The following is a 72,089-nucleotide window of genomic DNA, read 5'->3' as shown; positions in this document are numbered from 1 at the left end:
TCAAGACGATCAGGTCTGACACCGCAAACAAGAAGTTCTGTGATGCGCTCCGCTGCATTTGTAATGTGATATGAATCAGAGCAGCGTCGTTGTAACCAACGAGACAGGTGTGTCTCCATGTGGCCAAATGTCATGATATAAATCTGAGACACGATTGGAAAGGTGAGGACAGACAACGGATCAGATGGAGGACAAACACAAAAGTCTATTCAGCATTCAAGGTTCTCCCAGTAAAATCATCCTGGCATATATACACACTGTCTGCAGTGGAGCACTGTGTATGCTCTCGTGCGTTTAACAGTTGTTTATATACAGTACTTTGTAACCTAGTCTTAGTTACTATGGTTACGCCTTGCTCAGCAGATAATGTCTCCCTCAGAGAGAGAGAGAGGTGTTTGCCGAGCATGTGTCTGCCAAAACTCATTTGAATCCGATGCTACAGCAGTGATACAGCACTAACAGTTACACTCATATTATCGTCTCGCTGGTTTGAATGGCAGAGTTACACTTTCTACAGTTTCTACAGTTCAAGCACTCGACGACTGAGTGAACAGAATCAGACGGTCTGTACTTGTGACTGTAAAGGAGAGGCCACGGAGTATTTGACTGTTGAACCACAAGCATTTGCCACACATGATTTGCATTTGCCGCACGTGATTTGCACGTCCCTTTTGTCCTTTACTTTTCAATCTACACAAACAACATAACTTGTGCTACCGGGGTGGCGTACGGAAAATGGCCCTGCATTAAAACACAAGGCGACTTTCGTAGGCTGGAGTTTAAACTTCTGCTAAGATGGAGATGTAAAGTAAGACTCTCCATGTCACTGCAGTTTGATTTATCACTGTTGCTTTAAAACTCTGTAGTCATAAATAATCCCCCCACACAATTTGTTATTGTGTGATTTATACTCACCTATGAAAAATTAACTTTAAAGCTCCCATAGAGTGGTCCTATCGCACATATATGTGAGTTATGGAGGTCTACTTAGATACATTAACTTGTTTTTATGGCCGATATAAATCTCTCCTCACTGAAGCTCTCGTCAGTCACGCTGTTTCAGACTGAAATCTCACCCCCAGAAGACAGACTGTGTGGTGATTGGCCAGCCAGCAAGAGCTTTCCCAACCGTCTTGTGATTGGCCAGTACCCGGAAGTGACATATTAGGAACACCCGCTCTCAGAAGCGCAGCTCCCCCCTCTGGAACGGTGGATGCACTGCTACTCATTATCAAAACACTGTTTTAACAATGTTTAAAAATAGCTTCGTCACGACACCCCGCCGCAGTCCCTTTTACGACTTTGACCCGGAGTCAGATCCAGAGTCAGAATATACTGTCGCTCGTGAAACACCTCCACAACGGACGCTCTTCTTCTTCTGCGGTTCAATGCACGCAACCGGATGTGCCCTCTTTTCCAAATGAGCATTTGTACAAGAGATCATTTGCAGGCTCTAGCAGGCACATTGCTGCCATATATAACATGTATCCACTGGACAGATAAATCCTCTGAGGCTGGAGGTTTGTGTAGAACTCTGTGCTGCACTGTGAAGCCAAGAATAGAACGTTTCGCGGACTTCCAGTTTTCGGATGCTGTTGCCCTCGCCCAGCACTCTCGCATGTTTTACGGACAAAGCGGAGCTCCGCGAGACAACAATTCCAGGAATTTAGGACTTCCCAATTAGTGTGAAAGTCAACATCGTGTGTTCTATTTCATCCTTACTGACCGCCAGAGGCGGTGCTTTAGCACTGGAATATCTCCATCTCGCGCATGCGCAGGTCGAGTGTTTATACCAACAAAGTCACCCATGACCCCTGATGACGCCGGCTAGCCTATATCTTCCGGTGACATCAGAGGATCTGTTCCTTTTTTCTTCTCGCTTTCGCAGGTAGACGCATGTCAGCGAAATTCTAGCTGAACTAAAAGCGTCCATTGCCGCTCCGTCGCTGGTAGCCTTGTGACAATCTGTCGGAGCTGCGAGCTGCTCGCCCTCCAAGGGCTGCGACGAGCGAAGACGGGAGGTTCGTCACGGTTCGCCGTGAACACCCCGAAATAGAAGTCGGATCAGCCGACGCTACAACTGGCTGAGTATACCAGGCGTCTTTCGCCTCCTTTGAGAATGTGTCTTCTCTGTAAAATTAAGTCGGTGAAGGCGTTGTGCTCGCTCTCTCCCGACATTTATGTGTGTTAATTACGGGCGCTAGCGGTTAGCATTGCCTGCTCGACCTAGCGTCTGTATAATCGGTACACAGCTGATCGTAAGCCCGCTTCGTTGCGGTCATATGTTGGTGAAGAAAGTGTACTCGCTTCCTCTCCCCACGTCTGTACTTCTCCTATATCTGTGAGTAATTGTACAACTTGTACCGCTTTTTATCTGTACTTTACCATGTTATGAAGACAGCGTGTGCGCTCTCTCGACATTTGCGTTTCTTGTTAAGGGCGCCTGCTTGACCAAGCGTCTGTGTAATCGCTACACCCGCCGGTTGTACCCACCTACAGTTGTAATCCTATGTCGGTGATGAAAGTGTACTTGCTTCCTCTCCCGACATCTGTACCTATGCTATATATGTGAGTAATTGTACAACTTGTACCGTTTTTTATCCGTACTTTTCGCATGTTATGAAGACAGCGACATTGGCGTCTCTAGCTAGCGGTCAGCATTGCTTTAATCGCTACACCGCCGGTTGTACCCACCTTCGGTTGTACTTTATGTCGGTGAAGCCAGCGTACTCGCTCCCTCTCCCGAAATCTGTACTTATACTATATATGTGAATAATTGTACAGCTTGTACCGTTTTTTATCTGTACTTTTCCATGTTATGAAGACAGCGTGTGCGCTCTCTCCCGACATTGGCGTCTCTAGCTAGCAGTCACCACTGCTTTAATCGCTACACCGCCGGTTGTACCCACCTTCGGTTGTACTCTATATGTCGGTGAAGCCAGCGTACTCGCTCCCTCTCCCGACATCTGTACCTGCTATACCTGCAGAGGCTTGACACAAAGTTTGTGTAATCGCCACACAATGGGTTGTACCCGCCTTTCGTTGTAGTTGTATGTTGGTGAAGCCTGTGTACTCGCTCCCTCTCCCGACATCCGTACTTATGCTGTATCTATGAGTAACAGTACAACGTGTACTGCCTCTCTCCTTTTTACTGTCATGTGTCGGCGCAGACAGCGTGTGCGCTCTCTCTTCGACATTTGTGTTTTTTAATTACAGGCACTAGTGTCAGCACTGCTGCTTGACTTAGCGTCTGCGTAATCTGTACATTATACATGTCAGTGAAGCCAGTGTACTCGCTCCCTCTCCTGACATCTGTACTACTGTTATCTGTGAGTAACTGTACAGTGAGTACCGTTTTGCGCTTTGTTTTTTCTTTCATGTGTTGGTAAAGACAGCTTGTGCGCTCTCTCTCCCGACATTTTGGTTGTTGCGCTGGCGGTCAACATTGCTTGCTTGACCTAGCGTCTGCGTAATCGCTACACCGCTGTTTGTACCCACCTCCAGTTGTAGCCTCAAATGTCAGTGAAGCCAGCGTACTCGCTCCCTCTCCTGACATCTGTATTTCTGCTATATCCGTAGAAGCTTGACCTAGAGTCTGTGTAATCGGTACACAGCTGGTTGTACCCGGCCCACCTCTCGTTGTGGTGGTATGTTTGTGAAGCCAGTGTACTCGCTCCCTCTTCCAACTTCGTACTTCTGCTGTATGTATGAGTAACTGTACGATGTGTACTGTCTCTCTTTTTTACTCTCCTGTGTCGGTGAAGACAGTGTGTGCGCTCTCTCTCCCCTGACATCTGTGGTTCTTAGTCACGGGCGCTAGTGTCAGCACTGCTTGCTTGACCTTGCGTATGTGTAATCAGTACATTATACATATGTCGGTGAAGCCAGTGTATTCGCTCCCTCTCCTGACATCTGTACTACAGTTATCTGGGAACTGTACAGTGAGTACCGCTTTTGCTTTGGGTTTTTACTGTGTTGATGATGATGATACACCGTTGGTTGTACTCTTCATTCTAGTCCCCTGTAGTTAGCGGACGTGTTCCACTAAGGCTAACTGTATTAGATACCTGTTGTGAAGGCGGTGTGTTTCACTCCCTTTCCCATCGCAGGTGTATACTACTACCTCTAGTAACAGCCACATCTTGAGCTGTGTTGCTAGGCGGGGATGGTTTGTATTCGGCGCAGCAAGCCGACCTTTTGCTGGTGAGGGCAGTGCTCTCGCTCCCACTCCCAGCATAGGCGGGTGCTGTTGCCCTCCAGGTAGCAGAAGTGTCCACTAATCCTAACTGTATTCGGCTGTGCGACACCTGTTGGTGAAGGCAGTGTGCTCGCTCCCTCTCCCATCACAGGTGTATACTACTTACCGTCAGTAACAGCCACATCGAGCTGCGTCTGCTCGGTGGTGACAGTCCGTATTGGCGCAGCAAGCTGACCTATGCTGGCGAAGGCAGTGCTCTCGCTCCCTCTCCCAGCATCTGTTGTTTTTTCCACTCTACAGACGCCAACTGTCACCATGCTTGGTGACCACTCCTACACGACCTGTATGGCCTCTCTGCAGGAAGACCCTCTTCATAGCCGTCCAGTTCTGGGACCGGTGCAGTGGACGAGGATTTTTCCGCTTCCCCGCTGCCACGGTCGAACCGGAGGAAGATGTGCTCTCCGTGGCGGCTTCAGCCACCGAGTTCACCAACTATGGGGCCAATGTGGTTCCCCAAGATGCTGCCTCACACATCTCTGGGGTGAGCTCCCGCTCCCCAGCCAGCAGTGGCGGGTATAACTCCATGGGTGCCACCATTCGCATGGCCCCGCAGGCTCAGCCGGCTCCTGCCAGTGCCTCTTCAGGCGTGAACCAGCCCAGATCCCCCACTGTTTAGACTCGCCGCCAGTGGCTAGCTCAGGGGAGAGTCTGGGGCTGATTATCGGCTTCTTTTTTCCAGCAGCAGCTCAGCTACTGGGCTGCTTTCACCACAGGCACTTAGGTGATTCCACCTTAACCCTACGAGTACACATCTCAGTTCCGACACCCCCAACCTACAGCCTGGTCAAGATGACCATTTTACGTGACCAGGCAGAAAAAACCCCTGTCACCAGGGGGTTCTACTCAACTTACTTTCTCGTGGAAAAGAAAGACGATGGACTCCGCCCTATCACTCAACTTGAGGGGACAACCGGTTCCTGAAGGTCACGAAGTTCCACATACTCAGTACTGCATTTTCTGCGTACTGGCTTTTACAGGGGAATGGTTTACCTCAATGGACCTGAAGGACGCGTACTTCACGTCCCCATAGCACCAGGCATTTTCTGCAGCTTGCTCTCAGGGCCACCATTATCAGTCCGGGGTGCTCACTGCTCCCGTTCGGCCTCTCCCTTCACCACTGGTGTTTGCCAGGTGTGTGGCAGCAGCCCTCTCACCCCTGCAGTCGCAGGGCATGAAGATCCTCAGAGTGATTTTCACAATGAGCTGCTTGGTACCCTCTCAGAGTACACTTTTCTAGGGGGTTGACTCTGGATGCCGTTGCCATGAAGTCCTGTCCGTCACCTCGGCGTGTGGACGACATCCTCAGCCTCCTTCTCCTCTTCAGAAGGGCCGCTGCTTGCGCTACGCCCAGTATATGCGCCTCTTAGGCAAGCTAACAGCTTGTGGCTCCCTTAGGTCCACTGTCACTACGCCCCCTTCAGAGGTGGCCGAACAGTTTTCCACTTGTATGCCAAGTGGCACCAGCACAGGAAGCTTAAGGCATCACAACGCTGCCTCCTTGGCCTCCTTCCACCTCGGCCTGCTCTGGCCCCACGGAGGGTGAGATTGTTTCTTCTTCAGGGCACGCCCATGGGCTCCATTACATCCCTTCAGGAGACTGTCACACATATGTATTCCTCACAGCTACGGGCAGTGCACATGGCACTGCAGCTTTTTCTTCAGTTCCTTCAGTAGAGGCATGTGCTAGTACGGTCAGACAATGTCTCAACCGTCTCTCTGACATAATTGCACACACTCTGATGTAGAGGTGGTATTTAATATCTGGGATGTTTTCGGCAGGGCAGAGGTGGATCTCTTTGCCACAGAGGAGTCGATCCATTGCCCCCCTCTGGTTCTCCTTGACAGAGAAGGCCAGCCCTTCTCAACCGCGAGGATGCCCTCGCCCACGATCGCCCAGAAGCTCTTATCTATGCCTTCACACAGAGCCGCTGATTCCTCAAACACTGCAGAGGGTCCTCCAGCAGGGCCACAACCTGCTACTGGTGCCCCCCCCCCCTTTTCTGGCCAGGGATGACACGTTTTTCCTCTGCTGCACAGGCTCTGCTGCAGCTCACCGCGGCGTCTCCCCGACAGGTTGGATCTCCTGTCTCATTTAGGGGGCCAGGTCTGGCATCCTGACCCTCATTGCCTCCAGCTCTGGGTCGGCCACTGCAGGGCACGACCTCTTGGCAGAGTGTTCAGACACAGCCCAATGTACCACGCTGAAAACTATGGAGCTTTCTACCCAAATGCAGTATGTGAACAGGTGTAAACCGTCTGCCTGGTGTTCCGACAGGGGCGAGGACCCCGTCTACTATACAACTACAACAATTCTGTAGTTCCTACAGCCACTCCCGAATGGCGGACGGGAGGGCTTATGTGGCGGTCTTTTCCTCTTGACACACTCAGGTCGATGACAACACCGTGGAGTGCCACAGACTCGTGTCCCTTTCCTTAAAGGAAGCCTCAAGGCTACAACTACCAAGGGTACAGAGAATTCTGGCTTGGGGTCTGCCCCCGGTGCTGCAACCCCAACCCCCCCCCCCCCCCTTGAGGCCCTGAGCTGAAGACTGCCTTTCTCCTCACCATCACTGTAGTAAGGAGTGTTGAGGAGCTACATGCTCTCTCTGTGAGGGACTCATGTCTGAGGTCGAACTGATGGCTCAGGGGTCACTCTGTGGCCGAATATGGGCTTTTCTTCCCCAGGTTCTGTCATCGTCAAACCTGGCACAGTTTATCCTCCCACCAGGACGGCCGTGCCCTGTCCAGGCCTTAAGAGTCTATATAACTTCGACCGCGAGCTTGAGACGGTCAGAACAGCTGTTTCTCTACTACGGCGCCTAATAAAGGCTGCGCTCCCTCCAAACAGCGACTCTCACACAGAATTATGGATGGCATCACTCAGGTGTACAAACACGGTGGTTATCCCCTGCCATCCGGGGGAGGTGCCACTCTATTAGGGCTGTCGCTACATCATGGGCGGCTCTGCACGGCGTGCCCCTGGTGGGCATCACCAGCTACCCTCTCCAGATTCTATAGGGTGAATGTGGCCACCCCCACCCACTGGGTGCGGCCCCGTTGCCGCCTCTACCCTTTACTCTCACTGAGGTACGTACTGGTATTCCTCGTGACTTTGTTGTTATGGTCATCCAGTGCTAAAGCACCGCCTCTGGCGGTCAGTAAGGATGAAATAGAACGAAAGTTACGTATGTAACTACGGTTCTATGAATCCTGGATGACCGCCAGAGCGTTCTGTCACTCAGAATCCTCGTGGTTTCGCGAGAAGATTCTGAAGGAACAGATCCTCTGATGTCACCGGAAGATATAGGCTAGCCGGCGTCATCAGGGGTCATGGGTGACTTTGTTGGTATAAACACTCGACCTGCGCATGCGCGAGATGGAGATATTCCAGTGCTAAAGCACCGCCTCTGGCGGTCATCCAGGATTCATAGAACCGTAGTTACATACGTAACTTTCGTTTTATCTCCTGTACTTAGACTGAGGAGGGCCACAAAAACATGAGTGGGTCATCTTTTTTCACGCTTTGCCGACTGATGGGACCTCCAGAGTCCCAAATATAAGGATTTAAATGATTAAAAAGTTGATTACGCATAATATGGGACCTTTAAACGATTATCGAGATATGTAGTTCATAAGCGTCATTACATAAGTCGGGGTGGAATTTTGTTTTTACAGTATATAATAATATATTTTAATATTGCCCAACAACCACAACTTTTTATCTTGCACACAGAGGACAAAGGTTAGGGTCCGTTACAGAACAGCTATCCCCCACAGCTACTGGAGCTCTACGTTCAGATCCAACGTCTTGCTCGAGGACGATTCAGCAGTGCGGACTATTATAAACCCAAGAGCTTCAATTAAAAACAAGGTACTGATTCAGAAATGTGTGTTTGTGTGTGTGTGTTTTCTGTGCGTGTTTGTGTGTGAAGGACTAGAGCACTGGCCTAATGACGCTGCTTATGAAGTAGGGTTAAATGAGGTGAAGTGCCCACTTACTGATACAGACGCTTGATGACAAATGGCTGTGACCTTGGCCGGCAGGTAAAATGGCTCAGTAACGGTCACCAGTCGTGAAAACTGCAGCAGTCATCACATCCAGGTGTTCGCTCGTGCATCACTATATGAAGAAAAGAGAGACATGTTTGTTGTGAAGTTAGAGAGGTTCTGCTCTAAGTGTGTTCAGAAAATATACTGATGCTCAGCTCATGAATTGAATAACCCTAAGGCTATTTGAATATTTCCACTGTATTTCCATGGAAACAGATCTCCCAGGGAAAACTCACACACACACACAACTGTAAATTACATCTTCATTCAGCATCTTATATAAATTAATGTATTCTTGGCAGGATTTGGACCATTAATCAGATAGGGACACTCAAAGTTAGTAAAAATGCAAACATTTTTACTCCTCGTGTAAATTAGGACTCAGTCTGACAGGATTTATGACAAAATCCGCAATTAATAAATGCATGTTCTTCCTCACAAAAAACTTCTCAGTGGTTTAGTCCACGTGATACGCATACGGTATATATCGCATACCTACTACAAAAGGGCCATCATTTCTATATATAACCACTTAAAAATGCACAATGACACGTCCTAACACTGTTCTAGGTCAAAACTTGGGCTCAATTTTTTTTGCAAATAAAAAGGTGAAGATGTTGGTCCTTTCCATGAGAGAAGCAGTTAAACACAATAAAATTCATCATGTGCAGACTGTATTTGTAGACCACAATGCACCACTGCATCTATCTACTGTACACAGGGTTTATTCACACAAATTTCACACAATTTCCAGCCCCACAGTTCACTTTGCAAAGTCACAATCAGCATTGTGTCAACGTGATTCAAGGACAGGGGCTGTGGAGACTTGCTAATGCCTCCCCGATGTGGGCATATAATCAGAGCCTGAGAAATCACAGCTAAGGACAGGGTTAGAATAGCTGAAACCTGAAGAGGAATATAATAACACAACATAATTCAACAGCAGGAGGAAGAACAAGAAGGGGAAACAAAAAACTGAAAACTTCCGATTCACTCGTCAGCAGCTCAACTCATCACCCACCAGAATGCGAAGCCTGAGGATTTGTGATTTTGTTAAGGTTTTGCCCTCAAGACGATTAACTCCTAAAAAGAATGTTTACATTTTACCATAGACTTCCATTAAAACCAAGTATTTCTTGTAACCAGCAGAATCAATATATGCTTCTTTCATTGTCAAGGGCCAATGTGCACCAATTCTTTTTCTAAGTAATTTAATATCAGGTAAAAATTCATATTTTAGTAAATTATTTTCTACTACACTTTTTGTCATCTAATCTAAACTATCCAAACATCTTCAATCAGAAACAAAAACCTAGAGTAAACAATAGTCATGGTGATAAAGTGGACATTGTCTTTAATCACCAACTTGTCAAAAAGACTCTTTGAAGACGCAAATGTGCGCGAGATGCAGTGAATAAAATGTCAAAAACTTGATTTTCCCTTTTCATACAATTAATAATTATTGTGTATCATTTCAATTTTGACAATTACTGCTTCTTATCTGAGCCCAACATATGCTCATCTTGTTTTATTTGCATTTTTCAAACCAAACATGTCAGTTAATTGTCAATTCTATTATATAACATAATGTCATATTTGTCATATTTATTTATTTATTATTATTATTATTATTATTATTATTAAATTTTGAAAACATCTCCTGCAGTCTCGAGCACACATGGGGATTGGACAGCACATTTCTCACATAACTCCAAACTCCTTTCAAACTCATAGTCGTCACACTGAACTGACCCTGACTCGAGCGACATCGAGGCAGATTTTTTGGAGTTTGAGGAGCCACAAAGGTTTCTTTTAAAGGGCTTTTTCTTCACATGGATTGATGCTCAGGTGAAGGCTGTTATCTACAGACACACACTTAAAACTTTAAAAACATTTTAAACTCTTTGGTGACACTTGTTTCGTAGAGAAACTCCCCCTTTGGAGTCAACAAACAAAACCAATCACAGACGTTTTTGGTTTGAGTTGTTTATCTCTGCATTTGACACAACACTGCACACATTTGGCTTACACTGTTTGTGATTAGTTGTTGTTGGTTAAAGTCATTGCTGTCTGTCTTTGAGTTACCTTGTCTGCCGTACTTCAGTACCTCACTTCCTGGTTTGTCCAAAAGATGAAGGTGAGGGCGGAGCCTGGTTTAACAGAGGCCCAATAAATGGATCGTACCAAGCGATGCATTAGCATGGGGGTGGTTGTGTCACTGGTATAATATTTTGGACAGCATTTTGTTTTTTGTTGTTGTTTTTTATAAGCCAGAATAAACCATTATTTGGAAGGATAGGGTTGGGACTATTCTTTTAGTGGGTCCATATTTTACATTTTGGACAGCATGCTGTACTGAAGAACATGTTTAAATAATGACTGAGACCATTAACTCCTCAGGACAATGTTTACTGCTGTTAAAAAAATTAGTAAGAAGTAGGTTCATTTTCTCAGACTTTGCGTACAAACTGGCTATTTTTGCAACCTCTGAAGTCGCCCCCTGGTGGTTGTTCAACAGTATACAAGTTCTAGACACTTTCACTGTTCAGAGTGTGTTGTTGTTTTTTCACTTAACTGAATTCATGTCATATTTTGTAATTTTTAAATTTCTTTTACTTAACCTGCTATTTGCCATTTGTAATATTTGACATTCATGTTATTATCCTGCCTCTGTTTGATCTTAGTGAACAGAAATGTAACATTATTTGTGCACTACGTCCTTTATATCTGTCAAACAAAACTATCAGACCTGATCGAGGGAGCGTTTGTGTGTATACAGCAGCAGCAGCACAGGGACGGGCAGGAGCATGAAGCGTTTATCCCATCACACTGTTGAAGTCAAACACCTGTTTGCAGCCGTTTCACTTCGCTAATGCAAACTTTCTTAACATAAAACAAATCACTTCCTGTGTGCATTGCGGGAATGTCGCTGGGTGACAGTTAGACACTGCAGCTTTAATCTTTCACTTTTTTAACATCTGTAGATCATAATAAACTAGTTTTGTTCTACAGAGATTAATATCGTAGTATGTTTCAGTGTCGGTGTAGGTTTGTGTTATCGCTGTTGCTCACGCACGTGTGGTTACACTTTTGATTATGCAGAAAATACCTTTGTTGTTGTTGTTGTTATTGTCTAGTCGGTGTAATGTATTTGTATTGCTGCAAATGCAAAATGAACATTAAATGAAAGAAAAAAAGTAATCTTGCGCTCATTGTTTTTGTTTGTTTTGTTTGCCCGACAACCTGGAAACACCTCTTGTTGTGTGAAGTGCATGTATGAGAGCTTATAAACAGCGCAGAGCTTTTGTTTAAAGGCTGATTCAAACAACTATTCACAGACTCTTTGTCTCTGTGACAGGGAAAAATAAGCCTAATACAATTCCTGTAAATATTGCAGCTTTGCGATAAAGATTGATCACAGTGATGTGCGCCATTCTATGGGAAATTGTGCCCGGCCAATTTTCTATAGATTGCTATAACTGTGGCCAAAACCAGGCCAAGGCTGGAGGAGGATGAGAGCGACAGCAACTGTAGGTGACAGCATCAAAGCCACATGAACAGGCAACGCGCTGATGATCTATGTGTCCATGCATAAATAAACAAATTACCCATATGCACTCTCATGCTTGTGAATGTCCACAATTAACGCCTGTAATCAAGGCCATGTATGCACAAACATGCATTCATATGCAGAGTACTATGTTAGATATTAATGGGTTTTTTTTTTTTGTCGCATGCTGTACAGTATCACACCATGATCCCATTAACCAGTCTGGGCTTTTCAGACTATTAAGAGTGAAATTAACTGACTTTGTAGGCGCGGGCAACTCAGAATTACAGGGAGGCTCGATATCTACCTTTCTACCTTGATTTACACCAATAATAAAACCACCAACAAATCAATACAAGCCGTGCGCCATGAACAAAATAACAAATGAACCTTACATTTATTATCTGCGTGCAGAAAAAAAGTTCTAGTTTCAGGCAGTAAAAGCTGATTACTGCACAAATATGAGGGAACTGAGTTGTCCACGGATATAAACTTAGCACAAAAAGTAAGGACATTTGTGTTCGGTGGATTATTTCTTTGTTGGCAATCCTGTGAGCCTGTTTATTTCTCTTTTAAATGGTGCCACATTTGTTAGGAAAATTAATTTGTGGGTTGAGCAGCAGAGTTGAGTATGTGGGTTGCAACCCATGAAAGATTTGCAAAATCATCTCTCTGTCAATGCCAAACAGCTTATTCTGCTATTGTTTGGTGTCGTTTATTGGATTGGATGATTGAAGTCTGAAGAAATAAGACATATTTAACAATTTATCAGTAAGATGTGGAGGAACCTTACACAGCAGCCACAACAAACTGGCACCTCCTCCTCATGCTGGTCACCAGCTTGGTCACACACTGCTGTGGGATTGCATCCCATTCTTCAACTGGCAACATGAACGTTTTCCTTGAAAAAAAGTGGCACCATTTTAAAAATAAAAATAAACAGGATTGCCAATTTCATAAGATTTATTGCCAAGACTTCATTGTCACAACAAAGAAATAATTGCCCAAAGACAGATTTCCTTACTTTTTGTGCTCTGCTTGTTTTCTGCTGTGTTGGTACTGCTGCATATGGGACGTTAAACCACAGTGAAGCAGGACTTGCCACACAAATAATTTCATTTCAACACGGGGAACATGTGCGGTGCTGGAGTTTACAGTCTCCACAGTTGCTAAGCAAGCGGCGCCCGACACAAATCTTAACACAAGTAGACAGACTCAACATCCCTGGTCCCACAGGGGAAATTAATGAAACAGTTATTTGCTTGTATGTCAGTGCTGTAGAAAAAGAAAGAACGTATTATACAACTGCGAGGCAAAGGGCACGTCACACACAAACACTTTTTTTTTTCTCCCCCTCCACTGCTTTGAAAGCTTGAAAATGAAAACAAGATATGTGATGGAGGCAGGGTGTGTATGTAGAAGCTGTCACACTTTGATTTAAAAAAAATAAAAAAAAGGCAGCACAGCTTCACTTTGAGTGAGTAGTTTGACAATGAGTGAACAGAAGCTGATAAGAGTTGGCTCAGGGAATCAGAGCTAAACAGAGGAGTATAGTGTACGGGAATCATATCACACAATGCTATACAGCAGTTATGATACAGCAAAACTAATTATGGTATAATACAGTAAAGCATAGCGCACCATAACTGCGTGTAGAATAATAAAGTATTGTTAAGTACAGCATACTGACTTACTTTTAAATAGAAAGCATCATTAACTATTTTTCAACTTAACAGTTCATTTATCACAAGCCACTGCAGACCCATATCAGCCCACATTGTACGACGCTCACATTAAGTCAACATTAATCCACAAATAATTGCCAGGGAAATATCAATACTTTGCTTTTTAGATTTGGGCCCAGTCTATTAACGGGTCACAGTGTGACTGCAATCAGGCTGTGAGTAATACGATACGCAGAAAACGTTTTTAACTTTCACTGGTGTTGTGCGTCATAATTGCCCCCAATGAGCACGTTTAATGGCTCCTGTAAAACATGTATTGTGGCTTCTTGTGTGTTTTGTTTTGTTTCATGAATGTCCTTGTTGCTCAAAGGTATTATATTCGTATTTACTGTACCTCTCCATCAACATTTTTGAACATTAAACATTTACAAATATCAGAAGAAAGCGGTTTTGAATATTCCACTTTCACTTTTTTAGGCGGATTTCATCAGAATACTTTTGGGTATTGTTTCCATCTTTGCACGGCAAAAAGGTGAAACATGGAAAGAAGTGTTGGGAGGACACGAGACACATGTTGGTCTCAAAATCCTGCTTACCTGCTTTGTCTGAATAAGCAGTCATGACATTACTTTTATAGTGATCATTTTGAGCTCAAATACAGATCATTATACTACCTCGTCAAATCCTCTGTAAAATAAAAATAGATGGTTGGTTATTGTTGGTGGTGTTTTATGGCAGTTGGTTTGTCTTCTACTTCTTCTTCTTCAGTGTTTTGGCAGTTGGAATAAATGACAATTTCTTATTCTTATTCTTCTTTGTCATGTCTCCTCTGTGTCTGCTCGTTTTTCTTCCCATTTAATGATGTGCCAACTGCCGTTAAAACACCACTGCCAACCAAGCAACCAGCTGCCTTTGGAGGAAAGAGGAATTATACATGAATATAATACTAAGAAGAAAGCAGATGGATTGTAACATAGCATACATGTGTCTTGTGGAGGCAGGTACAACAATTACTCAACAGAAGAGGAGGAAGATTCCATCTGTGAGCCCAGTCTCCTCATTTAGATAATTGAGTGTAAAAATAGAGCAATCATTAAACAGAATGATATTTTTTACTGTATGTTTCATGTGATTTTAGTTTAAATAATGTAATTACACTGAATGTGTTATAACGTTGAAGTCATTGACTGAATATGAAAAGTCTTACAGTGCAAATCCGAAATTTCAAAGCCTAGAAATTCGTGATTTGGCCAATTTTGCACACTGCCCTTCAAACTGAATTATTTTTGTAGCCAGCTGGCTCCTTTCATCTCACTTCCTGGGTTTCAACTTGTAAACCAGAAGACTGTGGCCCTTGATGAAGAAGCAGTAACTTTAAGAGGTGTTTTTTTTTTTTAGTTTCTGATAAATGACTTCACTAAACTAAAACAGTTTTCAAAAATAAAACAAAACTCCTCTGCTAAGTCAAGGCTCTGTCCATGGTGCTGAAACGGCCTTGCCCGCGTCACCACTTTTTGTTGAACCTCCTCAACTTTACAAAAATAGATTTTTTTGTTGTCCCTCTAATCCTGAATAATTTATTTCGAAACGTGGCTCCGCGGATGACATTTGCTCACTACGTCCCCGGGCATAAGCGTAGGCCGGAGCATGAATCCCTCATCAGAGCACGGAAAGGTCAAGTGATATTGATCTCACAACGCAAACTCCAGCTGTATTGTCAGAATCAAACCTTCCCGAAGCGCGTGGAGGAACCAGGTCGAACATCGTCGGGTCAGTCTTGCGCTTATGTGACGCCTTTCACAAGCTTAAATCGATTAACGGAGTGTAATTAGTTGATTTGATTACATAGACTTCACATACGGTGACTGTTGGTGCTGAGACTGTAAATTCACACACATGATTGTAGACAATCCGCTGCGCGTAAAACCTCGCGCTCCGGGGTGGAGACTTCTTTGGAGAGGCAGGCTCACAGAGCGCAACAGCACGACTGCCTGCATCCACAGGTTGCTGCGCGCATCCCTCCTCTCCGAGCGTCTTGGCAACACAGAACTGAGAGTACTGACACTCGCTGGAGAGGAATAGAGAAGTCCTTTAACGGCGCGTTTGGCTGAACGCTTTGGATTGTACAGATGCGTATTTGCAGAAATGACAAATCCACAGTAAACGCCTCGACTCTTCAGCACCTGGACACTTGTAATTGTGTTGCGCTGAACTTTTCTGATGTAATAAACATATTTCTTGTTCAGGTGCCTGCGTAGGATTGCGTTTTCTCTGGGAGCACCATGCCACAGGTCCCTCACTGCAACTGCACCGCGGCGACAACGGCAACATAATGGCATGTAGGAGCGGCTGCTGCTGCGGCTCGAGTCCAATCAACGAGGATAACGCGAGGTTCCTGCTGCTGGCGCTGTTCATCGTCATCTATCTCTTCTGTGGGGCCGCGGTTTTCTCCGCGCTGGAGCAGCCGAAGGAGCGAGAGGCGAAGGAGCGCTGGGCGCAGAGGTTCGAGCAGTTCAGCCTCAAGTACAACCTGAGTAAGGAGGACCTGAAGAAGTTCCTGAGGAACTACGAGGAGGCGAACGTGGCCGGGATCCGCGTGGACACGATCAGACCTCGATGGGACTTCACGGGCGCTTTTTACTTCGTGGGAACTGTGGTGTCAACCATCGGTGAGATGAATGACACGAGCATTTTCAAATTCACGTTAAAACATATTTAAAACTACATTTAACCTATATTAACTTTATTTTTTAAAGAAAATGGAATAGAATAGAAGAGATTAGGTCTCTATTACAATAACAAAAAAACAGTTGGGCAACTCTATGACAGCAGCATCCATGATGAAAACAAGCATAAAGACATGAAAAGAACGTTTTGTCTACATCAAAGCCATTTTTTACGTATAACAACAACAAAGTCCTTGATGATGACTGACAGTGTTCTATGACATGCATGGTAACCATGGTGACAGAACACTGTCAAGCCTATAACTGACCTAATTGTATTGTTTTGTTTACACTTTCAATTCAATTTTAATTCATTAGACAGCTCTCTGTAAGTGTGATCAGGTGATTCCCAAAAGCTCTATTTATTTAGCACCATCCTTCAGTCTTCAAACAGACAATACCACAATGACCCAGCTCGTCCCTCCACAATCGCCGACTGTACTATCACAACTTGCAGCCGATCTTGTGCAGAACGAAGAAGAGGCCACTGACTTTTAAAGCAAAATGCGTCATATCTTTGATCTCGCAGACGACAGCTGCATTCATCATAGCGCCGTTTGATGAAGTCACCACAGTCTGCTCCTGCAGATACTGTACACGCTTTACATCCTTGCTTGTTACTTTTTAAACCCAGCGCTCTGAAGAGAAACAGAGCCTCTTTAAATCAATCATTCACTGCCTACAGTCTAAAGAAGTCCTTATCCTATTCATCTTCTTTTGTATCAGGCGCTTACATCTCTCTGTTTCCGGACTATATAACTTATAGAGAATGCACATCACAAACATCATCCTGCAGCCTCTTTGTGAGGACTGGATGAGTACATTGAGTTCCAGACTTGGAGTCATGAGGTCACAACTTAATTATTTGAGACAATAAACAAAAACACTGGCCATTGAGGCCCCCTGAAAATACATATTCCAGGGTATATTTTTTAAGGCAAGTGGCAGTATATGATGCACGGTATTTTTAATATTTTGTACTAAATGTTCTGCTTTAACTCACAACCTTATGTGAGATGTCACAGGCACGCTGACAAAAAAATACTGTGAACAAACTAAAACACTTAACATGCTTTCCTTTGCTATTTAAAAAGCACAGCTGAGCAAATATGAAAAATGACAATCCGAAACCTCTCTGGAGGTTTTTGCACAGTGAGTATGGAAGCACACTGGCTGTGGAGAGCAGATAGGAGCTGTTAAGCACTACACCAAATACTAGTTAAGAGCTAGTCCCACAACCCACTCACCATTTGAGAAACACAGCTCCAGCGAATACCAAAATAACAGCTTCAGTGTAAGATTGAAAATATCCTCGTTACAATACATATTTTACTGCGAAGGTTAATGAGAAGATTGGGAAACACCACACTTAGGTGTGTTGTGTTAATTATTCACAGTCAGAGCACTTCTGCTGCTTGGATGAGTATGACACTGCCTGCCCAGATGAATCATCAGACAAAGGGATGACACACGTTCAATAATACACTGAAGGTACAAGCTTTTGCTTTTGAAAACCCTAACCCAAACACAGAATCTTAAAATTCTTCTCTTTTTTTACATGTGATACTGTGTTTTTTGGAAGCTTAAGATGAATAACTGGGGAGGGAAATATGCACCTATGAGTGAATATCTGAGGCCGCTGAATGAATCAATAATGTAATTTTCCACTTCTGCTGTAGGTTCTGTTAATCCATGTTTTCGTGGATTGAATTAAGATTAAATTCAGTCTCTTTTATTCCCCCGGCTGATAGGAGTATATCAAGTGTGGTACTTGAAGAAACTTGGTCAGCTTTGCAACCATGGTTACCCTCTTTGTTGACAAACTTAAAGGCAAAGCGTTGTTGCCATTGAAAGTCACTGAACTGCAAATTACTTCTTCTTGAAAACAGAAGTGGCCATGTCTCATTTGTGTTGCAGTATTTATGCAAGTGGGCCATCATGCCAAGCTGATGGAAAACACTTCAACAACTTCCCTGTTTTCCATATTATATTGTGATTTGAGCTAAGCTCACTGGCTGATGCAACTAACCATAACCATTTGTATTCCCTTGATTTTTGAGTCATCTAAATATCATAAAACAAATGGCAAATGGAAATGGCATGGACAAAAATGACAGTTTCTTTAATAATTTATTGCATAACCCCCCAGCAATCACTGCCACCCATAAGACTTTTGCTTCTGCCAACAGTTTGGCCCACTTTGGGGCAGACTGCTCAAGCTGTCTCAGGTATTTTCAGATCTCCCCATAGATTTTCAATAGGATTAAGATCAGGACTCATAGTGGAAACATTCAGAATATTTCAGTTTGATCTGAGACTAAGACTGATCTTTTCAACAATGGGGAGGATTTTTTGCACCCGTATATAGTGTTAAGATTTCCTTGTGCATTGTACAGATTCAAGGCCCTCTCTACATGATCAAGCCCCTTCCCTGTTTCAGTATGTATAGTGTTATTTTCTTTAGTAGCTTAATTTAAAGGTGCATTATGTAATAAATCTAAAGCAACGGTCCATAAAATCCTCCTAATGTGTCACAGAGACTCAGGAATAATGTTCATATAACAAACTGAACTCACCAACAACAACAGTACAGACAAAATATTTGCATTAAAAAAAATATTTTGCAGACTGCAAATCATGTTTATGTTTTGAAATCATGTTTTGGCATGTGGCGCCACCTACTGCCGTCTACCAATCATTGCAGTCAGTAGAGTCTCAGCTGCCGAGCAACCACGGGTTGCCAGTTACATCAAAAAACGAAACCTAAAAGACTTTGATTTTGAATTTGAATGTATTAACCGTTTTTGGCCACATTCTTACATATGGCATCTTTAATAGCTTAATTTTTCGGTCCACGAACAACAAGTAATGTGACAACAAAGTGTTGCCACATCAGTCCAATGAATATTCTCCTATAAGTTTTGCAGCTTGTCAACATGCATTTTTAAGCTAAATGAATGTAAGTCTGACTTTTCATTGAGTACACATTTATTTTTCTTCTAATCTGGACTATTCAATCTTTTATTAAAAAATGGCTAATTTAATAGGTGTGTTGGATTGAAAATGTGAATTTGACACGGACAGTGTCTTAAAACTTCTCTGACTCAATCCATCTTTTTTTTCCCCAGAATAAAAGGCACTTAATTCTGCATGAATGTTGTTTTTTTTGTGATGACTAGTGCAGTGCCCCTAGGAAGTATGTATTCCTATAGTGGGAGCTGAAGAAGATTTTTCGGTTATGGTAATGACTGAAAAAAGTGCAGCAGGAGCGCACAAAGAACACAGATTCACGAGCACAATGGATACAATTGACAACGTGATGATGAAAAACAACAATCTCTAAAAATATCACAAAGACATAAAGTTAACCTATCAGTCCAGTAGAAACAGGGCCACCATGCCATCACTTTGCAGCCAATTTCTGGGCTTTCAGTTGTCGCTACCGTTCAAATGCAGCACCGATGTTCACTCTGGTCTCAGATCGCTTTCCTAAAAAGAGTCTTTCGTTTGTGACTAACACCTGTTGTTGGCACCTTTTCTGTCATAATGTTGCTGCAACTGTTTCGTTTGATTTAGCAAGCTAGCATAAGCTCTGGCGTTGTCTTCTGAGCATGTGGATTAGTGGACAATACCTTCATGGCTGAAGGGGGGGGGCAGATGGCAGTTTGATTGAAGCATCGAGATCCAATTAATTTAAAATAAATATAATAATATTGAATGGTTGGATGGTGTTTTTCACAGCTGACTGAATTGGTTACAATCAGGTGTGAAGAGGATTTTAAATAATACAGTAAAAAATGCTCCAGAAAATTATCTCCCAGTCCACCTTTAATCTACTGTCTGGGCCAGTTTTAGCCCACAAGGCGCCAGTTGCTGACCACTGATGTCGTAACTTTTCATAGAGAATGACACATTGCGTCTGCTTGCTGCACAGGTACCAACAGATTTGTCCACATCCGCAGCTCACACGGACTCAAAAGTGACATCAGCGTTCTTACATAACTGCTCAGTGGATATTGAATAAGCCTTCTCGAAAAATAAATGCTCAGTTCATTGATTTACCTGATTCAAGTCAGGACTGTGTTGCACAACTTGGTGCCTTTGTTCCACTCGCACAGACACAGACGTCGCACTGACACACACACTCACACACTCCTTTCTCTCATGAGCTGTGTGTTTTATGCCTTAATGACACAGCATCACATTTGTGCAGGGCTTATGAAACAAGAGGGGGGGTGGGGGGGTGGGGGGGGAGAGGAAATACACATCTGTGATGTCCTGCTCATTTAGTTTTATCGCCGTGTTTGAAGGGAAATCTCCAGCTCAATAAGCACCTGGAGAATCAATTTCAATGCCGAGGTAATCAAAGCCGCCACAAGAAGCCGAAATGCCTGTGGTGGAGTGGCAATTAGAAATGATGCGGAGTACGCTCTTCATGACGCGAGACTCTGCAACATTTGTCTCTATTCTGCAGAAGGAAAATAGTTCTCTTAGGTTGTAAGAATTTACAGCCGCTGGGCCTGTTAACAATCAGATATGTAATTGTGGTTGCCATGAGAACGCTAATGTTGAAGCTTTCAACCAGGTTATGAATGTAATAAACTTTGAAAAAAAAAAAAAAAAAGGGAAAGCAGACAGGCGACAGACATTGCTTCATTGAGCTTTTAGTGTTAAATGGGGGGTGAAAAGTACAAAAAGATGTCTCTCTCGCTGACTGCCATTTTGTTCCCCTGCATGTCCTCAGGAGACAAAGGTGCCTCACACTCACACACTCACCGTGTCAGTTATTCTCAATGTATAATCGGTTGAATTAGTTTTAACCTTTGGAAAATACAAGAAAAAGACCTCAGTAAGATCTGCCAGAGCTCCACTGGGTCTGTCGGGGGCCAAATACCAGGAGGGAATGAAATGACAAACAAGCACACGCACACACACACACACACTCACTCACACCGACAAACACACACTCTCACAAACATTGCCACTGATTGCAGCTCGATGTGCTCGGACTGAAAACACCCCAGCTCTTTAAGTGTAAGTGCATCACCAAAGGCAACTCCTGTGGATTGTGTCACGCTGCACTTTTCAACTTCAAGAAGAAAAGATGAGTCATATGTGTTTGTTTTAAAAGGTGAGCTAAAGTAGCTCGAGGGAAATAATCATCCTTTACAAATAATCCATTAATTTAACTGGTATACTAAAAGGCCCGGACCAAGATAAAAGCATTGCCCTCATTAGAGAAAGGCTTAAGTTAAAAAAAAGTAAAAAAGAAAACACATTCTCTCTTGGTTCAAATCTAATTGCACGAAGGGAGGACGAGAGAAACCGGGGAGCACATCAATGACGGAATAGTTCATATCGTATGTCTTAAACATAGAGGCTCTCTTTCATGGTTGACAGTGGGGGAAAAAAGTAATTTAGCCACTTCTTGAAAAGATCTCTCTAAAAATCAATGTCTGCTTATGTCTGTGATATTTCAAGAAAACAGTATATTGGACACGTAAAATGTCTGGGTCACTTTATAAACGGTTTATGCTCTGTGCCAAAGTCCATAGACAAAATCTGCAGTTTTACCTTATGGTACACAGGAGTTGTTAATCCACAGTTGGCTCCATCACTAATTTCAAATGTGTATTTGTGATTGTAAATCTTTTGTTTGGATTTACATCAATGGCAGCAGTAGACCAGCAGATTCTGTGTCCCCATCAACTAAAAGTCCTTATTTTTGTTCCAAACTTTGGTGCAGGAGAGTGAGCAATTGATGGAAAAGGTTGTCTATCAGCGAGATGTGCCATGCTTTCAGTAACAGTGAGCCACAATGTCTCTGGCTGGTTCCTGGTGCAGGCAGTGTGGTGTACATGAAAGAGTCAACACTAAATATCCATCCATACATACATACATACACTATCTACCGCTTTATCCTCCACCGGAGGGTGCTGTGCCTATCTCACAGAGCTACATATAGAGACAAACAACCATTCGCCATAACCATTACATTCTAACACCTACGGTCAATTAAGAGTGACCAATTCACCTAATCCCCAAATCTTCATGTTTTTGGACTGTGGGAGGAAGCCGGAGAACCCGGGGAAAACCCACGCACACACGAGGAGAACATGCAAACTCCATGCAGAAAGGCCCTTGTTCCAACCGGGGCTCGAACCCAGGTCTTCTTGCTGCAAAGGCAAGAGCGCTAACCACTACGCCTCAACACTAAACATGTAACCCCAAAAAGCCTGAACTATCACTTTTCCGCTTTGCTAATTATTCTCTTAATTGTGTACTTATTTGTGCATTTGTAGGGTTTGGGATGACCACTCCTGCCACGGTTGGAGGTAAAGTCTTCCTGATGTTCTACGGTCTGCTTGGCTGCGCAGCCACTATCCTTTTCTTCAACCTCTTCCTGGAACGTGTCATTACTGTCATCGCCGTTGTGCTCAAGTCCTGTCATGAACGACGCCATAACAAAGCCGTGCTCCCTCAGAACGGCAGGCAACTCTCTGAGGAGAGCAGAGCTGTAGGAGGAGGGAGAGGGGGGAAAGGTGGGGACCTGGCTGGGTGGAAGCCTTCAGTCTACTGCGTCATGCTCATCCTAGGAGTGGCAGCCATCTTGGTGTCGTGCTGCGCTTCGCTTATGTTCTCTGCGGCCGAGGACTGGAGCTACTTGGACTCGCTCTACTACTGTTTCGTGGCTTTTAGCACCATCGGTTTCGGTGATATGGTGAGCAGCCAGCGGGTCGCCTATGAGGGCCATGCAACTGTGGCATACAGGCTGGGCAACTTCTTCTTCATCCTGACCGGCGTCTGCTGCATCTACTCCCTCTTCAACGTTATCTCCATCGTCATAAAACAAGTCCTTAACTGGCTGCTCAGGAGGCTGGAAGCCCCCTGCCGCTGCTGTTACCCCAAGAGGGGTCACCACCCGCACAGACACCCTCGACGGAACGTGGTGGCCCCGGGTCACATCCGAACCCGCAGGGATCCCTCGATCGAGACAGACGCCATGAATGAGAGCGAGACTGACACTGGGCGCAGGATGTCCGGGGAGATGATCTCCATGAAGGACTTCTTAGCAGCCAATAAGGTGAGAGGGCTGCAAGGCTAGAGCCGGTTGTGGTTGAACATTTGACATGTGTTATTGCTCACAGGGTATTCAGTTAATTCCAAAAATTATTTAATTCGTACTGATTACATAAGCAGTAGACAGAACATCATAACCTTGTTTCCGTGTAGTCATATTCAGTGCTCCCTCAACCCACACTCATCCATTATTGACCTCCGCCAAGGAGGTATATGTTTTCGCCAGAGTTTGTCTGTCTTTCTGTCTGTCTGTCTGTTAGCAACATAACTCGCATAAGTCACAGGCGGATTTGGATGAATTTTTCACGAAATGTCCATAATGGGACCAGGAACAAGTGATCCAAATTATGGGCGTGATCCGTAGACACTATGACTAATTTTATCGGTATTTTTTTTGGTACTGTGCTGCCTTGGCGGAGGTCTGTGCTCTCCGAGTGCGTTTCTAGTTATAAGCTTTAATATTCTTGTGCATGCTTAAAATTGTAACTCATTAAAAATCCTTGTAGTAATTCTAAATATTATGTGTAAAAATTCCTCTGAATACAAATGACCTCAATCCATTGCTATCACACCTTCAACAGCCCTTACAGATGCTTAGAGCTGTCAATTGTCCGCACATTTCCATAACTGCTGCCCTACTGATGCTGAGATGAGGGAATGAGTGGTGTGTGCTGCTGAATGTCAAATCCACACCCGCACTGGAAACTCTGGAAAAAAGCTGATGAGAGAGTCTGAGGTTTTTGACTGATGAATATTTAATGGCGTGTGTCTCTCAAAAAGATGTGATTAAGCTGACGTCAAAGCCTTGTTACAGAAACACTGATACTCTCACTTCATGTTGAACAGTATTTGACCAAGTGATATTATTAAAAGCCGGGGGAACTTTCACTATCGCTTTTTACGTCACCAAATGCACTGATGCCTCATTGATTAAGTCTTTACAACTGCAAACAGTGTTTCAATTAAATACCGTGAGATAAAACCAAGGTAGCACAGGAAAGGAGTGACTGACACACTGATCTGATACTTAGTGTGGGAATTGGCCCAATATGGATCAAAATCACTGGATCGGATATTGGATGAAGAAAATTAAATCACTTCAGGTCGGTTTGTTATTCATATTAATAGCAGATGCTCACATGCTCCCGTTACAGCTTATAATACGATCATCTGATCGAACACAAGTTGTGCGTAACATTTGCATTTTAAAACAACAAATGCTGAGCTAGGTTAACTCAGCTGTAGCCACATAACATTCTGAAACCCACAGTGGACAGTGTCTAGCATGAAAAAACATTTCTAATCCCTGTATGTGACTTCGAATGAACACTACCGACGTTAATGAAAACTCACCCCATAAGAAGGTTAAGAAGAGGTTCGGGGTGCTGGCGTCATGTCATCATCTCAGAAGTAACTACTATGTCTGTTCCAGTTATTCTCATGTCCTGCTCTCTTTCGGTCGCTAAATAATACATCTCTTTGTTGTACATAAGTTCTGGAGAAAGTTTGCAACGATGAAGTCCGCTAACTTATGTTAACGTGTTAGCATAAAGTCCGCTAGCTTAAATGCTAACGTTAACACGTCCGCTCGCATAGCAGAAGTGAGATCTGCGTCTGCATGACCAGAAGGCTGTGTCTTCGTTAAAAAGCACAGATTTAGTTCTTCTGCATTTTTCTTTGTCCATCTTCATTCAATGGTGAACACACACAGCAGCGATCAAACAACCCTAATTCAAAAGTTCATGGGTTTAAGACCCACAGTACTGTGATTTGAAGCATGTAGTGTCTTCTTCGAAAACTTACATTATTTTGAAAATATATTGTTTTTATTGTTTACTTGTTTTGTGCTGGGCCGACTTGTTGCTACTTTTGCCGTGGCGGGTCACATATTTTATGCTCTATCAGCTCCAAGAATGCAATATTTTAAGGTTCATGTATACTGGGAAGACTCCTAATTGTTATTAACCTGCTAACTGGCCGCCAGCAAAACCGACAATCACCTGATACTAACAAGCTAAAAAGGGGCAGAGCACCACCTAGTGTAGCAGAGGTGGACACACAACTGATTCCTCACTAGTGCTTGCATAATTATGTGCAAACATACTCGAGTGAGGGCTGTGCATCAGCAAAGTAGTGACACAGTGTAGTAGTTTTGTTTAAAAGATTGATTTTGGGAGTAAAGTTTGTGAAATCAGTGTGTGTGTGTCAGTCATACAAAAATATTATATGTATTGAGACACCCCTGTTTGGTAACCTGATGAAAATGGTGTTAACCTGTTTCAACACAGTTTTGAGGACCTCTTTCTGCAAAAAGGAAAAATTCACATGGGGGGAGGGCTTTGCTGAAAAAGATTAGGTAACTGTGGAGATAAACTACCAACATGTTATGATTTAACACTGTTAACACTGACGTTGTGTTAAAATCACTCAACCTCACAGGACATAAATTCAAATATGTCCAACTTTTATGTTTGATCACAAAAACTCAGGGCTGTTTCAGCCTTAGAAGTGAGTAGAAACATCTCAGCCTTAGGCTTTGTGTATCTGTGACACCATGACAGCACATTTGCTGTAGTGCTGTCCCATCTGCCTGTAGAGGTATGTAATTCCAGACTTCTGACTGGGCCAGTAATGTAGGTGAACACAGGAGACATCTGAATTCACCCCAAAGGGAACATGATGTTGAATTGTGGCTTTTGCTGAACCCAAAATAAGGACAAACCAGGTGAAGCAATAAAAAATCATTATCTTATAAAGGCAATCTCTGTGCGGAGGTGGGCATGGTAGAGAAAATAGATATAAATATGCAAAACAGAGATAGAGAATTTAATAAACCAAAAGGGGACATCGGAGAACAGAGCAGAAGCCTAACAAACTCACAATGAAGATAAAGGAACTAAATATAGAAGAGAGGCTAGAAAGTCAGGTACACCTCGAAAGTTTCATGGTTGTGGCTTCACCCCTAGGAATCTGACTTTTGAGACCTCCAGAATCATGATTTGTTAACATTTGTTAAAATGTTAACATTTTGTAACCGGCAGTCTATGGCACTCGATCACACTGGTGTTATCACAAATAAATAATCAAGGACAAATTATTTCTGAGGCCTGAAAAACACAGCGGCCCGACAACAAAGAATGTCTTTAAAATACCTCAAGCAAGTCCAGTTGAAGATGAAGACGACCACAACGCTGCCTTAGCTGACATGTCAGGGGAAAAGCTACAGTCGATGAGACGCCAGCATGCACAACAACACATCTACTTAATGTCCATATGAAGGACATATAAGTCTGAGGGACGAGGCACTGGGTCATTTCAAGGTAAAACAGGAAATAATGAGTTCAAAGTCCAAAAGATTCAAGAAGAGTTTCACAAAGTCTAAACACATGAAGGCCTGAACAAAAATTGTTGAGATCATCCACTCACAAACAGCAGTGACAACTTATGATGACTAACCCAGATAAAAAAGTAATATCGTCATATCCTATTGGGTCTGTGATCATGTAGGAACGTCAATTAAAAAAGCCAAACAGCAATGGAGATATTTCACTTCTTACTATACATAGAGGAAGTTTTGTTTAAAATCCTCTTTCATCTCATTAGATTTAGCTTTGACTTTGTACACACAGGCTTATAAATGAAAGGGAGAGGTTGGCGTGTTGGAGAGTAACTGTGGCCCCTTTCAGATTTGGTCAACATCCATCCTTTGTGATGTGGATTGTGCTAAATATGAGTGGCATTAAAATGCATCCTGTCCATGTCACGTCAGAGGACAGGGCTCTAATCTGACTTTGCGTAGATGCAGCTCTAGGAAATGCCCACACGCGTCCACAAATGTTTTTTTATCATCAGATATACAGACTGGAAACATTTTTTGACCCGAACCTTGGACGGATGTTCAGAGCTTGTACACACAATAATGACTTTTAGAGATTGAGGAAAAAGTGTTGTATCATATTAGCTGAGGGACCATATGGTTTTGGGAGCCCTAAGGTGAGCTCAGTGGTAGAGCGAGTTGTCTTTCAACTCAAGGATTGTGGGTCCGTAACCCAGCTCCGCTAGTCTACGTGCCAATGTGTCCTTGGGCAAGACACTTAACCCCACGTTGCTCCTGACAGCTGTGCTGGCAGTGTGTGAATGTGTATGAAAGAAGAGTGATAGAAGATGTGCTGTATGAAAGTGTGAGTGAGTGAGTGGGTGTGAATGGGTGTCTTGTAAAGCAGCTTTGAGCGGTCATCAAGACTAGAAAAGTGCTGTATAAATACAGACCATTTACCATAAAACACTTTTCTTGCAAAATGGGTCCAACACACAACTTTGAGAAAACAACAACGTCATAGCCCCACCTTTCTAACCCTTAGCCCCACTAGACGACATTAAACATTAGACACTTTTTGATGTATTTCTGTGGTGGCGTTACAGCAGCACACTACATACTACAGCTTTGGAGTAGTTTTGTGTCTGATTTTGTTATCTTTGTTCTCACAAATCCACTCACCAAAGGAGAGAGAGAAAAAAAAACACACCATCTGCTGCTTTAATATCACACCTGTGAAATCAGATGTGCTGCCCACAAACACTACGTCTCGTACTCTAGTCTTGTTTCACTAAAGGTTCAAAGGTCTGCAGGTACCACTTCCTCGCACACATAGCAAATATTTCATCATCTCCCTCCCACTCTCTCTCTCTCTCTTCTCCGCAGGTGAACCTGGCCATTATGCAGAAACAGCTATCAGAGATGGCCATCGGTCACCCACGCCAGTCCAGCTCCAGTTCACGGCAGAACGGATTCTCGGGAGGAGTGGGTGCCCTTGGCATCATGAACAACAGGCTGGCAGAGACGAGCGTGGACAGATAGGGGGTGAAAAGTGCGGATCTTCTTGTCAGATGATACAAAAGGCTGATGGAATGAGGCCAGTTGAAGTACTGAGGAGAGACGGGGGGGGGAAAAACAAATCGGGTAGCAATTTATGACTACAAAATATATCCTTCACATCGACAAGTAGTCTGTCCTCCAGCAGCTACATCTCAGCCTACTTCCCTGTTACGAACATGACACCATGAATGATGCATGATAGGTTTCCTGGAGTCTTACATCTGGATCAGACTCTGAAGTGCTGGAACGTTCCCCTGTGAGGAATTCAGTTTCCATGGTGATATATTAAAAAAAAAAAAAAAAGGAAAAGAAAAGGCCTGTCAACAGCCCATGTATCCATGCTTTAAAGACCCTGGTTCACACGACGTGTTACTTCACACAACCTAAGCACAACTTTGACTCATCTGCATCACTTCACAACACCATTACTGTGATTCCGCACATGTTCCATATCACGTCTATCTCTGTAAATGACGAAAAAAAAATAGCTTTAATAAAAATGAGTGTTTCTTTGTCCTGTGTCGAGCGTTAGTTTTTGTATTATCATCGTAGCGGAGGAAATAAAGAAGAAGCACACGTGCTCACAGACAATCAATAACACAGTGTTTCACAGCCCTCTCTATAACCTCCCTCATAGGCACCGCTTTCATCTGTTACCATGACATAACCTCCACAAGGGACCTCATTACAAACTAAAGTGACCAATCTAAAGCTGAACGAGCAGTACTCCGCGTCCGAAATGAAACCTATTATAGGAGGCTGCTGTTTACTTAGGGATTTGCTGGACATTATCATCGCCGTCTTGCGGACATAAGGACAATTCTCTGTCAGATTAAGATAGTCTCGTCACTCGGAGAACCATGGTTACACGAGTGTAACCGCCCGTGTAATGAGGCCACCTTGACCCGTACGTGGTCAGTGCTGATAGAAATGCAGTAAAACAAGCAGCTCCCTGTCTCCTCCAGTGTTTTGGATTCCCAGCAAGAAGAGCAAACAAAGGTATTGACTTTTGCAAACGGGTATTGACAAGAACGATCCATGAACATCACAGTATGCTTGATTTTTAAAAAAAAGTGCATCCCCGTTTCCCTTATTGTGAATGCATAAAAAGTGATTTTTAAAGGTTGTGTCTCTCAGATTTGTCGTCGGCTGAGCCTCATGTCTGACTTAAGTGTGGCTGGTTTACAGGGGCGAGGCATGATGTCACATTTAAATCACAGCCTACCAAAAACAGCTAATTTGTCATATGTAGAGCCAATGGAATCGCTTTATAATGTCTCATCAAGGGCTGGAGGGATACTGTATCTGTGACTCATCTGCTGCAAAAAAATCAGCTCAGTTCACAGGATGAAATGAGGAGGTGCAGATCAGCGACAGATGGCACACACCATTAATTAAGCATATGCTGAGTAAAGAACAAAGGTGTGAAAACAAGTCATATTTCATCACCTGTTAAACTCCACCCCCCGCAAAGCAAATGTCCATTCAGGGATTGAGCCACTGTTAACAGGGGAGGCAATAAGCAGAAAATGAATGAATGAATGCTGCATTTTTAAGAGTCAAAATCATAGAAGTGATGGGGTATTAAAAAAAAGTGATTTGCTTTAAAGGTACAATGTGTAAAATTGTATGGTGAAGTTGCATTTTGCAGCTGAAAATCCCTCACCCTTCCCTTTAAAACAGCAATCCTTACAATCAGGTGATTGTACACTGCTTTAAAAAGGTGGGATGTAGTTACTGTATACATATTCTCCCATTGATCAAATATTAATAATAAATATTCTCCTTTTTTTGGGAGTGCAACAATTCTATTCACATTTTAATGATGTGTGTTAAACCATGGTTATTTTTGATCATTAATTCATATTGTGTTCAATATATCTTTATTTTATTGTAATATAACTGCTTCTTTTTTTTTGCAGAATTCTCTGAAGTTTGAAAAGCTTGAGTAGAGACAACTTTAATTTTAGTATCAGTGCAGAAATAAACAGGGAAGCAGTGCAATTATTTTAAAATGGGTGCGGTGAGCACTCTTGGTCCTTAGTCAACTCTCAAGTGGAAAGGTTTTGCAGAAATTGTAGCATGATTTCGTCTAAATGTCGAATCGTCTAATCATCAAAGACTCTGAATAGTGTAAACGAATTTGAGTTTTCAAAGCAACAAAACATTCAGAGCAAAAGGTCTGAGGAAGCGGTCATTTCCAGCTGCTTTAACTGTTCCTTTTTAAAGTATTCCATCGTCAATGCAATTGTTGTTTTTGTTTATAATATGACATTTTATGGATATACATCTATTTATATTCTTCCTCTCATCAATACCAGGGCTGGCTGAGATGCCGCCTACATTATCAGCAAGTCTGCTCATTAACGGGAGAGCAACACAAAGCCTGAAACACTGAAATTCACAGACGCGGATAAATGAAAGAGCCGAAAATACTTTGAATATCACAGCCTCCACTCTTTGCTATGGAGACGATCTCACCCTTAGACAGAGGATCTAAAACACAAAACCAGAGACATGTTGACTTGCCACTTATCCTGCACGTACGCATGGTGCTGGAACACACACACACACACAAAATGGCTTGATAAAGAAGCAGAGAAAATGAAAGAGAGACTCTGCAAACACTGATAATAATGTGTTTGTACAAATGATCTCAGTTTCTTCAGTGTGTTTGTGGTAGAGGTGAGACGTGGTTTGATGCAGATATGCAAGGACGTTTTGACACATATATTCACCATCAGCCAATTGTCTTAATGAATTAATTAGGAAAGCAGGAGTGCATTGTCAGTGTCGTGAGCATAATTGCTGATTTATCACGTGCACATGTGTGTGTGTAACGTGTGTTAAGTTAAATTGTCTGTGTGTAAATCACCACTGTGAGACACAGCCGGCATGTGGTGCTTTAGTCTAAATACACGCATGAGCCAATAATGCATTATGTCACAAACTAAATGAAAGAAAGACACGTTTATGTCCGTCACTGAGGAAGTTGTCCTTGAAGTGACGTTCGTGTTCGTTTAGCTTTTTGTCTCGGAACGACGAACTGCACGATAAAGTCTTGTTTTCTTTGTTGACAATGCGTATCTCAGCATACGGTTGGCCTTTTGTACCATGCTGCCACGAGCCACACAATAATGAACGGCAAAACTTCATGTCACCGTTAGCAACGCCAGACGTGATGCTCATTAAAAAGTGTTCAATAAAGTGATTAACAGTGCAATATACCCTGCTTTCACTGTGTTTTTTGTTGCACAATGCATGGTTTGAATTAGTACAACCCTTTGACTCATTTTAGGACATATAGTGTTTACATTGAACATATCAGACCTGAAACTAACAACTGGTTTTATAATTGATCAATCAATCAATTTGCTCAAATTTTTTTTTTTTTCAAAGTATTTGATTCATAAAATGTCTGATAATGTTGACCAGTGTTTCCCAGACCTGGAAATTATGATGTTCACAAATAAAACCCAAAATGATTTGGTTTTAATCGTTTCTTTGTTATATGGAGAAAACACTAGCAAATATTTACATTTAAGAAGCTGAAAATGGGATGTATTTCTTTAAAACAATTAAGTTAGTTATGGATTAATAATCAATTAATTGAGTATATGGCTTCAGCCATATAAAACATACAGATAGGACTTGAATATATTTATATAATTGTGCAATACGACCTCTATTAAACACAGACATGGATTTTCAAAGCTATTCTTCTCAAGACTCTACATTGATTACCATTCATTTGGACAGACTACACAACCTGTTATCACTAACTTTAACCATAACTAGTAACCTAAACTTAACTAGTTTCTAATTAATGGGGTTCTGCCTCATGAGGACCAGGTTTTGGTCTCCATGAGGAGGAGAAAGGGTCTTATGTGCACTCTATAGAAATCACTGATCAGTTCATTAAAGTATCATTGAAGCGCATTTCTTCAATCTAGCCAATATTGTGTGGATCACTTTTAGTTTATTTTAATCCTAAAATAATGCATTCTCACTACAGTTACTTTTTTTAAATTAGATTTGTTGTTGGCTACCACCTTCACACTAACTTATAAAAGATAAGATATGGTTTTTGCAATCTCATCTGAGACTCTGGTTTTAAATCTCATGTATTAAATTATGGATAAATCAGAAAAAAATCTGGGAGTGAATAAAGAAAAATTTATGTCATCATCAGAGAGCCTATGATTTCCTTTAAGACTATTAAAAGTCTGTTCTTTCATTTCATAGTGAAATTACTTCTACAGAGGTCTAAGAAATATTGATTAAAATAAATCAGTCAGACACTTTATTCAAAAGTTAGATCTTGATGATGAAACTATTCCTGTTGAAAAGTTTTGCTGATGTATAGTACATTGTGTAATTGGCTGAGAATAAAACTGTGATAAAACAATCAATGTCAACATTGTCAGTGGACACTAACCCTTTGAGGAATGGACTGGTAATCGTACTGAAAATCAAAGTGAAAATGTTAACGTGTATTTATATATATTGTGTAATTGATTTATATGTATTATTATCAATCAATTTGATAATTGACCAATTAACCGATTAACCAATGTTGTGCTCCACACAACAAGGCTAAGAAATGTGCTTCAATTAAATTTCATGAACTGATCAGTGATTTCTATTGCACATAAGACCCTTTCTCCTCCTCATGGAGACCAAAACCAGGTTTGACATTATTATTATTTAATTTATATATATATATATATATATATCCACATCTACCTTTCTTCCTGCAATTGTAATGAAATAATACAGTAGTTTAGTGAATATAGAAAATATGATGCTGTTTATGATTCTCACTCCTTCCAAAATCAAAGACACAAAATGATCTCTGTCACGACATATATGTGTCATCAGAGTATTGTAATTCATACACAGAATACAACAATACACAATATAAAATGTATAAACAATGTAAGCTAAGCCACAATTGAACCCAGACAAACTGATTTATCCTGTCTGACAATTCTCTGGAAAAACCAGCCGACACTACATTTGGATTGCCCCCTTATTCTAGCCGTTATGGTAGAAGCACAGCCCAGAGCAGCCAAGCACACATGCAGCGTTAAAGGCGTCCGATTTTCACAATAAAACTTCCATAAAGCTTATACGCAAAGTCGAAATGAGGAAATAAGATGGCATAGCATAAATTCACCAGTACAACACACAATACTATATATATAAAAAAAACAAATATCTCCATAATGTCTGGCAGTGGTGAATATATAATATATAAATTATATATAAATATATTAATAAACAAATTGCTCTATAAATTCTGGCAGCAACTGATATATCTGAGTTCAGCAAAATTGGTCTGTTTTACTGTTTCATTTTAAAGAGTTTAAATCTTAATGAGATGAGTGAAACTCCTCCTTCGTTAGTCAAGTCCCACTTTCACCTGACTGTCAATTTATCAAATGTCCCAAGAGATTCATATGTGGTATCCATGGTATTCTGTTCTTGACTAATATTGACAATTGAACAGACTATTGTGCAAGTGATGACTTACACAATGAAATGATGCTGACATGTGTTGCAGAGAACAACCATCAGACTGAGAATTGACAATCAGTTTAGATCAACAAGATCTATTCACTTGGAAATTGCGCTAAATGTAGGCTAACTATGCTTAATCATTTCCAAATATATAATGAGATATTGAGACATGTAGGCCTACTAAGACAATTGCAATTTGATGAAATTAATGACAAATGCAATTCTGTTGTGGACAATTGCCAAGTGGTTTGGAGATTTGTCCATGTTGTTTTGAGAATGTAATTTCTGAGCCAAACCAATTGAGAAAAAAACAGTAATATTTTCTGACTGCATACGCTTTTGTTTTACTTGGAAAAACCGGATGTCACTAATCCTGCATGTGCGCTTGATCTGAGCTGTTGTGTCGCTTCTACCGTAAGGGTTGGAATACGAGGGCACTCCAAATTTAGTGTCGGCTGGTTTGACCACGAGAGATTTTCTTATAGCCCCAAATTCTGCATTTGTATTTCCCATTCCTCCCTTTATTAATCTGGTATTCATACCTTAGCGCTTTGAAGATATATGTTTGCCACGTTTGGTCTTCATTACTGTCTAACAATGGAGTTGTTAATAAAGTTTTTTTAATAAATAAAAAAAAGTATTTTTGCCCAGCACTGCTGCCGTATCATCTGACGTCATTCCAAAGCGACAAGTAACTATGGTAAGTGAGCAAGCAATTTTTCTGCGGCTCGTTCATATATTATATTAAACGGTTTTATTCACCAAGATAACATAACGGATGGATTTAAACCTTAACACGATCACCGCCGTGTATTTGTGGTTGCTTTAATGTTTTATTTGTGAATCAACAATATACTTTCCAGTCGTCCACGACCTACTAGCGAAAGGCTAGCGACGTTAGCTCTTTTTGTCGGTTTGTAGCAGTGGCTCCGTGAAGCAAAGTCATTCACCGTATAGGGGCAGTCGATGCTCTCATAATATCAATACAAGTGATTTTTCTTTGTCAATAATATTTATCGCTCATATGTATGTGGACAACCAGACGTTTTAACTGTGCTATGACCATGTAGCGGCGGCCTTTGCAAATTGTAATCAGCTAAGCTAAGTAGTTGATGTAAAGCTAACTACTGATTTTTCATCACTCATATTATCACCTGTCTGAATTTAGGGTCAAAACCAGAGTGGTGGCCACGGTCCAGGAGGAGGCAAGAAGGATGACAAGGTGAGAGTGACACAGCTTCTGTTCGCCATTGTCTCTGCCTGTCAGCTAAACACGGATGTTTACAACTAACTCTGCCATTACAGGCTATATGAAAACATAATAACAAGAGTGTGGGATGTACACCAGCCATATGTGACACAGCGTCCAGCAACTGTGTTGTGTTTTTTATGAAAATATATGGTCTTACAATAGATCACTACTCACAGTTAGAAAGGCTGGCCATACATGTTTTGTATGGCACATGCCACTGAATATAAATATAGTAAAGTGAAGGTTAACTACTGAGGGAGTATTTGCCAAAGGTGGATTCTGTTACTACATAAATCACTGTTCTGCAAATGTTCTAAAATATGAACACTCTTTCTAACACGTGTCTTTGCACTTCTTACTGAAGGATAAGAAAAAGAAGTATGAGCCTCCAATTCCCACCAGAGTTGGAAAGAAAAAGAAGAAGACCAAGGGACCAGATGCTGCCAGCAAACTACCATTGGGTAAGACACTGAGAAAAATAAACAAGAGAAAAATATTTGAGCTGACCATTGCCTCTGTCTGTTTTATGACTGATACACATACGTAAGTGTTCAGTTCAACTGTCCATATCACTGTTTTGTTTTCTACAAAAACACACAAGGAGAAACTCATTGACACACATCAGTGTGAATCTCCACATAGCGTGTGAATAGTTTGAGTGGTCATTAAGACAAGAATAGCGCTATCAAAATACAGACAATTAAGTTCTACGTGTGCTATTTTTCAGTCACCCCTCACACTCAATGCCGCCTGAAGCTGCTCAAGCAGGAGCGTATCAAAGACTACCTCCTGATGGAGGAGGAGTTCATCAGGAACCAGGAGCAGATGAAACCCCTGGAAGAGAAGCAGGAGGTCAGACGTTGTTACTTTAGTCCCTGAAAAATTGTTTTGTGCTGCATATTTGGTTGAATGGTAGGAAAAATAATCAACTTATTGCCTCTATTTAACAGGAGGAAAGGTCAAAGGTGGATGACCTGAGAGGGACACCCATGTCTGTGGGCACCCTGGAGGAAATCATAGATGACAACCACGCCATTGTTTCCACCTCAGTGGGATCGGAGCACTATGTCAGCATTCTATCTTTTGTGGATAAGGATTTGCTGGAGCCAGGATGTTCTGTGCTGCTCAACCACAAGGTAATATTCCACCATCATCCTTACTTTAGATTTACACCTGTTTGCTGAATAATCATTTCAGTAATGACTACCAACTATACCCAATAACCCACCAATCAAGCAAAAACATTCCCACTATGATCATTTGTGTGAATGTTCTCATTCATTGTTTGTGTATCCTGGGTAGGTTCATGCTGTAATCGGGGTGCTGATGGACGACACTGATCCTTTGGTAACAGTGATGAAGGTAGAGAAGGCCCCACAAGAAACCTATGCTGACATTGGAGGACTGGACAATCAGATCCAGGAGATCAAGGTACAGTATACTGCAGGGATTTTAGCAGACTTACTAGTAGGGCTGTTGGGGGGGAACCACAAAGATGGAACTCTGAAGTAAGAACAAGACCACCACAGAGGATGAAGGCCACCGCCACAATCGAACACACAATGTACCTCAATTCAGAACAATTTTGACAGAAACAATGGCAACTGCACAGGTGGCTGAACAGGTGCCGTGCCCCTTTTAAGAGCAGCAGTGAGTGACATACTGCAAGGGGCGTATTCTGTCACTTCCTGTTTCATTGACATTACGCTGTTTACTACTGTTCTCTACAATTTGACAAATTCTGCTATTTTGAACTAATTATGCTCACAATCTACTAAACATACACTCATTTTAATTTAAACAGCTCTGAACCTCTATTAGCGACACTTTTTAGTGCCATCTCACTGTGTTTCAGGCATATGCACTAATAACCACTTTCAATAACTGCATTGGAAATTCCTTAACTGCAAATGCCCGACTTACAAGCGTATTTGTCAGTAGCCACATTGTAGCACAGATCTCATTTATGCTTGGTCACAACATGAATCATAGTCTACATTACACAAGAGTAAGGCATCTGTATGTCAGACACCCATCCCTCTAAAATGGTAAACAATGAAGCAAAACAAAACTCAATTTTCCTCATAATTCAGTCCCTCATAATCATCATCATCTGACTGTTGTGCTCCTTTGTGTTCAATAGGAGTCAGTGGAGCTGCCTCTCACACATCCAGAGTATTATGAAGAGATGGGTATTAAGCCTCCCAAAGGTGTCATCCTGTATGGACCACCTGGCACAGGTAAGTGCTTCAGTAAACATAAGTTACACATAACACTTGCTCTTTTGAATAAGAACAAGCAAGAAAAAGACTATTTTAAGAAGCTAATGTCCAACTGTTAATATCTGCCCTGCTTGTAAGACACTGGCTGCAATGCTGTGGTTTCCAACCATTGTAATAAAAGTGAAAGAAAAGTGATAACTCTGTCCATACAGTCTGACTGTTTATAGATAATAGTACTGCCAAAATTGTAGACGGACAAAGTAAAACCTGACCTTTTAATATTTTTGCCAGTCACTTTTTTGTCTTTTTCAAATAACATCCAGAGGTGAGATGGTAAGCCGCTGTTTGACATTGCCGACAAATTCCATGGTGGTCTTTTTTAAAGGGCACCAGCACAACAAGGACAGACAGTCACCAGCCTCCTGCAGCCTCCCAGTGGTGCAAAATCAGTGCGACATAGTGGAAATGATTTGAAAATGACTTAAGCCAATAAAGTAAATGAGGATGATGATATTATATTACATTTAAACAGTATGTTGTAGTAGCATTGGTGCAGCAGGTGTTTTCATTAAAGAATGGCAGTTTAGGGAAACTGAAAGACGACAAAATCTGAGAGACCTCAAAGAAACTGAAAGTCTTAAATGTTTCTTAACTGTAAAATGTCTCAAATATCTAGTCAGAATTGATATCGTACCCCCACTAATTCAAAATAATGTATACTTTGAAATGCTAAACTTGTGTTTGTGTGTGTTGTAGGAAAAACATTGCTCGCCAAGGCTGTAGCCAATCAGACATCAGCCACCTTCCTGCGTGTGGTAGGTTCAGAGTTGATTCAGAAATACCTGGGAGACGGGCCCAAGCTGGTCAGAGAGCTCTTCAGGGTGGCAGAGGAACACGCTCCCTCCATTGTCTTCATCGATGAGATTGATGCCATCGGCACTAAAAGGTAAACGGGTGGGGTTACTTAAGACAGAGCAGTCATTTATCATTTACAGTTCCAGTTCATGAACTGGTATTATCAAATTTCATAGTGCACATTGGTTAAAAGTTAATGGAGTCAATGTGCTAAATCAAAAGATTTATGGCTGTTTTTCCTCCGTGTCAGAAGAAAATGGCACCATTGTTTTTGGGTAGTATATCAGCTGTTGTAAATAAATGAGCCTGTCTGTGACTTCGGTTGAATATCGACGGGCTAAATAATATATGAGCTTGCACATGGAAGAGACTGCAGACAACTTGGCTAAGTGAGTCCATGACAACAAGACTACATGATGGACAAGCTTGAAGTCCTTGGTGTCTGTTGATGTAAGACAATAAGGTGGACTCCATAAATGTTTAAAATTAAAGCCCATGCCCTGTGTTTGTTTTTGTGTGTGTGGTGTATAGGTATGACTCTAATTCTGGAGGTGAGAGGGAGATCCAGAGGACCATGCTGGAGCTGCTTAACCAGCTTGATGGCTTCGACTCGCGGGGAGACGTGAAGGTTATCATGGCCACCAATCGGATAGAAACCCTGGATCCAGCCCTCATCAGACCTGGTCAGTGGGAACGTGGCTGGGTCTGGCTCTGCCTGTATCTGTCACTGATTATTTTTAGGTTTACTGTTATGACAGGAAGTACAGTAGGTTTTTTTCTGACTTTGGAACTGTTGAATAGAGCTGGTCATTTGTATATAACAAATGAATTTATGTACATAACGTACAGAGTTCTTCCTCATCATTTATCCTCAAACAGTCAGAAGAATAAGGACCATTTCTTTTTTTTTAATGAAAAACTGTTGTTGCCTGTTTCAAATCTCTTACTCAGCCCTCTGTGATTTAATAATTCATTGGCCCACTCTGCATCGACTGAATCTCCAGCTGAAAACTACTGCACGTCAGTTCTGCTATTTAAATGTTTTACTGCTCTGAGGAAAGTTAGTGTGAAAATAGTCTGGGCAGAGCCATCAAAGGTGCTTTATTGCGTTCTTTGATAGTGTGCATCACTGTGTTTACTAATCACAGTAGTTTTGATTGACTGCCACTGGAATTAATCTACTCTATAAAACAAAAATAAATGCATAGAAACAACCACTTTGCAAGTACTTTGCAATCAGTTACTCACATTTTTGTTTTCCCCTCTCCCTCCACCTCAGGGAGAATCGACCGGAAGATCGAGTTTCCTCTGCCGGATGAGAAGACCAAGAGGAGGATCTTCAATATCCACACCAGCCGCATGACCGTCGCAGATGACGTCACCCTCGATGACCTCATCCTGGCTAAGGATGATCTATCAGGGGCAGACATCAAGGTGAGACAATAACAAAATCTTCAAGCTCTTGTAAGGGAAGAGTTTACATGTTTTAGTTAGGCCAATAAAACAGGACACTGTATCTTATACTTATCTTCTATACAAACATTTGTAACGCTATGTTGTCTTTACATGAGAGTGCTTTGAACAGCATGGTAGGTGTTGTTTTCAGAAGGTGACAGCAGTGAGTGACAGAACAGAGAAAACCAAGTGAAGCCCTTTTAAATGTTCATGACGGCTGTTATTATCCCAGTGTCGACTGCACAGTAAGCTCTTCATGTCTCGATGACCACACTTTGCTGCCCTCATGTGGGCTGCGACATAATGACACTTTGACAAGACTAATACGACATGAAAGTAATCAGTTCATGTTAAATTGTCGGTCACAGTAGGAAAAAGTAGAATAAATGCCTGCTACTGCAGTATTTACTTTCGACAAAAACAAGACTGTAATTGACATTAATGTTTTTCCTCAAACTCAAATATCTCCACACACAACTGGTTTCCATCCCTGCTGTTGCACGAGTTACTAGTCTGCTCTCTAATAAAACAAAACTGATACACAACAAAAAGCTGCTCTTTGTTTCCGTGTGTTGTTCAGTTGTATAAGGATGACCTTCCCTTATTTAAAACATTGATGAAGCTCAACAATGTTCCTCTCCCCTCTGTGTGTCCCCCAGGCCATCTGCACAGAAGCAGGTCTCATGGCTCTGCGAGAGCGCCGCATGAAGGTCACAAACGAAGACTTCAAAAAGTCCAAGGAAAATGTCCTGTACAAGAAGCAAGAGGGCACACCAGAGGGGCTTTACCTCTAACCTTCAAACTTTTGTTTCTCTCACTCCCTCTCACCCCACCCTTCCTCCGTGTGTCGCTGTGTGAAAGAGGGGAGGCACTCGTGCGTCTTCCCAGAGAGAATTTTGATATTTTGTGCATGTCTTGTCCGGTTTATCCCACTTTCCTGTTATTATTTGTTAAGACATTAAATAAAACAACAAAAAAAGAGAAAAGAATTATCAGATGATGGTGTGTTTGTTATCGCTTGTCTCCTTTTTTTATTCACAAATATATATACATGACCATTTTGGCTTGCAGCTCACGTTAAAACCGTATTTGTTCAGAGGCAGCATCGGTTGATGCCTTGCTCTTTACTAGATTCCACTTTATTGACTTCATCTCTGTGCTGTAATATCTGGAGATGATTAATCACATGAATTATTCAATTAGTTGAGTCTCAGCGTTCGGTGTCGCAAACAAAATCATTCGTATCAATTTGCAAAGTCATGTTTGGTGCCATAGGCCAGAGGTGAAGTCCTGAGGGTATTTTCCCAGCCTCTTAAAAAAAGTCACCAGATACTGTAATATACCGTTTCACTTCCACACACACACAGCACAGATAAGCATAATTAAATCTCGAGGTTACACAATAAGATAGAATGTCCTGACTGTAGCGTTTTACTCTGACATTTCCCATAAGAGTTGTGTAATGTCTCTGCACTTATGTCTAACTCTTATCTGTAATAAGGGAAATGTTCCAAAGCAATAGAGAAGTAAAAATTGGTTTTGGTGCATGTTTTTGTTGATAATGTACACGCGCGGAAAGGAGATGAGTGCGGCTTGTAATTTGATTTTTGTCTTCAATTTAAAGCAGCCTTGTAAGTCATTACAGCACGGTTAAGTAAATCCAGCTAAGCTGCCTTTGCTGCAGTCTGACATGTGGAGAACGGCAGCGCTGATTTAATTCCTCTTGATGTGGAGCCATGTGTAACTCAGTGCTCAGCAGAAAGTGGCCCCATGCAGCAAGCATCGAACCACTTTATAGGGCCATCTTTGGGCTGGAGTGAGACCGGTGCTGCTGCTGCTGCTGCTGCACTGCAGCCCCCTCCTCTCAAGCGCTCCTTATTAAATCAGTCATGCATTTCAACTGCTGCTCATACATTGCAGCACGTTCAGCAAATGGTGGAGAGAGGGGGAGGGAAAAAAAAACAATTTAAATCAAGCGTGGCATGTTGGGCCAGAAAGGCTGGGAGGGTTACAAGGAGAGGAGTGTTGCTCTCTAATGAGACATTTGCCCTGTCAGCTTAAAGCAATCTCTGAGTTGGGTGTTTCTAAACCATCCTCGTGAGCACAGAGCCACTGATGGGTGATGACACGCCAGGCCACATCCACGTTATTGGTCAGTGACGGTATGCACAGGTTGACTTTTACTACATGTAGCTCTGCATAAAAGCAAATAAAGGCCTTTAAACTATGACCCGTTCTGTGCCCTAACCCTCTGAAAGCTAGAGATTTAGGAGCAGTGAGGGGGAGGGGGGGGGACAAACATATTTGTGCTTATGTAACAGCTATTTTTCCTGGTAAACAGGACAACAGTGGCAAACAAACAGAGTAAGAAGTCGCGATTAGTTCCAGTAGATTAAAGTTAAGAGTTCCTGGACCTGAGGAGAGGACGACTAACAGCCTGGTTTCTGAGTTTGAACTACAGCGTTTTCTTGTTGTTGTTTTGTTTGTTTTTAAACTTGAACATGAAAATGATCATGTCAAGTTGTTTACGTCTTTTTTCCTTCAGTGCTTATTCACGGTTGTTAATTCTAACAATTAAGTCATCATGGATGGCTTAAGTCATCCAAGCATGGACTGTAAGTGAATAAAATAAAACAAGAGTATGATCAACAGGACCAATCAATAAATATAGATTCCAGTGGCTGTTATGTACAGTATAGCTCCATTTAATGCACCAGGCTTGTTTTGTATTATAATTCTTATTATCAGCTGAAGAGACAACTCCTCTCACAAGGTTGACTACATGCGTACCACACACACACACACACACACACACACACACACACACCAACTAACTCACAGTGAGGCATCTTATGTGGCTATAACTACATTAAATCACACTAGAAACATCTTAACAACAAAACAGAGTGTGCTGTCTGACGCATGAGAGTGATTCATAGATATATGGTTCTGCCTTATAATCCTCACATAAAAGACATTTTTAAATCTTTCATGATTTCAATATTTCAACACGTTGTCCACCGAGTGGTGTTTTCTTTTTTGTCAGGTGCCCTACTCTGGTACTATCGCGATACTTTGTCTGACGCACACACACACACACACACATACACACACACACACACACACACACACACTCTCCACGTACTCTCGCGATACTATCTGCTTTGCTGCCAAATCCTACGTCGTCATTCACACAGCCTTACATGCTTCATGCTGCGTATCCGTCTCCAGTGTAATACAGAAAATAGTATTGGTAGTATTTGATGTATTAAATGTAAAATACGTATCCATAAACCGGCCCGAACTAGCAGCATCACTGCCGTGTGCTGTTGTTAATTTTACGCAGGCCTGCCAGACTCGGTAGCAGCCAATAGTACGTCTGCGTACTTCCCATTTTAGAGCCTATCAAACATTCGCCCCGCACCAATGAAAACCTCTTTGTCGCCTTTTCCCTCACTCGTCTTCACCAGAATAATCAGAATAATTACAGACATAAAAGAGGCAGAAGAAACACGGCGCTGATTTAAAACATCCCCGTATTTATATTTATTATATTTCCATCAAGTGCCACTGCCTGGTGCAATGCAGGTCCCGTGTAGCCAATCGATGCAGCCGACACATGCAGTATAATATTGCAGGTCTGCAGCGGCCAATCAGAAACGACATCACAAATTCTCCAGCGTCAACCAGGCCGCCTCCTACTCTCGAGGTATCCTTCCGCGGCTGCAAACTAGTCCCCAGTACTGGGACAATCCACTCTCTTTCTGTGGTAATTGTGCCAATACTTCTACTTATAATAAGTAATACTAGCCAAACATCATAAGTACATTCACTTCTCACAAGTATCAGCTTCAATTATAAAATCTACAGTTTTTTTATTTCCTGTCAAGTCTGTGTGTTTTGATTAAAGGCTCAAATTGGCTGGAAATGGCCATTTAATGACAGAGTATGGTGAAGGCAGTGGACCGAGAGGGATATTTGACTTTATAATAAAAAGTACAAACAAAAACGACAAAATAATATGAATTTGTAACTTCAATTTGGAACCACAGTCCAATATTGTGCCTTCCTTTTTGTGCTTACGTCAATTTGTTCATTGTCTTACACATGAATAACATTAGTTAATGTAATATTTTTTGCTATGATACATTTATAATAATTAAGGAAAACAAATATGTATTTAAACTAAAACAACAACAAATAACTAGAATTCACATAAGAGATCTAGATTTTCTGTAATTTTTTTTTTTTTTTTACTTCCTGGCTCAGAAAATGATGATGTTATTATGATTATATTATGATGATATTATGGATGGAGATGCCTCAGTTTTAATTTTCCTTTACCTACAGTTAATTACAGTGTTTATGTAAACCATAACAACTCAATAACTATTTTTTTGATTCATTTTAAATGTGCAGCTTCATTGCTGCAGCGTTTACCTGCAGCTTAAGTGCAGCTCTCAGGGGGCTGAGCAAACAAAGTCCCATCAAATAATCCTTATTGCAAGTCATGTTCTTCTGCAGCATGTGGTACTGCAAAAGTGGGACATGCTTGTGAATATAACGGACATCAAACTCATCATCAACATCAATAATCATGCACAACTATGTAATAATAACATGACGTATGTGAGTTTTGAATGTGCAGGTCTCTTTATGTCATAATTCCTCTAATTAAATTGATGTTGTAGTCATGAAAAGTTGATTCTGCAGGGATGGATGAAGTGGTGCTCAGCCTCTGTGACTAACTGTGTGTCAGGATGCTGTGCACTGCAGGCTTTTCAGCCTGGTGATTGGCATGTCTTCAGCTGGAGGCCTGGGCTGCTGCTGCTGCTGCAACAGCGCTGAATTGAAATAAGGAAGTGGGATAGGCGCTAGTGCGGCGGAGGGATACAAAAAGACAATCCCCATTCTGGCCACGGCCAATATACACGCTGCTAACCCGCCAGTGGAACTCCATCTAAGGAACGAGCATACTCCTAGTCTGCCTCCACAGACCAACAAGCACACAACACCATCCGACATGGTATGTATTCTCATTCATTCTGTGTACCTGGGAAAATTGGGTTATATTAGCAAGTACAGCCTGCTCGTACTGCAGCTGTAGATGCGGTTTAACGCTTTTTTTTTTTTTTATCGCTCCCACATCTGCTGTTCAGTCATCGGTTGTTTCTTGTGAGCTGCTCAGCACGGAAAACGCCCGCGTTTGGTGTTTTCTATGCGTTTTAGCTTATTAACACGAAGCCCAGTTATAGACTGGCGTTGTTAATGCGTGTATTCTTTGGCTGAGAGTGTACTCACATTCAAAATGGGAACGCATTTCCCCTCATAACTGCGCAATTCATACAGAGCATTATTCGGCTATCCGGCTGTAGCGGATCAAGTGGGCGCTTCACGGCTCCCGTGGTGCGTGTTCAATCGGTTGCTGGACTGGATTCGGTGTCATGGGAATAACTCGCACAAGTTAACATTGTGTTATTACAGCATAATAATTGAGTGTGTGCGGCACATTCAGTGTGTGAGCAGCGCAGGCGTGTTTGAACACATGTGCAACGGTTTTTACTAACACTGACGTTTCCTCTGTAAGAGACGGCACCTTCTCAAATGTCCCAGATACGTTGGCGCTTTCATTTCTGTAAAAACGGCGTGAATAAGTACAGTGATGGGGAAACGACCTGGCTGCGTGTGGTTTCCCCCTTTTTTCTCTCGGTTGCACCATCTTGCTTCAAGCCGTGCCTTGTTGTGCCATGATGGGAGCATGGCACAACTGTGTCTCGTCAGTGTTCCGCAACGGAAACAGACCATATTCTGTAATTACAAGGTTATAGTGCAGACCTGGTTTGGTCTGTGTTAGTGTGGTAGAAAGACACGCAGTTCCGCCTTTACTGCAGGCTACCAGGGTTTATCTGCTGCCGGCTGTGTTATCGTTTTTGTCATGTCGGCTGATTTGGTTGCCTCTTTGCAAATTTCTGATGTTATGCAAATGTGGGTTGTCCAAGAAGCTCTTTCTGCTACTAGCCAATAGCCATCATAAAAACGTCAGCAGTATGTAAAAGTGACACCACTTGTTGTCAAATACAAATATTGCTGAAATGTTTCCATGCTGTTATATAGTTATATATATGATATGAAGCTGTTGCAACTTAATTTCTATGAAACCTGTTTGACCAGATGTTGGGAGACACATGCTCACATGCACACCAACATCTGTCATGAGTTAATGTAACAGCCCCATCACCGGCAACGTCACATTCGAAAAAAGTAACCAGATGTAGATGTGGAAAATAGGCCTTTATCCCGGTTCGTTGATTATCAAGCTTGATAGATCATTAATGGCCAGAGGGAACCGAGAAGCTGTAGGCCTCTTTCACCCCTCTGCTCTGATCAAATATCCCATATATGGTATCAAGCCACGATGCAGTTTCATGTTGCAACGCGGCACAGTAATTGGAGTGTAAAGTGGAATTGTTACAGTGTTTGCCTGCGTATCAGCATCTCTGAAAAGTTTAAATCCACAGGCGTAAGCCTCTTGTCTGCATCAATACGCCCACTGAGGTGGAAACAGCCTCCCCCATTGAGGTGGAAGTATCGAATAAGTAGCTGGACCATGCTAAGGCCCTATCGTATTCCTGTTACGCTGTTGTTTGCTGATGCATGTTTAGTAACTTGACGGACATCTGATCCACTGCAGTGAATAATTTATATGCTTGGCGGCAACACCTAGCCATGTTCCACATCCCGAGTGCTCTCTATGGTGTGGAGGAGTACCCAGCCACCAACTGCCACCAGGCCATATGGTGGAGCAGCCTTGTCTGCTGGGTGTAGGGAGGCTGGTGTTGTTTATGTGGTAAAATGGTCTCTAGTTAATATCGCGCTTTTCTAGTCATGATAGCCACTCAAAGCTGCTTTACATTACAGTTTTGCCACATTCATACAACATTTATCTGCAGTACTCTATCACACATCGTACCCATTCACACGCTGCTCGCACAGCCATAAGGAGCAACTTGGGGTTAAGTCTCTTGCTGTGGGACTCATCAGCATGAAGACAAGTGGAGCAAAGGCTCAACGACACAACCTTCTGCTTGAGCGATGACTTGCTCCACCACTGATCCACAGCTGCCCCGTGCTCTCTCCCTCCTCCCATCCAGATGCAGCCCAGCCCAGAGGCCTCACTGTCTTTTGTCCAGCCTCAAAGAGAAGAGGCGTTCAGCATTCTGTGGAGCTAAGGGCTCTAATAGAAGGAGAGTGTTGTGTCACACTGACTCTTTGTGTTTGTGCTCGTGTCACGATGAATGCTAGTGTGTTTGAGAGCGTGTGTGTGTGTCACACCCATCTGTCAGCCGGTTTTTGCACCTTTCACAAGGTGAATATAGAGAAACTGTTTTGAGGAATTGTCTGGGTACCTCACACTGGAGAACCTGATAAATGTTGATTGGTGGTACAAACTGAAAATAATAATGTGGTTTCTCTGGCACCATTTCGCATCCCCCATAAGAGTGAATTAAGAACGAAGAGGGGAGGATGTGTGCAGGTGTGGTGAGGCATCAAGTGAGAGTACAAGATATTCCTTGCTGGCCCAGTGGACTGCCTCCTGCGTCCCGCAGTTGAGTTTGGAGAGCATTGCTGAGGATGGCTGCCTGGGCAACTGGGAGTTGTTGACTAACTTGTGCCAACGGACTACTGCCAACAGAGCACCACCCCCCCCCCCCCCAAAACACAAACACACAATGCTAAAAAAGCTGTTATTAACAGTGGAGGTCTGAACAACCATGTCCACAAGACACTATGGATGATGATTCACAGGGAGTTTCCTTTGAAAAATATGGTCACAGTCACATACACACGGAGAAAAAAAATAATCATTGAGGGGAAAAGGTCTTTGGGAGGAGGAGTTGGTGATGGCCGCAGTCCAAGTGCCAGGGGAAAAAAGGAAGAGAAAGGCAAAAAGGAAGGGATGGGCCGGTAGCGGGCAGTGCAGTAGCACTCTCAGGCCCCGGCATTTTGGGCCTAAGCCAAAGGAGGATCCATAGCACTGACTCACCAAACCCCACACCCAGTCCACTTAGAAAGACAGCAGGGGACAGGAGGATGCATAGATACAACAGGAGCAACACAGTATGACAAAGAGGATGACTAAGATAGGAAGCGATCCTCATTCCCACTGAAGAGTGAGAAGTCAGGACAAGGACAGCACATAAGACACAAGAGGGACTGGGTAAGATGGCGTCTGAAAACCAAACGGCTGAATAAAAGTCAAAATATTGTGCATGCTGGGTGGCATGTTTGTGCTGGGAAGGCTGTGTTGTCTCTTGACATTTCCCTTTGTCAAAGATGGAAATGGAGACAGGAAGAGGGTGTGGGGAGGAAGAAGACAAACAAGCTCTGTTGTGTGGAGCAGGTTATTGAATCATGTCAGCTAATCATATGAGCGCTGCTGAAGTTATACATGAACAACCCTGACCAGATCAATCAATCCTCTGGTTGCTGCTGCTGTTGTTCAGGCCATGAGTACAGGCCCCTTTTGTCTTTTTGAGCAGCTAAAGGTCAGCTTGCAGTGTATCATGCTGCGATCTGCTCAGTCTCATCCCTTGTAACCAAATTGAGTTATTATGCATCAAATTCAATTCACTGGCAAACTGAAATACCCTCATCCCAGCACATGGATGCAATGAAGCTCAGGTTTACACATGGGAAAAGCCTCTTTCATAGCAGACACTCTGAAATTTTGTAGCAGGAAGAGCACAGATCTTACTGATAACATTAACAATGGCTTTGTCTCAGTATTTAGTTCCATACATTTCACCTGTCAGCTGTTAAAAAGGTCCTTTGAGTGTGACTCATTTATTGGCGATGGGCTCTGCTGTATCCACAGCTAGATTGCTTACAAACACTTAAATACGTGGCTGGCTGGAGGAATTTGCTCAGACGCAGAACTGGCTACTCTGACTAATGCACAAGAAACACAGGGATGGAAAGTATTGGTGTTGAGAAAGAACGCCTTTAAAAGAGATGTGTGTGTAAGAGAGAGAGTGATTGTCATAGGTTACTGTTAGGGACAGATTTAAGTCAAAACCAGTTAACTGGGGAAGGCTTGTCCAATTGGGGACACAAGCTGTGTAATCACTTGAGAGAAAGCAGATTTTTGGGTCAGGGATTTAGGTTAGGCTCGAAGTGGTTCTGTTCTCCAGGAAAGTAAAGATAAATGTCTATGTATTGTCCCTGAAAGAGACCCATGACCGTGTGTGTTCAAAGTACATGAACATTAATATGTGTATGGGCACATCTGCTCATGTGTTCCTTCTTTGTTTCTAAGCTCAATCATGTCAGTGTTGTGTTACTGATAATGAAGCGATAATGAAGCGTTGATGAGGTAGGGTACCTGTGGGAGTACATTTTTTTGCACCACAAGCTCTGTATTCACACTCTAATGTTGTGGGTGTTTGTTTCAAATCGGTGCTTCCTTTTACAAAGCAGCCTGGATCCATCTATGTAAAGGCCTGGCACTGGATACTCACTTCCAAGCCATTTAAAGCATGTGTGAGTCACTATCCATCAGGACAGAACCCCAGCTAGTGGATGGAACAAACTGGGAGGGGAACCAAACTGTGGCAACCTAGCAGGAGTTTTTCCCCTGTTGCTAGGACTATGGGAAACACTCCTATGCTGAAATGTCCTAAAACAGCCCTGTCAAAGTCAAACCATTTTCTCCTGGTTTGGAGAGAGCACTTTATCAGTTTAATTATGCTACCTTGCTGTTTCCCAGCAGTCCACACTGTGAGGACCACCATGATGGCCTACTTTAATACAATCCCATGGAACTAGCTTTACAAACACCCTCCAAACAAACATAACCCTTTAAAACCCCTTAAAATAAGCCTTTGCTACCAGATCTTCAGCAGTAGAATGAATTATATGGCATTCAAAGTCAGATGAGACCAGCTTTACGTCAAAGAGACAAAATTAATTGGACACGGTTTAATTTTGAGAGCAAAATGTACTATTGACAAAATATGTTATGGGATTATTAGGTTACACATTTTGAAGCCTCTGACTATCATTGAAAGCATTGTCACTGGTAAATCTTTGCAGCCCTATGAGTAGATTCCAGTTACTGTTTTGACGGTGGCCTTGCAATGAGGCCAACAGCCTCTTGAACACTGTGGACACTGTGTCAAGCCCTGTGGTGGCTGGTGGGTGGGGGCAATGAGGAATGTAATGACGAAACTGTTTGGGTTTTGGAAGAATTGCCTTATTGAATAACACGCATGTTATTCTCTCTCCCTCCCTATTTTTTCCCAACCACAGGCTGACCAACTAACAGAGGAGCAGATTGCAGGTAGGAACAGAGAAATCTTCTCTCCTTTACTTCACAGTCACAGTATTCACTCTTTTCCCGGCTATTGGTGGATCAGTTCTGGCTTCTTTTACTTCACCTACAGAGAACATTACATGAAAGAGAAAATTGAAGGATCTGGTGCCCACATCCCTTGGTAGATAATTAGATTACACAAACTGAACAGGAAGTAAGGGGAAGAAGTATTTCTAGCATTTCATGAGTCAGGACGGAAACCCATAAAGACACAGTGAATAGACAGTTTTCAGGCACATCTTGCATGAAGTTTAAAGCACTCAGCCTCACTGATATTCTTGATAAATAAATGATGTGAGCTCTGTGTTAAAATTGGAGGCAATCAGTTTCATCTCAGTCAAACCCCCTCTGTGGTTAATTAGCATGCACCAATGCTCACTATTTCCTGCACTTGCTTGGATGGGGCTTCGTGGTCTTGACGTTCAGAACTTTGAAAAAAACATGCCAACCTACATAGAATGTCTCCAGTTCTACACTTAATTCTCTAAGTATGAGATAAGATCCTCGTTAGCTCAGCACATTTATAGCTTCAGTTGTTTGTCTTACTCATGTGGGCCAATTGAAAATTAACTGAGTTAACACAGCTCCTCTCAACACATCATTTAAAACAATCCATTAACCCTGCAAACATGTGGTGTCCTAATATAACATGTCTACAACTACTTAACCACAATTATCTAAACTGTCGCTATTTCCTCCACTCTTGCAGAGTTCAAGGAGGCTTTCTCCTTATTTGACAAGGATGGCGACGGCACCATCACCACCAAAGAGCTTGGCACCGTCATGAGGTCGTTGGGCCAGAACCCCACAGAGGCTGAACTGCAGGACATGATCAATGAGGTGGATGCTGACGGTCAGTAGAGTAAATATATTCAAATTTACTGAGAGTTACTTAGTCCTGTTATGAGAGAAATTGTGAAGCTCTCTGTTAAAGATCATACAAGATGCCAAATAAAGAAATAGAGATAGCATATCTCTCTTAATTCATCCCAAAAGACACTAAAAACTGCATCTAGTGTTAGATTACAGCTTAGTACTGATTTCTATTAAATAATAACAGACGACTAAATCATCAAGCAGTGTTAAACATGTCTTGCGTAACAAAGACGGCAGGAATTTGCATCCATTGTGTGGATGATTTTGTGACCAGACTTCCACAGAATGCTTCTGTACAGCTCATCATTTCAGCTCAATCCCAAACGCTCTGAGATACATTAGTTCATGTCAGTTGCTGCGGTAGAATGCAGCCATTATTTTAACATTTCCTTGCACGACTGCAGAGATAAAACCTCTGTTACAAATGGATGTGGGATTAGACAGAATGTCCATTACTGCCCCATTTTGAAACACATCAGTCATGTTGTTGTCCACCTCCCTCCCTTTTATGCCAACTGTCATCCAACTGTCCAAGCCAACTGTCCGGCCAGCTTTATTTTCAGATGACGTGTCCCTCTGTGTCAGCAGTTAAGTCATTGTCATTCAATGTCAGAGATATGGTTGTGCAGGAGGTGCTTGCCGTGCTGGTGAGAAGAGCAGGCTTAGTGTCAAAAGACTGTCAGTGTTGGTGCATCATACTGGGTGCCATAATTGGGACGGACTCTTACATTCAACTCCTCCTCTGTTTACCAACTCTGCAATGCAGTGTTGCTCAAAGGCACTGAAAATGAAAGAGAGGTATAGACAGAAAAGGAAAGCAAGGGAGTAGTTGCCAAACTGACTGTCCTTGGGCAGTGGAGTCAAGGATGTTAGCCATCAGTGGGGCCTTTACCCCTGTGGTCCTCTGTCAGCTTATAGGATTTTGTAAACGTGACCACATTGATCAGGAGAAATCAATTGCTCCGCAGCTTGGCTGTCCCTCTTTTGAAATGTCCTCCTACCTTCCTTAGTGCCCTCCCATTCAGTTACACCAAAGAGCAAGCGCACACACACACACACACACACACACACCATCACTAACATCCCCTTGTTCTGCCTCTGCCTCCCTTGGCTGATGCAATCTAGGTCAGACAGCACTGAAGCTAGTAATGGAAAATAAAAGTGGTTACATAAGGCCTCTCTGCGCCTTGCACATCTCGTACCCACATCGGCAGCCATGGGATGTCAGCTGGACCATTGAAAATCAGCTTTATTTATCAAACAAGGATGCTGTGGTTCAAGAACGACAATGAATGGGAAGCAGGGACATAGGCTTTAGATGAAGAGATGGCTATTTGTTTGTAAAAGCCAAGCTGCACTTAATGTAAAGTGTGGATTACAGCATGATATACAGTGGTGCTCTTTATTTCTGGCGTTGTCGGACCATATGAGGTAAAATATGTAAAAGAGATGTTAGAAACAAGATAAAGCATTTGAATTATGGATTAAATAACTGCATGACAAAAACAGCCTAAGTCCTGCCACATCACTCATCGTCGTTACACAATCACTCTTTCTTAGTGTATCTCAGCGATGGTAGTTGACTTTATGATGCAGAACAAACAATGACCACACATACAAGTGCGCTGTGATGCCTCAGCCTTCTATAGTTTGCGTCAGCACCTCTTATGTGTAATCGCACCATCTCCCACTCGGTTCACTCCTTATATTCTCTCCTCTTCACATCTCCCTCATCTCCATCTCCCTCTCTACCACCCACTCCCTCCCTCTCTTTTCTCTCTCTCTCTTTCCCTCCCACAATTTTCTCTCTCTTTCTTCCTGCCTGCCCTCCTCCCTCCCTCCCTCCTTCAATCTTCCACTACAGCAGCTGGCTCGAGGTGCAGTTGAGCAGATATCACCTAAGGGCTGTCTTGCTTGTCTTGTTATTGTGCCCCCAGGATGATGGTTTTCCACTTGTACTCCTGCCTGATTGCAAGACTAGGACACCCCCTCCCTTACTCTGTGCTCATAGCTGTCTCTGTATGTTAGATAACAGGTCCTTAGATTGTTACCTGGGGTCATCAGGTCACCATCTGCCCCATCAAATTACTGCATCCTTTATGTTACATCCATGAACACCCATTCTCTATATATCTATGTGCTGAAAACCATCCACCGAGTCATCTCAGGGCTAATCCTCCGTGGTCCTTACCCTCGATTTCCCTGGCCTTCACGTTCGTCTCCTCACTAATTTTCATGTATTTTCTGGCAGTTCTTAAAGATTGAACATTTTCAGACCTCAAACATCATAGAACCAAAGTTTACCACCATTAGCTTTATCACCCACCCACCTTCCTACCCTCCCATCCTTCCATCCATGGTGAGCTGCTGAGCTCCTCATAGATCCTTCCCTTGACAAGACAACCTGATCCCCCAGTAATCCCTTCTTGACAACTGCAACATAGATATCGATCCTGTAGCATGCATGTATGCATCACCAGCTTTTGGATGATCCGGAAATGCTTTTAGATATTTAACAAGAAAAATAAGATGTAGGATGAATAAAAGTGGGGAGGAGCAGTGGAGGACCAGGAGTGGAGCTCCCCACCCTACACATTATTGTCCTTGTTACTCTCCTTTCAGCCTTAGTTTCTGTCAAGGGCATCAGGAGATATGCATCCAGGCTTCTTGAAGGTCAAACTGTTCTGTAGACTACTTTTAAGCCCCACCCCTCATCTGCAATGCTGCTGTGCTGTGTGTAACATACGCAACCCCCTCCTGGGGCTTCCCTAAAGGCAGAAACGGAAACACATATACTTCCACCTCACCTCTCGTCCATTCAGCCTGCAGTAGTAGTGTTTGTCACAAGAAGGAATGTGCTTACTAAAATGATTTGAGGTCTGCTGCCCTCCCTGTGATTATTCACGCCACTGCCACAAACGCCTCAGGGGAGAGGTTATGCCACATCCAATAATGTAAACGCTACTGTCTCACTCTCACACACACACACACACAGGTGGGAAAAAAGATGACCGCAGCACCGAATGAATATTTTTCAGTCAAGTGATTTCCATCAGCTAAATGATGGGTTATATTGTCTCTACTTATCGGGCTTAGCTGTTAAGTAATTGCAGCTTTTGCTGATTAAATGTGACTCATTGATCACCCATTACAGGTAATGGAACCATCGACTTCCCAGAGTTTCTGACCATGATGGCCAGAAAAATGAAGGACACAGACAGTGAGGAGGAGATTCGTGAAGCTTTCCGGGTATTTGACAAGGTAAATGTGGAGTTTTAATTGTACAATGAAGATATAACGTTTCTGAGCTTAGTTTTTATAATAGTATATATTTTTATAATATTCTGTAGTATTTGTGTGTTAGTAAGAGTTTTCAGATGGGGGGGGGGGGGGGAAAGGAGATCCGTTTCCTATGCTTTACACTCTCTGCAATATCTGCTCATAATTGATCTAGTGGGAATTAGTTTTTGCCTAAGCAGTTGTCAACCTGTGGGGATATTTTTACATGTTTTTTAAACATACGATCTCCTGCCGCACGTTTCCAGGATGGAAATGGCTACATCAGCGCAGCAGAGCTCCGCCACGTCATGACGAACCTGGGAGAGAAGCTAACAGATGAGGAGGTGGACGAGATGATCAGAGAAGCAGACATTGACGGAGACGGACAGGTCAACTACGAAGGTAAAATTAACACTAAAAAAAGGAAATAAAACATAACAAATAAAGACTTTTGTAAAGGAAGTAGATACTGGTGCAGAAATAGCTTAAGTATCTAGGCCACGATGTAAGCTTTATTAAACAGGGAGACCAGAGCACATCATTTTCCAACCTGTGTATTTCTCTGAGGGTGACAGAAGTTAAGCGAGGCACACATAATATTACTGATACGACAGGGGCTGTAGATGGGCCCTGGTGAAACAGAGATGGGTGAAAATCATCCCTCTGAATTTATCACCAGTGTGCCAGGAGTGCTTTTCTCTCCATCTCCCATCCCGCTACTCTCAGTCTCCTGACACACTACACCACAGACTAAACTCATCTTCCAGAAGGCTGTTGATATTTTATGAAAAGTCTACAAACATGAGTAGTTGAAACATGCCCTCATTACACACTCCCACTGTAACCCAGACTTATCATCGTCACATTGCTCCAGAACGTAAAAGCTTTTTAATCAAATGGATTTGATGAGATGAGCGTGGAAGCTGTTTGGAAATTGAACACCATTAAGGCTGTTCTGAACCTGCTCGAATTGATTAAAAAAAATAATAAAACTTAACAATTTAGCAGCTCTTTACTGGCAACAGGCTGTGCCAAAGCTGTAAACCTGATGTCCTGATTGCTTGTCCTCTCTCTCTCTCTGCAGAGTTTGTACAGATGATGACTGCAAAGTGAAGCTTGTCCGCCCCATCCTGACCCTCTTAGGAGAAAACGAAAAAGAAAAAAAAAAGTTAAAATGTTTTACTTACCTCTTGGAAAAAAAATGTTCATTTATTCATACTGTTTCTGTATAGAAAATAATTGAATGTTGAATTAATCTATCCTTCTGTCCACACAGGAAAAATATAAAAATATACAAAAAATATCTGCATGAAAATGATGGTTAGTGATCCTGTCCCCTCCCCCTCGGAAATCAGTTTAGCATCAGTACTTAACAAGTAAAAATAATAACAACAAACCCTGTAACTACTACCTTCAGACTAAAGCAAAAGCATTTGGCAAACTCCTTCCAGTTCCATTTGCTAGTGGTAAATGTCTGGGCTGGCCATCTCTTCTTTCTCTCTCTCTGTTTTCTGTTCTTCATGCATGCAGCTTGAGACCGGAGCACTAACCCCCATGTCCTCCCCACCCACATCCCTCCTCCGGGCTACCAGAGCGTGCTGATTCCACTATAAGCTGTCCTCTTGTTGGTTTGGTACAGTTTTTTTGTATTTGGAGAGAGAACCCTGTACTGTTAAGATGAGAGTGGAGTTAAAGTGGAATGGGTTTTAATTGTATGCTAGATAAAAAGAGAAAAAAAATTATGTACAAAAAATACATTTTCAAATGTTTGGCATGTTCTTTTGTTTTTGTTATGTTATTTGGACGGCCATCTTAGTAGTTGTGCGTCCTGCCCTTTTGAAAAGGAGGGGGAGTTAAAAAGTCTTACGGTGAGCTTTCTTTTCTTTTTCTTTTCTTTGCTGAGATGGAGTGTCTGTCCTCTTGCAAGAGAGAATCACTGGCCTTCACTTTTCTTTTTCTTCTTCTGTTTCTCGACTCAGACAAAAGCATAGTGAGGGGTGTACTGTGTTTGCAGCGCATGCTGTTCGGAGTGTCAGCGCACCAGTCTTCGCAGCTCTTCATCTGAGTTCAGTTTACATTCATTCCAAGTTGTACATGCTAGTCTTTATTTTATTTTTTTTTTCAAATAAAAGACCATGAACTTTATCAAGCCTTGTGTCATTTTTGTTATGCGTTATCCTAAAAATGATCTATAAAAGGCAACAAAACTGCCAGTGAACATGGTGTCGGAGTAGAGAGGAGTATTTCAGAATCTGTTACTCTCATGGGATTTCCACACATACATCTGTAGCATCTACAGAGAAAATATCCACTTAGTGACTTAACCGAAAATGCCTTATGGTCAGACTAGTTCAAAAATAATAGGAAGCACCTCTTACAACCAACGTATGCAGAACGCCGAACCTTGAAGAGGCTGGACCACACTGGGTGCCACTCCTGTCACGTCATTAGGTGTCCAGTGTACCTAATGAAGTGGCCAATGAGTATATGTGTTAATAATATCTCCGTGTGCCGTCACTGGTTGAGCAGAAGCAGGATCTGCAGAGTGAATTCTGCCCCATTACATGTCGGTGAGGCTGTGGAGAGAGAGAGAGTGAGTTGCCCACAGGGGAGGGAGAGGCAGCAGAGTGTGTTTGCTCTCGCTCTGAGCCACGGATATACATACACATCGATGACGGCTCTCTTCCCTCTCAAGACACTGCCGGTTGCTAGGCAACAGAAGCATGCTGTAACTGGGATGTTGGGTTGTTTTTTTTTTTGTTTTTTTTAAAAGGCAAGTGGGAGTTTGAATAAACCCTCCTGCTTCTGCTGATGTTGGCTTGTCCTAGTAAGGCAAACCAGGCCACAACATCACTGCTGTGTGCATGTTTGAAACAACACACACTGAAGAGACGAGCAGAAAAACGTGTCTGCTGGGCCTCCAGCAACATACTCACTAAAATGTCCAAAATGTCAGCTGAGAAGAGACTGGTTTACTATATTTGGAGTGCAATTTGACCAAAGATAGACTGAGACAGCTCTCTACCAGCCTACACCTACACGAGGCAACATAAACTACACACACCTCATTCTTTGCACACAGATATGAATCGTGTTCAGGAAACATTCTTCTCATTCCTCTTATAATCGCAGCAGATCTGTTTCAAGTCAGACGCCATTTGGCTTTTGTGGAATTCTGCATTTATCAGATGAGCCGAGGCTGAGTGGAAGAAAGGGAGGCCAACAAGAAAGGGGAGGAGCAACTCTGCTCTGATAATAGCCAGAGCAGAAAAACACAGGCACACTGATCACAGTGCCTTCTTCACAGGCCCCTCCCTGCAGCATTACACGAGCCAATCAGAGGAGCTGTGAGTTTGACTGACAGCTGGGACTGAAGCACCACTCTCCTCTGATTTACCACAACTGGTCCAAGTCAGATTGAAAGGGGGATTATTATTATTATGAGTCGATATTAAAAGAGAAAAATGAAATTTAAAATGTACAATCAAAAAGTGCATTCAGGAAATAATTAAATAACGAACAATACGATTAATTTGCAATTATTTCCACACCTAAACAACTATTTTGAAAAAAATAAAAAGGGTGCACAGTGGTAGCATTTGTTTCTCTTTGAAATAAGACCAAAATACGACCCACAAACATCTCAAAGTGCCTTAAACGGAATACAAAAGAACTAACACTGCTATCAGACTACTTCTAGGAATTGATATAGGAATCTTAAGGGACAGAGAAATGTGTGTCTCTAGTTATTTCTGGTGAAACCACAGACACTGTGAACGTTGGTCACGGGCCTGTAGTCTGGCTCTACATCTTCTTCTCCATTTGTGGTGTATTTCTGTGGCAGCATTACAGCGCCACATACAGGCCTGGCATATATATATACTACAGAATTTAGAGTAGTTTTGGGGGCTGTCATGTGTATGAGGACATTTCTTGTCCTCCAAGTCCTCTAAGTCTGCCACATTTAAGCACAAAAAAGAAAAATATCGTATAGGGAACGCCACAGTCGCTTGGTCTATTAAATGTCAGAAATGATGATGTTTTCAAATGTCTTGTTTTGTCCACCAAATTACTTTTTTTTGTTTGATTTCTTTGTTTTGTGTATGGAATAAAGAACCAAGAAAATATTCCCATTTAAGAGGATGGAAAATGAGAGAACTTGTTTAAATGACTTTAGCAATTAATTAATAATAGATTCATCGATCGCAGCCCTATCCACATCAAAAAACGTCTTCCTCGTAAAAAAAACAAAACCCTATGACAGCATTAAACTCTGACAGTCAAACTTTATACTTCTGTAAGAATCAACCCTGCAAACACAGCACATGCACATAAGCAGAACAGGTGGGACACCAAGCAGAGGAACAAAACCCCCTGGGACACAACTCGCCACTGGTGGCATTTTGGTGCTGCCGCTCTACACAGCAGCCGCCCAATGAGGCACAACTTAGCACATCTTGTCAACCAATTGCATGACAGACGGAGTGTGTGTGTGTGTATGTCTGCATGGGGCTGAGGGTTTTCTGGAAAAGGCCTCCCCTCCTCTGAGGGGGAGGAAGGGACACCTGAGCACCCTGGGGGTTAAATTAAGAACATCAATATTTCACATGTAAATGAAGCAGCACACTGCAGAGGCAGTAATGTGAGAAGGATTGACCGGGCACGGGTATCACGTATCTGCGCCCCTGGAAAGAACAGGCACACGTATGTGTGTGTGTGTGTGTGTGTGACTCTGAGGTGTGGAGCATGTATGTTAACACTAGGTATATACAGTATGTGTGTGTGTGTGTGGGGGGGGGGGGGGGGGGGCAGATGGTCATGTGTTGGGTGACATGGAGTGGTGTTTATTGGTGTAGCGTCAAGCTGTGTTACCGAGTTAAGGAAGCAGATGAGGTGAAGTGAGTCAGGCACAGCATCAATATTTGGGAAACCTTCTGGTGCCCGGCGCACACAGGCAAACAAACACACACACACACACTCGCAGCTTAATGTGTTTTGGAGGTTGCAGGTGAATCATTTATTGGCTGTTAAGGTCGAAAAAATTGCACAGGACTGTACACCGGTTGTCGCCGGAGCTGACGGTACAGAGTACCACGAGGACCATAATAAAGAAACGACCTTTTATAATGGTTCGATCTTTACCCCGTTACACTCGCGCCGTGCATGTTTGTGCACACTCTTTAATACACACTCTGAGCACTTCATAAGTGTATTTTTACCTTTGTCTGTAATAGTCTTTCCTTTTTTTTTTTTTTTTTTTTGCTGTATTATTCATGGCAATAAAGCAGAGACAGGTACAGTAATTATCCTGTATGGACTGAGCCATAATGTTTCTGCAGCCTCACTGCTTATTATGGGCCTTGGAGGGCCGTTTTCACCACGCCGAGCTAATGACGACTGTAGAGGTGGTCAAGCAAAGCGCCGCAGGGGGTTTGGCAGCTCCTGCTCCTTGTACTCTGCAATGCAGCGCCCTCCCCACTTCCCTCCCTCCCTCACCACCCCAAACCAACACAACTAAGCTCGTCTCTAAATCAGTCCCGGTGCCTTTTTTAAATTACTGGGAGCAGCGTGGGTCTCTCTCTTCCTCTCAGTCCCATCTCTCTGTAGATTCCCTCTCTCGTCCTCCCCCCCTCATTTTACCTCGCTCCCTCGTCTCTCGCCTGCACCATTTGTCTTAGGCTGCGTTTTTTGGTTTTATGGACTCCAATCACTCATCTCTGTGTCCCCCCCCCCCCCTCTCCATACGCCTTCTTTATGGTGCCTCAGTGTCACCTCAGTGTCACTGTCTTTCGGCTTTTCGTCATCGGTGCCAGGCCCCCCCCCTCCTTCCATTTACCTGAAAGAATAGGCTCATCCATCTTTGATTGTTGTGAAATATTACAGCGGTGTCACAACAACCAAGCCTCACTGAACCTCATGCAATATTCAGAGGCAATGATATAAGATTCCCGCTAATGAAAAAAACAGCAGGCAATACAAACAGCCCTTTAATAACGGCCTGGCAAGAACAGCCTGTTTTTCTATTGAGCTCTGGGAGCGAAGACGGCTTGAGGGCAAAGGCTGAACACCCTGTACATCAACGCGGGGGCCCCCAGGGTGAAGGCACCGGCACCCAGGAGTCTGTTGGCTACATGGGAGCCACTTTCACCACAGGGCTTATCCACATAACAACGACTATTATCAGCATTGTAGTGGGGGAATCAATAACATGGAAATCCACCTGTTGTGCAAACCCTCCCTTTGTGATACAGGGTGTAGCGGCAGGGAGGAAAGACAAAGTGATGCTGAAAGGCCCGGCAAAGCTTTTACATTCCCCCGCTTGTGCTCTGGATACCCACTGCTTTATAACGTACGCATGTGAACACAGAACAAACGTCTTAAGATGCAAGAAGGGGCGAAACACGCCCACTCACATGTACGCACGCACGCGAGAGGAAGAGGAGGGGGGGATTGGAGTGGCAGTGGATTGCATCACTCGCTAACCGCAACAGGGATAAACCCCCCTCAGACGAGAGAAAAAAAACAAGGAGAACTGCGAGAAAGATCAATGCACACAGACCGATTCAAAGAGACAGGATGGGAGTGGAGTGGAGGAAAAAGGGGGGGAAGGGAGGAAAAAAAACAAGCAGAGGGATGGATGAAGGAGAAGGAGGAGGTGGGTGGTGCCAGGGAGAAAGCGCTGAGCAGGGATCCTCCTGCTTGGGATTTCCTCCATCTGATGTACAAAACCCCCCAACTCCCCCCTTTTTTTTTTACCGCAACGTAATCTTTCCTGGGCTCATACCCGAACACTGCACAGACCGCAAACAACAACTGCTGCTGCTGTGAATCCACTGAGCCTCGTCCTGCCCTGTCTGCACATCAGCTCCCCCGCCAAGCTCCTGCAGGTTGGCACCAGCCTGACACTTGGGAGAGGAGGGAGGCAGATATATAATATATAAAAGGGCAACAGAAGAAGGGGGGGGGGGGGTGAAATGGTGGGGCCAGTCTTGCAGAGGCAATGCAGAGCCAATACGATGCAAATGCAACATAATGCAGTGGTGCTGTGCTGTGCTGGGGGGGGGGGGGGGCATTGCAGATGAGACAGGGGCAAGGACGTCCAAGAGAGGAAGGCTGATATTCCCAAGTCTCCGTGGGCTTGAGGGATGAAGCCTGCGACGCTCCCTTGACCTTGAAGAAAGTTATTCGATGAATTACATATTACGACGCAATGGAAACGTGCAACAGAATCCGCAAATGAAACTGAGAATGGCCACCCCCCCCCCCCCAACCCCCGACAACAGATTTCTTTGTACCAAGTCCAACTTCCACCCCCTCCCCTTCGTCCAAGCGTACACATTCGTCAGCCTCGCATAACAATCTACGCACGTGCCCGACTACCTCAATTATTCATGACCAATATCTACACCGTCTGAACCAAATACAACTGGCTCAAATTTACCGTGACACAAAAGGAGTCATTACTGCAAATAGACCGGGGTTTAGGTAATGCAGACATGGCAGCCTCTTCTGACGCAGAGACGGCATCTTCGGTGATAAGTCACTTTGTTTTTCAGGCCGTCAGACACCGCGTTCAGCCACAGGGTCACAACAACACTCCCTCCTCCCCCTCGACGAACAAGTCTGGAGAATGTTTTCCCTTTAATGTTATAACGTCCTGCTTTTCTGGTTTAATAATTCAATAAAGCTAAACTTAAAATGGTCTGTGCTCTCTCACCGCTGCCGGGAACAATTCAATTAGCCAGACATGTTGTGACAGCCTGGTTTTATGCTTGGATGCCTTATTTGCTCGTCGCGTCTGCATGACCCCTCAGACTCGTCCACCTCTCCGTCTACCTCTCCCTCTCCCTCTCTTTGTCAGTTCATCCTGCATCGACAGTACGTCCAGGTGCCAAAAAAAGCTGAGGCAACTCGCCGACTCAGACTTTCTCTGTCCTGCCGTGATGAGCTGCAGGCCACATTTTGTGCTGTGGGGGTAAAAAAAAAACAACAAAAAAAAAAAACAACAAAGCTGCTGTCAGTGGGACAGCAGGGATGTGAGAATGGAGAGGCTCTGCATTTCTACGATATTGTACGTGAAAGGCGCTGACGGGGGGGAACGGAGCGAGAAGGGCACGGCGTTCGCTCCCAGGATGGGTTTGACCGGTCAACCCTCAGCTCGAGCTAATCCGGAGTTATGTTGATTGACAGAGGGCCAAGTCTCGGCAAATGGAAACGGCCTTGTAGACACACCACACACACGGGCTTTGGACCCGCATGAATACGTGATCACCTCAGGTCTGCAACAGCATCAGGAGGTGAGCCAAGGCTCCCGAAAGGTAATCGATAGGCAAGTGTCAATCCAAAAATAGCGTTATAAATAATTAGCATATTATATATTGGGTCGCTTATTGATCCCATCCACTGAATTAACACGCTTGGAAGGCTTCAGAAAAACCACTGCACTGTCAGTTAGCACTGACACTTACTGTTCAAGGTCCAGTGTGCAGGATTTAGTGACATCTACTGGTGAGATTGCAGCCTGGAGAGTAGAACCTTTTTATAAAGAACCCTTTTAAATCCCTTTATTCAGGAAAGGGGTTTTAAAGGGTTCTCTGGATGAAAATGGTTCAAACTGGAACCATTAGTGTTACCAAGAACCCTTGAAAAACCCTTTCTTTGGGAAAAGGGTTTTTCAGAAGCAAATGGTTCCAGGTACAACCTCAGCCCTTGTAGAAGAACCCTTTTGGGACCCTTATTTCTAAGAGTGTATGGACTTTGCAAATCAGAGATCGGTTTGTTTGTGTAGTAAGCTTCCACATAAAAATATTCAGGCTGCTGTAGAAACACAAAGGCACAAAATGGCGGCCTCTGTAATACAATGCCCTTGTATATAAAAAAAAAGGGGGTTTATTTTAAGGCTATGAATCCCAAATGAGTTTTATTTTAAAGCCATTATACAGGGTACTCAATTTCTATTATGCCCTCCTAAGTGTTGCAACCGTTAAAGGTGTAGTGCATAGTTTTTAAATACGTAAATGAATCTTCATTACATTCAAACCACAACCAAATTAATTCACACATGTGCACACCACTTCTCAGTGTTGTGTTCTGTCTTCCTTTACTGCGCACAGTGATGGTGATGAAGGGAAAGCGGACACATAACAGGCTAAGCTACAGTATAAAGTGAGACAGTGGTGAATAGTTGGGATACGGACCTAGAGTTGTCCTTCCAGAGAGCTCTTGCCTCAGGAGTAGAGGCAGTCTGCTGTCACCTTGGCTAAAAATGCAATAAAGCACCCATAAAAAGTTTCCTCCTAATCCTCCTTGTCCTGACACACAGCCTCAGTGTGTGTTTGTGTGTGCCTGTCTCTAAGCTGCAGAAGCTCAGTTCATGCCTATTTTTACTTCCAGCAGCTTGTTTTTGAGCTCGAGATCATAACTGCTGATAAACTGTCAGACAAGGGCCTGTTGTTACTTTAATTCATTGATTTGCTTGTTCTGTGCCTTAAGTCAGGGAGTGTGGAGATGGTGATGCTAGCAGTGAACTTTAACTTGCAGCCATGCCTGCAGGCCCATGACACTGTACTGAGTTCACTGATCGGCTCACTGGACTTAAGTTGCATAAGCCTCACACACACTTTTGAAAACATTTGCTGCACTGAATTAAGGCCTGTGGATTTTGGTTCACATCCTTTAAATTCATGCGCCAAACTCAAACTGACTAACAAAGTCTGGGGCTGTGTAGTAGTATTCATAAATTAGTCTAGTGCACTCTTAGAAATAAGGGTTCCAAAAGGGTTCTTCTACAATTGCTGAGGTTCTACCTGGAACCATTTGTTTTTCAAGGGTTCTTGATAACACCAATGGTTCCAGTTAGAACCGTTTTGATCCAGAGAACCATTTAAAACCCCTTTCCTGAATAAAGGGTTTTAAAAGGGTTCTTGGTAACACTAAGGGTTCCCGGTGGAACCTTTATAAAAGGTTCTACCTGGAACCAAAAAGGGTTCTATGAGGACAAGCTGTAGAACCTTTCTGGTTCTACTTAGCACTTTTATTTCTAAGAGTGTATATGCTAGCAGTAGCTGTAACTCAGGGAAATGAGGTCAGATTAAAACATATAATACAATACGAGTTCCTGGGTTCAAACCCCGGTTGGAACAAGGGCCTTTCTGCAAGGAGTTTGCATGTTCTCCCCATGTGTGCGTGGGCTTCCTCCCACAGTTCGTAAAAAAAACATGTGATGGATGAATGTATGTATGAATGTTCGTGGTGGTCGGAGGGGCCGTTTGGCGCACGTTGGCAGCCACGCTTCCGTCAGTCTGCTCCAGAGCAGCTTGTGGCTACACGTAGCTTACCACCACCAGTGGGAATGTGTTAATTAATAATGGGTCATTTGTTAAGCGCTTTGGGTGTCTAGAAAAGCTCTCTAGAAATGTAATGAATAATAATGATAATAACAAAGCATGGACCAGTTGACCTATTGCAGTGCTGTCTTGCATAGGGTTTGCAATTGAAAAGGGACAATTCATTCACAGTCATATGTCTATGTTTTCCTTTTAATGCCAGGACTCTGCAGTATACAGCTGCACACCCTGCGCTCATGCCAGGCTTTCACGTTTCAATTCAATCTTTATTGCAGACTCACAGGAGTTTCCATAAAATAATAATAAAAAAACAATACAATAAAGTAAAATACCATATAAAAGTACAACCACAGCAATCCATTTAGACAACATTCATACAGAGGCTACCGTGCCAATGCCTTCTGAGCCTGGATGAGTACCGATCTCTCTTCCTAAGGCTGGTTAAAGCCCCTATCATGCTGTTCTCTGAGTCATCTAAGCAACACATAAAGTTGGACATCATGTCTGGAGAGCTTCACATGTAGGAACAACCAGGGACACACACACAGTTGACTCTGGGAACCTGAAGCATCAACCTCTATGCATCATTGTAGGCCACGATGAGCCTCCACATACTACTTTTTATGTAGTTTCTGACAGTTTCTGTACTGTAAAGATACACTTTAAAGGTGCATTATGTGATAAATCTAAAGCAACTGGCCATAAAATCCTCCTAATATGTCACAGAGACTCAGGAATAATGTTCATATAACAAACTGAACTCACCAACAACAACAGTACAGACAAAATATTTGCATTAAAAAAAATATTTTGCAGACTGCAAATCATGTTTATGTTTTGAAATCATGTTTTGGCATGTGGCGCCACCTACTGCCGTTTACCAATCATTGCAGTCAGTAGAGTCTCAGCTGCTGAGTGACCACGGGTTGCCAGTTACGTCAGAAAACCAAACCTAAAAGACCTCTGTATTTTGAACTTGAATGTAGTAACCGTTTTTGGCCACATTCTTACATATGACACCTTTAAATTGTGAGCATTTTACATTGATTGAACACATACTGAATTTGCGCTAGCGACATTAGCCATAGCACTGTCTGTAGATATGTCTCCGTCATCATCCATGGTATTTTATTTCCTTGCATACCATGAGTGGAGTGCTGAACAAAGTAAACACAGGAAAGGCTAGTTTTCTATCCTCCCTGCTTCTGACAATCATGGCATTATGCTTTTTGGCATTATATTTGATGATATAGTTAACGCCGTACTGTGAGCATACCTTCAGCAACTGCTAACGACTAAATAAGGCCTTGGATGCGTCAATAAAACACATCAACACAGTAGAATTGTGTACAATACGTAGCAAATATTTCCTTTCGTGCATAAATACACATTTCCTTTGAAGCCAAACTGACTATCTTATATTGGTAACAGAATTTTTTTTCAGCACTTGAGAAAGAATACTAGTTCGGGCAATAGGTATAATTATCCACACTGTTTAGTTTGCCAGCCTTGTCCTTCACAATAAAAGTCTTGCTCAAAAAATTACAACAGAATACTAAATGTTTTGTGAAATTTGTCAAGTTCATTTTCACATTCAGAATAGTTTTAACCTGCCAAAGAGGCAACTGAAAATAAAGTTGATCATCCATTCATTCATTCATTTTCAGCCACTTTTACTCTCAAGGTCGCGGGTAGAGATGGAGCCAAACCCAGCTGGCATAAGGCAAACGGTCGAGCACAGACTGAACAGACAGCCAGTCCTTCACAGGGCCGACATACAGAGAACAACCATTCACTCACACATTCATGCCAATGGTCAATCTAGAGTGTCCAGTTACCCTAATCCTCAATCTGCATGTTTTTGGACTGTGGGAGGAAGCTGATGTATCCTCAGAGATCTGGAAACCTTCTTGCTGTGAGGCAACAATGCAAGCCACAGTCACGCCTTTGATTGATCACAGCCACGCTATAGAGATATTAAATATTAAATGATATTAAACTATAATGAGAAAGCCCAGCATTTATTTATGCTGTATTAAGGCCTCGTGCTCATGAGAGAGAATATGCGTCTGTACATGCTGCTACAGAGACAAGACTGGAAAGCAGTAGCGTCCTCTCCGCCGTGTCCACCCACACAGAGGCCTAGTCACCAGGTGGGCGGCTGGCAGTCCACTCTCATTGGCCAGCTGAGGCCGCCGGTCCACTGGTTTTCCCAGCCAAGAGATGATTTCCATCTCCTCACATCTCCCCACACAAACGCAAGCCTTCCGCTGCAATGAGCAGGGACTGATTCAGAACAGAGAATTACCTTTGGTATAAATAGTTCAACCTTTATCATCCTCCTTTGATGAGCCTTCGCAGAAGATTTAAAGTGATGGTTGTAAAATGTATGTGAGTCATTGTGAATAAGGGAGGCCTGTCAGATGGTACACTTTTACGTCGTTAAAAGCAAATATACAAAGAAGCAGTTAATGTTAATGTTCCATCTCAGGTTTATTTTGGGCAAAGCGTTTACACTTTTGCCTCACAGTCCTGTATCGTGCGGCGCTGAAGTACATCCAAATGGCAACAGGTCATGACGTCACCCATAAGAATCTGAACCCCCATTTCGAAAGCATCCAGCAGTGCACTTTTTCAGCAGGAAATAAAACATGCAATGTTGACTTCCGCACTCATTGGGACGCTACAATACGCTAAATTCCTGGAATTGTTGTCTCGCGGAGTTCCAGAAGTCCGCGAAAAGTTCTATTTTTGGTTCCACAGTCCAGAACAGAGTGCTACACAAACTTCCAGCCTCAGAGGATTTATCTGTCCAGTGGATACATGTTATATATGACGGCAATGTGCCTGCTAGAGCCTGCAAATGATCACTTTTCCAAATGCTAACTGCAGAGGCTCCCAGTAGCCTCTGTGACTGATGTAATTTCCTTAAGTTTCGTTTTACTTTTTTTTTAAGGTGGACCTCAAGAGATACAACTAAACTGAGCGTTCTGAACAGAGCTGCAAAGCATGTCACAGACATGGTCATGAGTACACCAGGGAACTAGGTTATAATATTTCCCCTTCAACAAAATTTACATCACGTTCCATTAAAGAAGACCCTAAAGTATCAATGGAGGCCATTAACGCCTAAGGCGGTGTAGTGTTGATTTAAATTAAGTGAGAAATAATTTTATAGTTGTCAGCCGTCTGACAAGTGAAACGTAGGCTAATGTTCCCATAACCTGCCATTCAAATAGACTTCTTGTGCAAACAACAGATTCGCCCCCCTGGTGGCTATTCAGCATTTTCCTACTTCCTCATTGTAGTCCTCAGGAGAATTAGAAGCTTTTTTTTCATTATTAAAACAAGATTTGTGATTGTTTTAGCTTTTTAAATGTGAATAATGTCTTTGTTTCTTTGCTCCACAAAACAAAGAAATCATTAAAACTGCACCATTTTGGTTTGTGGACAAAACAAGACATTTGAGAACATTTCCATCATTTCCAGGTTTGACAAACACTGATCAACCTTTTTTTTTTTTACAATTTTCTGACATTTTATGGACTAAACGATTAATGGAGTAAAAAAACAACAGAATAATCGATTATGAAAATAATCGCTAGTTGCATGCAGCTCTACCATGGTCAGTCGAAAAGATCTGTTGACGCTAAGTGGAAAAATGGCATGTTCAATGCACAGACATAAACACGATCAAGGAAGTAAGAAGTGAACAAATTCCAGGTCAGATTTGCTGATGATGACACCATATTTTTAACATCTGGCCGAAGAATGACTAAACCTTCCCTGACGTACAGTCGTGTGCCTTTTGCTGAGCACAGTCAGTCACTTTTCTACACACAACCTCCCCTCATCTCTCTAATTACTGCCTTGCAAAGTAATGAGGATTCTTTCGTTAAACTCAACCAGCAGCCTGGCCTTTAATTAGCAGCTTCGCTGGCTTGTTTTTTGAAAACACTGGCAGAGCGTGTACTAGCATCTAATAAAAGCCAAGACCGAGCTGACACTGAGACAAACAAAGGCCGTGATGCTCGGTATTATGAATGGTTTGGGTTTGCATGCAGACGTTTATGAGTATGGATAATTTGCACGTGTGTAAGACACCTCCTCTTGCTCATGCGTTTGAACAATACATCCACAAGCTGATCATTTAATAATCTATGATTTCGTTCAGACCTGGTCACGGGCAGATGGCTCCAAGTACAAGTCTGAATGTTCCCGATCCATCATAAATGCGTCCTCAGATCCAATCACAAAAAACACAGAATAGCAGGTGGTTTTGAGGACATATGTGACCACATTCCGGACCTGCATGAATACAATTCATCCTCAGGGAGGATCAGGGACCTCCTCCTCAGCTGATGGCTCTAACCAGCACTCATACACTACTACTACTACTACCACAATATGATTTGTTCCTTCTTAATAGTGAAAATTATCTCATGTTACCGCAGCGCAAGTAGTGCTTTTGTTTCCCTCAGATCCTCCAGACTCTTTTCTCCCTCTCTCTCCCGCTTACACATCTAGTGTATGCAGTCATAGAAGGCACTGGTACTGCCCTGTCTCCACTATTGTCCTGATGTTTGGCAACAAATGATCAAAGGAAGCAACCAGCACAAAGCACAGCATCTCACCTTGCCCTAAAAAATAGAAATATATGTAATATTTTGTGCTTTAGGGCCCACGGTTGGTGTAGTGGTTAGCACTCTCGCCTTTGCAGCAAGAAGACCCAGGTTCCCGGGTTCGAGCCTCGGTTGTAACAACTTCGAGCCCTCTGGCCTTTCTGCAAGGAGTTTGCATGTTCTCCCCGTGTGTGTGGATTTTCTCCGGGTTCTCCGGCTTCCTCCCACAGTCCAAAATGAAAAACATGCAATATGGGGATTAGGTAAATTGGTCACTCTAACCCTGGATTTCCACTGGACGTGTTGGTCGCAAATAGCTTCCATTCTAATCAATGAGAGCATTTCCACCGGTCTCGCTGCGGCACGTCTCAGCAGCGTCCCAGAAGCGGCTCGATAGGTAGCAGTTCCATTTTTGCCGTTGCCGAGTCGCGTCAAGCTCAACAGATCAGATCGCACCAGACAGGAAGTCCAACACAGAATCAAAGTAAAACACTTCCGTCCCCCTTTCAAAATAAAACACAATACGCCGGTCATACAGCCTATCACAACTTCACATCAACATTACGTCGTGACCGGTGCTGCCAGGTCAACAGTCAATTAATCAGAGAAAAGAAGCTGTTGTTGTTGTTTCCTTTATACACACAGTCTATCGCGGGATCTCGCAATCGCGCATCCGTTCGAGATTATCGCGTGAGCTTCCATAAATACCGCTGGCTCCCAAGGCACCGCGCCACTGCTGTAATGCGCCCGGTGGGGATTGCCACTGGGCAGAGGACAAAGCAGATAGATCGCCCTATGTCAGCTGAGACAGGCACAGCGACCCTCCGGTAGACGTTAAAGCGGTAGACAATGGATGGATGGATTTTCTGCTTTATGCTGTTTATGTTATGTCTAGGTTCTGCCTCATTTGGATCAGGTTTTAATTTAATCTGGTTGGGGTACATCGGTTTTTTTACATTTCCATCAGGAATAATACGAAAATAACAAACCCCTACTGTTCCACTTTTTGGCATCGTTCTCAAGGGGTACCAGTGCAAAATGGTATGGTAAGGTTACGGTAGAGCTTGACCGGTTCAGCCAGTTGACTGTGCGACAAATAAAAATCACTCTCACCGACAGTCTATTCTCACAAAGTGTGAAGTCGGCCACACGTCAGTCAACGTATTTCACTGACAACACCAACACCCAGTAAAGTACTGTTTAAATGCATGCCTGACCCAGGGCTTTACCATTTCAAACAGAATATGGTGGAAACCTAGCTCATGAGGACTACTGGTCCGGACAAGGTCAGTGTATCAAAGTGTACACACACAAACAAACATGTCTCACTATATCTTTGGTGGACTCTCATTATCAAATTCCCAGCCTCTAAATCTCACTTGAAACATCAATGCCTTGGCCCACATAAAGCCATCCCCATTGGTTAGTGCATATCCACACAAACACATACAGAAGCCATACAAAAGCACCAGAGCATGTTTTATTTAAATGCTCAAGGCAAACTGGACAGTAATGGAGCAGCAGCATTTTAGAGCGTCGAGAGTCAAATCCATGCGGCCCAACAAAGCCAGTGCAGCGTCAATGGAGGGTCAAAGGTTAAACACACTCAGGGCATGGCTTGATGAACTTAAGATATACCCTTTTACTCTACGCTCCTCGAGGGCACAGTGAGTTGCATTGCAAAAACACTTCTCTCTCCTCCCTCATGTCCTCTTTAAAGCCTCTCCCCCTCCCCGCTTTTACGAAATGATACCTGGCATATATTTCAGGGAGATTTGGGCAGGTCTGGGGGGGGGGGGGGGTACACTTCATCAGCTGTTACCAAGACGAGTTTGGACAGAGTTTGAAGATGAAAACCTGAGACGACAACAATGGCCTGCTGAAACTCACCACCACTCCCAGAGGCTTCTTCAGTTTCTGCAGGAGCACCTGAACTCCAGGGCCAATTACAACACCCGCTGTCGGATGACAGACAGTCAAGGATCAATCGGTGGGATGAGGGCAGCTGGTCGGCAGCCCACTGAAGTCACAAAAGCAATATTTGAGGAAGCTGAATGGGCCGCTAATGAGACACCGGATCCGAAATGATAATAGGGTGTTTATGAGCGGTCACCTGAGATGACTGATGAATAATAGAGGGGGGCTGAAGCCTGGTGAGAGCAGGTGAACTCACCAGGTTGTGGTTAGAGCTCAGCTCAGAGCTGGAGCAGCCACAGGCCAACAATTATTGGCTGGCAATTAACCTCACGAGAGTGGCAACAAGTGAAAGGGCCAGATAAAGGCCAGTGGGCACAGAGCCCGGGGGAAATATGAGGTTCTGACCAGGACCAGGGTCAGGAACACAGAACAGGGATAATGAGACCCAATAGAATAATGAGAATGCAGCACCGGAAGCTTGCTCACATATTCTTCCAGTTTATCTCTTGTATGATCTGCATTTTTATTGTTGTAGTGGCTGTGGATTGTTATTCTTTTACTACAGACAATAAAGATAGAAGGATAGAAAATGATCGACAGAGGGAGCAAAGGCCTCTGCTCAGACTCTGGACGTCCACAGTCCACAAAGTCTTTTAATCAGGACAACCTAATAGAACACCTTGACTGGATTTCCTATAAGAAGATAAAGGAATGAATGAGACTTTTACAACTCGGTGGCCACTTTATAAAGCACACCTATAAAATATACAACCCAACACCTTTACACATAGAGGTAGTAATCAGACTAGAATTTGCATTGGCTGTTTATGATTTATTACTCCGGTAAGTTTAAAAAAAAAAACCAACACATTATTGTTCTAAGAAATTTGACAAATGTTGCTAAGTGACTAAAACCTATTATTTAGTATTATTTTTTTATTAAGTTAAATTATCTTGTTTTGCACAAAATGAAGATTTGAGAGACATACCATTAGTGTTGTTGAATAATGAAGTTTTCTTTGTACTTTGCTGTCATTAAATAGTTATATTTAATCAGATAAAGGAAATTAAAAGAAAATAAAGAATAGGCTACTGGTAATAACAATTTAAAGGGACACTGCGTAGTATTTATGGCTTTATATGAC

General features: G+C 42.9%; 3 protein-coding genes across 3 annotated transcripts; all 3 read left to right on the top strand.

Annotated features, from left to right (window-relative positions):
- Nucleotides 1–15,875: 15,875 nt before the first annotated feature.
- Nucleotides 15,876–28,207, top strand: kcnk13b (potassium channel, subfamily K, member 13b; the record flags this gene model as incomplete). The annotated part of the gene is made up of 3 exons (XM_083898412.1): nt 15,876–16,212; nt 22,572–23,353; nt 28,052–28,207. 3 exons carry the CDS (start codon nt 15,876–15,878, stop codon nt 28,205–28,207), a joined length of 1,275 nt encoding a protein of 424 aa, XP_083754538.1.
- Nucleotides 28,208–34,421: 6,214 nt separating this feature from the next.
- On the top strand, nt 34,422–40,503 carry LOC310934518 (26S proteasome regulatory subunit 4). Its single transcript, XM_083898257.1, has 11 exons — nt 34,422–34,448; nt 34,917–34,970; nt 35,365–35,461; nt 35,728–35,852; nt 35,951–36,136; nt 36,303–36,431; nt 37,144–37,240; nt 37,979–38,168; nt 38,609–38,760; nt 39,357–39,511; nt 40,192–40,503. Exons 1-11 carry the CDS (start codon nt 34,446–34,448, stop codon nt 40,324–40,326), a joined length of 1,323 nt encoding a protein of 440 aa, XP_083754383.1. The 5' UTR covers nt 34,422–34,445; the 3' UTR covers nt 40,327–40,503.
- A 3,932-nt stretch (nt 40,504–44,435) lies between these two features.
- Nucleotides 44,436–56,204, top strand: LOC310935122 (calmodulin-1). The gene is made up of 6 exons (XM_083898963.1): nt 44,436–44,558; nt 49,841–49,871; nt 50,614–50,757; nt 53,935–54,041; nt 54,326–54,461; nt 55,144–56,204. Exons 1-6 carry the CDS (start codon nt 44,556–44,558, stop codon nt 55,170–55,172), a joined length of 450 nt encoding a protein of 149 aa, XP_083755089.1. The 5' UTR covers nt 44,436–44,555; the 3' UTR covers nt 55,173–56,204.
- Nucleotides 56,205–72,089: the final 15,885 nt, after the last annotated feature.

This window comes from Microchirus variegatus (genome assembly GCF_963457635.1).
Source record: "Microchirus variegatus genome assembly, chromosome: 12".
Classification (NCBI taxonomy): Eukaryota; Metazoa; Chordata; class Actinopteri; order Pleuronectiformes; family Soleidae; genus Microchirus; species Microchirus variegatus.
The sequence above is the reverse complement of the archived record's forward strand: the minus strand, read 5'-3'. Positions and strand labels throughout refer to the sequence as shown.

What these genes read in the sequence shown, in the direction of transcription:
- LOC310935122 (XM_083898963.1), top strand. An exon ending in AACAGAGGAGCAGATTGCAG is followed by an intron (nt 49,872 to 50,613) that starts GTAGGAACAGAG and finishes CCACTCTTGCAG; the next exon opens with AGTTCAAGGAGGCTTTCTCC. An exon ending in CGGACAGGTCAACTACGAAG is followed by an intron (nt 54,462 to 55,143) that starts GTAAAATTAACA and finishes CTCTCTCTGCAG; the next exon opens with AGTTTGTACAGATGATGACT.
- LOC310934518 (XM_083898257.1), top strand. An exon ending in CTGTGCTGCTCAACCACAAG is followed by an intron (nt 36,137 to 36,302) that starts GTAATATTCCAC and finishes TATCCTGGGTAG; the next exon opens with GTTCATGCTGTAATCGGGGT. An exon ending in TATCAGGGGCAGACATCAAG is followed by an intron (nt 39,512 to 40,191) that starts GTGAGACAATAA and finishes TGTGTCCCCCAG; the next exon opens with GCCATCTGCACAGAAGCAGG.